This window comes from Cannabis sativa, chromosome 4 (genome assembly GCF_029168945.1).
Source record: "Cannabis sativa cultivar Pink pepper isolate KNU-18-1 chromosome 4, ASM2916894v1, whole genome shotgun sequence".
In the NCBI taxonomy this organism is placed as follows: Eukaryota; Viridiplantae; Streptophyta; class Magnoliopsida; order Rosales; family Cannabaceae; genus Cannabis; species Cannabis sativa.
The window spans coordinates 22,889,708-22,961,796 of NC_083604.1; the positions used below are offsets into that span (position 1 = coordinate 22,889,708).

General features: G+C 34.1%; 1 protein-coding gene across 2 annotated transcripts; it reads right to left on the reverse strand.

Moving 5' to 3' along the window:
* Window positions 1–37,606: 37,606 nt before the first annotated feature.
* LOC115712677 (ABC transporter G family member 7) lies at window positions 37,607–43,896 on the reverse strand. 2 transcript variants are annotated; one of them, XM_030641005.2, is made up of 12 exons: window positions 43,452–43,896; window positions 43,166–43,356; window positions 42,921–43,071; window positions 42,662–42,794; window positions 42,129–42,330; window positions 41,424–41,700; window positions 40,215–40,346; window positions 39,684–39,904; window positions 39,020–39,232; window positions 38,810–38,894; window positions 38,005–38,305; window positions 37,607–37,823 (listed from the first exon to the last, which is right to left on the reverse strand). In XM_030641005.2, exons 1-12 carry the CDS (start codon window positions 43,719–43,721, stop codon window positions 37,810–37,812), a joined length of 2,190 nt encoding a protein of 729 aa, XP_030496865.2. In that variant the 5' UTR covers window positions 43,722–43,896; the 3' UTR covers window positions 37,607–37,809. The 2 variants fall into 2 exon arrangements, with proteins under 2 accessions (XP_030496865.2, XP_030496866.2); XM_030641006.2 differs by having other exon boundaries at window positions 37,607–37,931.
* Window positions 43,897–72,089: the final 28,193 nt, after the last annotated feature.

Here is a 72,089-nt window from a genome sequence, read left to right on the forward strand (position 1 = left end):
ATGAGTAGTGCCCACACACAGCAAGTGATACCTCAATCATAGTGAGGAAGATCGTGAAGAAAGATCATCAGCAAAGGAGTTTCAGCATCAAAGATTCAGAGAAAGAGATCCAGGTTCAAATATTGATAATGCTCTGCTACAGAAAGGAATCAAGGGCTAGATATCTGAACGGAAGGAGTCATATTATTCCACTGCACCCAATGTAAGGTTTCTTAAACTTTATATGTGTTTAATTTATCGTTTTAGAAAGTTCTTATTTAGGATGTTAATAAACATACTTGTGAGTAGATCTAAGATCCTGGTAAAATAATTTCCAACAAAGATAACAAATAAAGAATGTCTTTCATGCATTCAATCACAAACTTTTTGGTATGCTCATTCAAGTCGGAGTTGGTGATTGTTGAAGCTGACATTGCCAACATTGGGTATGGTAAAGGAATAGGTGGACCAGAGGAAACAACAACTAATGGTGAAATAACAGGTTCTGGTGAATCAATTGCCTCTTCAGGTAATGCCTCATTGTCAAATCTATTATCGGCATAATCATCAGACCCATCAAAGTCAACAAGTTCTTCGTCCCTAGAGCTAGAAGCGTCAAAGCGAGTATTAGATGGTGGCATCTCTACACTCTGAGTAAGTGGGAATGAGACATCTTCAATATGACTAGACCCATCATGCTTTGCGCGCTTTGCCTATTTGAAATATGGGTCAAGGGAATGGTTATTCTCTGATCCAATGTTTGATTCAGTATCAGCATAGTTGGCGCCAGAGACAACATAGTTGCACCAGTAAACTCATCTTGAGGAGGACATCTCACAAAAACCTCATCAAGGGTGGAGTAAACTTCGTGAATGTTCTGGATTACATACTTCGACTCTTCCTCTTCATAGGGTTGTTTTAACTCTTTATGAATCTTCTTGACATACCTCCCTTAGTATGGAAGGCTACTCCTCACTCACCAACAACAGTACCACCATGTACATTGACCCATACGAGTCATCTCAGGTATATGAAAGCTAATGTCGGTATTCCTCCTTAAAATCAAAACCCAAGCGTTGACGATATCTTCTATTCCACATTGCATCCTCCTAGGGACACTTAAGCAAAAGTGCTCTGAAGGAATACCTTGGTCAAAACCAAATTGACGAGCAAATCTGTTAGGATAATAAGGTTCCATATATATATATATATCTATCATTGCCAACTCTAACGGGTAACAAAGCAGAGCGCATCGACATTAACAATTCAAATTTAGAAAAAATAATATTTTTCTAACAGGACATTAACAACTCTAACAGGACATTAATGTCGATGCACTCTGCTTTGTTACCCGTTAGAGTTGGCAATGATATATATATATGGAACCTTATTATCCCAACAGATTTGCTCGTCCATTTGGTTTTGACCAAGGTATTCTTTCAGAGAACTTTTGCTTAAGTGTCACTAGGAGGATGCAATGTGGAATAGAAGATATCGCCAACGCTTGGGTTTTGATTTTAAGGAGGAATACCAACATTAGTTTTCATATACCTAAGATGACTCGTATGGGTCAATGTACATGGTGGTACTGTTGTTGGTGAGTGAGGAGTAGCCTTCCGTACTAAGGGAGGTCCGTCAAGAAGATTCATAAAGAGTTAAAACAACCCTATGAAGAGGAAGAGTCGAAGTATGTAATCCAGGACATTCACGAAGTTTACTCCACCCTTGATGAGGTTTTAGTGAGATGTCCTCCTCAAGATCATGAGTTTACTGGTGCAACTATGTTGTCTCTGGCGCCAACTATGTTGATACTGAATCAAACATTGGATCAGAGAATGACCATTCTCTTGACCCATATTTCAAATAGGCGAAGCGCGCAAAGCATGATGGGTCTAGTCATATTAAAGATGTCTCATTCCCACTTACTCAGAGTGTAGAGATGCCACCATCTAATACTCGCTTTGACGCTTCTAGCTCTAGGGACGAAGAACTTGTTGACTTTGATGGGTCTGATGATTATGCCGATAATAGATTTGACAATGAGGCATTACCTGAAGAGGAAATTGATTCACTAGAACCTGTTATTTCACCATTAGTTGTTGTTTCCTCTGGTCCACCTATTCCTTTACCATACTCAATGTTGGCAATGTCAGCTTCAACAATCACCAACTCCGACTTGAATGAGCATACCAAAAGGTTTGTGATTGAATGCATGAAAGACATTCTTTATTTGTTATCTATCCTTTGACAACAATAGACATTTCAAAACATCGTGCTGACGTGGGTATGCAACTTGACGTGTTGAGTACCATTTGCATGCATTGTAAATGTGGCTTAGCAGAGGTTGCATGGTTCACTGATTCTGTCAATGATTTGCTCAAAGCTCAAGAAAAGTCTCTCGCTTCTACTCAAATTGTTGAGAATGACCTTAGTCTTGATGAATCTCTTATCACGGACCTTCTTCGTCGTGTTGAGGATAATTCGGTAGTTATAGATCGTTTGTCGATATTGTCAGTAACAAGACAAAGGATTTTGAAGATTTTAAGGCAGAGGAAGCAGAGATTATTGCAGCAGAACTAGCCATACAACAACAACGAGCTAAGTTCGAAGCCAAAAAAGCATCGTTTGAGGTAGATCTTTCTAGTCTCAATGATTTCTTGAAGGAGCAACAACATCTCGTTGAGGAGATAAGTCGGTCAAAGGACCAAGCTAGTGTAGAAAAATTCCATGAAGCTGAGAGAGCGAAAGCAACACTCAAGATTCAAGAAGAAGAAATCCAGAGAAGACTCGGCGCTTTGACTTTATTTCTCCAGATGGACTGAAGATCTTATGATTTTTCTTTTAAAACATTTTAGTTTTAGTTTTAGTTTTTGTTAGCTTTTTTGTGTTTATTAGCCTTGAGGACTAATAGTATTTTGTCATTTAGACCTTTTAGAATTTTTACTCCTTTGTTAGGAGGAATGAATAATCTATATTTTTTTTATATATTTTGCGGCTGCATCCAATTTTGTTCAGATTGCCTACGTACCCTTTTAAGGGATCAAGCCATTCGTAGTTCTTTGCATTTTTTACGCATGTATTTTTTTTTAGGAGATCGATTTTTATTTATGTGGTTGGGCTTAGTTATAAACTAGATTGTCTATGTACCTGGAGTGGAATCAAGCCTTGCGTAGTTCATTACACACTCGTCTTTTTAAGTGCGCTGTCTACACCATGGGTAAATACCTTTTTGTTTAAGTGTAGAATTTTTTGATGAACTTCCCATTAACACACGAATAAATGCGTCGACCTTCTGAATTTGAAAGTTCATACACCCCTCTTAGGAAGACCTTAGTAACAACATAAGGTCCTTTCTATTTTGCATCAGATTTACTTTTCATCCTTCTAGTTATGACAATTGGTCTTTTTACAGTAAGCATTAGATCTCCAACTGAAAAAGATCGAAATTTAACTTTCTTGTTGTATGCCCCAGCTACCTGGGCTTGGTAAATTTTGAGCTTTTGTTGAATAGCAAGCTGCTTTTCATCTAATGTTTCAATCTCAACTAGACGGAGTTGCACATTTTCATCTGGGTCTGTTAATTGAGTAGCAATTCTTAATGAAGATATTTGAACCTCTAAAGGTAAAACTGCTTCAGACCCAAACACCAAGTTATAAGGTGTGCAACCAGTCGCGGTCCTTATCGTGGTTCTATAAGCCCATAAAGCTTCTAGGAGGCGCTCATGCCAATCCCTTTTATTCTTTGTCGTTGTCTTCTTCATGATTTTGCATAACACTTTGTTAAATGCTTCTGCTTGACCATATGAAGACAGGTTGTGACTAGCCAAGAAACTGTGCTTGAATTTGTACTTGTTGATCAACTTGACCATTACCTTACATTTGAAATAAAGGGCATTGTCAGAGATAATTTTTGAAGAAACCCCGTATCAATAAATTAAGTGAATCCTTATAAAACCAACGACATCTTCTGCCCGTACTTCTTTAAGTGGTACAACTTCGGCCCATTTGGAGAAGTAATCTGTGATGGCCAGAATATATTTATGGGCTTTGGAAGAGGGCGTAAAAGGACCAATGACATCCATTCCCCATGTTTCGAAAGGCCATGACAGTATAGAAGGATGGAGTGGTTGAGGGGGTTGGTGGATAAAATCTCCATGTAACTGGCATGACTTACAACATTTAGCAAAATTAATCGCATCTTGAACCATAGTAGGCCAATGGTAATCCATTGAATGAATGCTGCCAAAAAGTCACCCAAAGCTTGTCCTTTTATTGCTTTATGGGAGACAAAGTTGATTTCAAATTCTGACAAAATCATGGACCATTTGGCAAGTCGTTCAGACAACACGGGCTTGGATAGGATATATCTTAGAGGGTCAGCTTTTGACACTAAAGTCACAGGGTGTGAGAGCAAATATAATGTCGTAGTTTTGTGACGGTAAAAATTAAAGCTAGACACACTTTCTGGATTGGAGGGTAGTTTTGTTTTGCCCCTACTAAAGTTTTACTTAGATAGTAAAGAGCAACTTCTTTTCCCTCCTCATTGTTTTGCGCCAGCATGGCTCCCAAGGAGCGGTCGAGTGAATGGATATATAATATCAATGACTTTCATAAGGTTGGAGCTCTCAACACTGGTGGGTGCAACAAGTACTTCTTAATGCTTTCAAAAGAGTTTTGGCATGCCTCATCCCAAATAAATGGGACATTTTTCTGCATCAACCGCGAAAAGGGTTGTAAAGACCGCTTAGTTTAATTTGGAAATTAGCAGTTAATCATGTTTAATTATGAAATTATTTATAGCTATTTAAATAATTATTTATACTGTTATTATTGAATTCTGAGATGCATTTCTATGTCATTCAGTAGTTTTCATATTTTTGTATTCCGGTGCCCGGTATTTTGGAACTCGGTGTTTGGCTCAGTAAAAATCACAACTTAGTATGTTAGTAGTTTGGGACGGTTTTCTAGACATTGGGAATGTCGGGAATGGCCGGGAATTTAGAATTTCCCAAAAATACCCCTTTAGTGTTATTTATGTGGTTTAGGTGTGGAGGGGCAAAATGGTCTTTTTGCCCCAATGATATTTTGTCTTTTAGTGATTTTATTAATTGGAAATAAATGTTTATTTTATTTGTTTGTTGGCTGAAATGAGTTGATATATGCTATGTAGCTTTTATTTCATTTACAAAAAAATTCAACACTTAGAAAAAAAAAATAGAAAAAATTCAAAAACCACTCTCTCTTTTCCTCTCTCTCTCTCGGCTGGTTGCATGGGATTCTAGGGCTGGGTTTTCATTGATTTTCAAGATAGCTTCATCCTAAATTGTGATCTCTTGTTGTGGTATGTACTCCCTAGCTTTCTCCCTTTGTTTTCTTGGAAAAATGGTGAAAATATGAGTTATGCATGGATTATTTGGATGTTGCTGCTGCTGTGTTTTGTTGTTAAATTCTGTAATTTAAGCATGTTTAATTGAAGTTAAATGAGCTGTTTGAGAAGCATGATAGTTAGGTTAAGTAAAGCTAAAGTTTTTCTATGCAAAAATATATGATTTTTGAAAGAAATGTCTATGTTCTGTTGCTGTGATGTTGTGGATGTTTGTAGTTGTTTCCAGGGGCTTAGTTATGCATGATTAAGTAGATTTATGTTGGTTTGATTGCATGTTAGCTAGGTTTACTCAAGTTTGAGTTTAGAACTCAAAGCTTGAGCTTTAATGGTGATTTTTGATTATGTGCAATCTGGGTGGTTTTGAAGCTTTAGAAATGTTCTAGGGGATATATAGAACAGGTCTGGAAGGTTTCATGTGAATTGGAGTTGATTTGAGCAAGATATGAATTTTTGATGTTGCTGCCTGCGAGGAACCAGAATTCCGGTTGTGCATCCGGAATTCCGGATGGGGTTCTGAAATTTCCCAGAACCGGAATTCCGGTTGGGCAACCGGTCTACCGGTTGGGGAAAAGTCAGGAACCCTAGATTTCCTCGATTTTATGTTTTTGGGGGTATTGCCATGTTTTTTATCGATAGGGAAACTTTTAGTTCCTAGTTTAAGTCCCCGGGAAGTGATTTAACGTGTCACTTATAGTGTTGTGATTTTTATGGTTTAGGAGCCTGTAATCCGCCGCGCAGTTAAGTTCCAATCAGGTTGACCGACACACCTGAATTCGGAATCCAGGTAAGATTAGTATAACAGTATGCATATGTAGATTACATGTTTAGCATGCATGTAGGAAGCCTGTTAGATTACATTAGTTATGTATGTTGGCTTCGAACCATCCAACCCTATCACGTCGGTACAGGCTGGAGTATGACCAGCAGCTGGAGTATGACCGGTTCGACCGATCAGGCTGACACTTAGGTTGGTGGTTCCGTACTATTGACGTATCCCGTCGGTACAGGCTGGAGTATGACCAGCAGCCGGAGTAGTATGACCGGTTCGACCGATCAGGTGGATACTGTAACACGTCGGTACATGCTGGAGTATGACCAGCAGCCGGAGTATGACCGGTTCGACCGATCAGGCTGTTACTTGTCAATAGTACCGTCCCTATGAACGTTCAGAACTCAGTACCGTGTTGGACACGGCAGTTAGGGGGACTCAGTATCGTGTTGGACACGGCAGTTAGGGTTATGATCAGGGGTATGGGCGTCTGATCATGACCGGGATTATGTATGAATATTATTATGCTTTTCTTACTGAGTCTGTCGACTCACAGTTCTACGTTTATGTGTAGGTAAAGGCAAGGCTAAAGCTGATGGACCCTGAACGAGCTTATGAAGATTGTACATGTCGGGGCGGTTAGGCCTGGAGCGTACGATCCTCGGGACAGCAAGGCTAATTTTTGTAACTAGTCGCTAGGCGACAATTATTTTGTATGAACAGTAAACTTTTGTATATGATTTTGTAATCGGGATCCCGAGTCTTTTGTATAAATATTTTATAAGTTTAATTAAAAAGCAAAAATTTTAATTAATCACGTTTTCCATAAACCTCGTTGATTAGCAACGAGCTACACAGCATGTTTAAAAATCACGTAATACGCCTATGTTTAGTTAGGGTGTTACAATTTGGTATCAGAGCCGCCAGGTTGTCTTCCGAAGATCGTCACGACATGTACAATCATCATCAGCAGTTAGCTCGTTTCACGGTTCAGTAAGCCTTTATTGCTTTAGTAGTTTATTTATTTATTTTATGAATAAGAAAGCCTGATAGGAAGCATGTTAGTAGCCTAATAGTAGAATAGGCGCATGTTTCATTTTTAATTTCCAAATTAAGCGGCATTAGTAAGCTCTCCTTGAATATGACCTGATATGCCAACTCTTGGCTTCGCAGGCGGTTCTAACTAGATGGACGCCAGGCGGACTACCAGGAGCCAGGGCAATTCAGTGGGGTCGAATCAAGGACAAGGAGCTCAGTTTCCCCCGCCAGTTAGGGGCCGAGGTAGAGGTCCCCGAGGCAGGGCTCGTGGTCGGGGTGATGAGAACCCGCCACAGGCTGCCCAGGCTCCCCCAGCCGATCAGGGAGCCCAGAATTGGGAGGTTCGGTTTGCTGAGATGCAAGCCCGGATAGAAGAGCAAGACCTCGAGATTCAGAGGTTGAGACAGCAGGGTGCTCCTGCAGTTCCGGTGCCCGTAGTTCCAGTGGCACCTGCCCCTGTTGCTCAGGCTGAAATAGTGGTGGCGGCCAATAGATTGGAACCTTTGTATGAGCGGTTCCGGAAGCAAGCACCTCCGGTTTTCTTGGGAGGTCCAGACGTGATGAAGGCCAAACAGTGGCTGACGGTGATTACCAAGATCCTGAATTTCATGGGTGTCACCGGTAATGATAGAGTGGTGTGTGCCACTTTCCAGTTCCAGGAGGACGCTCTGGTCTGGTGGGACATGGTGTCTCAGATTCATGACGTCACCACCATGACCTGGGAAAGGTTTCAGGAACTCTTCAACGCCAAGTATTACAATGAGGCAGTCAGAAGCGCCAAGAGGAAAGAGTTCGCTCACCTGACCCAGCGTGAGAATATGAGCGTAACCGAGTATACTACTCAGTTCGACCGGTTGGCGAGGTTAGCCTCGGGAATTGTGCCAACCGACTTTAGCAAGAAGGAGAAGTACCTGGATGGGTTAAATGCGAGGATCAAACATGATTTGATGATCACCACGGACGACAACACCACCTATGCTGAGATGGTGGAGAAGGCACTGCGAGCTGAGGGCGCAGTTGGGTGTATGTCGGAGTCAGCTAGTACTCCGGCGAGTGGCGGGGCTCCTACCCCTCCTGCATCAGGCTTTAGCAGGGGGAGTAGTGGTTCGGCCATTGATCAGAGGAAGAGAGCACCCACTGCATCCGGTGGCTCGAGTCAGAACAAGAGGTTCCGGGGGAACCAAAATAGAGGTAGTCGTTCCGGTGGTAATGAGACTCGATTTTCCTATCCCGAGTGCCCTAGCTGCAAAAGGCACCATAGGGGTGAGTGCAAAGGTCAGGGATGCTTTCACTGTGGCATGCCCGGACACTTCAAGAGGGACTGTCCCCAGCTCCATTCAGAGGCACCGAGAGGTCCTGCGATACCCACTCCAGCCAGGGTGTTCGCCATCACTCAGGCTGATGCAGATGCCAGCCCATCAGTTGTGACAGGTCAGCTTTCTGTTAATAACTCACTTTACTCAGTACTGTTTGATTCTGGGGCTACACATTCTTATGTGGCAGCCAGAGTCTTTAGTAAATTGGATAGACCGTACAATAGTTATGAATCAGGGTTTGGAACCCTATTACCTGGCGGAGAATTGGTTATCTCCAACAGATGGATTAGGTCTATGCCGATCAGGATAGATGGTAGAGAGTTAAGTGCTGACTTGATAGAGATGAGTCTAGTAGAGTTTGATATTATTTTAGGAATGGATTTCTTATCTAAATATTCGGCGAGCATTGATTGCAAAAGGAAGATGGTGATCTTCCAACCGGAAAGTGAAGAACCATTCGTGTTTGTTGGTTCAGTTCGGGGATCTCGGATCCCAGTGATTTCGGCCATGTCAGCTAGAGATTTATTGCATGGCGGTTGTTTAGGGTTTCTGGCCGTGGTGGTGGACACCACTCGGCCAGATACCATTCGGCCAGAGGACATCAAGGTGGTTCGGGAATTTTTGGATGTTTTTCCCGAAGAACTTCCAGGGTTACCACCTCAGCGGGAGATTGACTTCGTGATAGATTTGGCACCAGGGGTGGAACCGGTTTCCAAAGCCCCATATAGAATGGCTCCAGCTGAACTTAGGGAATTAAAGATTCAGCTCCAAGGGTTGCTTGACATAGGGTTTATTCGGCCCAGTGTGTCACCCTGGGGAGCCCCGGTTTTATTCGTCAAGAAGAAAGATGGATCTATGAGGATGTGCATCGACTACAGAGAATTGAACAAGCTGACGGTGAAGAATAAATATCCATTACCTAAGATCGATGATTTATTCGATCAGCTTCAGGGAAAGACGATCTTTTCTAAGATTGATCTCTGTTCGGGTTATCATCAGTTGAGAATCCGAGAGGAGGACATTCCGAAGACGACTTTCCGCACTAGGTATGGACATTACGAATTTCTGGTTATGTCGTTCGGACTAACCAATGCTCCTGCAACATTTATGGACTTGATGAATAGAGTATTCAAGGATTTCCTCGATATCTGTGTGATTGTGTTTATCGACGACATCCTCGTGTACTCTCAATCAGAAGAGGAGCATGAATTACATCTTCAGATGGTACTGCAACGGCTTCGGGAACACAAGCTTTATGCCAAGTTCAAGAAATGTGAATTTTGGTTATCTCAGGTGTCCCTCCTAGGGTACATTATGAGCAAATATGGGATTAAGGTGGATCCCGGGAAGATCGAATCCGTCAGGGATTGGCCGAGACCGAAGACAGTGACAGAGATCAGAAGCTTCTTGGGTTTAGCTGGGTACTACCGTAGGTTCGTGGAAGGGTTTTCTAAAATTTCAATGCCCCTAACCGAACTTAGAAAGAAGAATCAACGGTTTGTCTGGTCAGACAAGTGCGAAGCTAGTTTTCAGGAGCTGAAACAGAGGTTGATTACCGCTCCAGTGCTAGCTTTGCCTTCAGACAGCGAGAAGTTTGTGGTTTATTGTGACGCATCCAAACAGGGTTTGGGGTGTGTGTTGATGCAAGCCGATCGGGTCATCGCTTATGCCTCCCGTCAGTTAAAGGATTATGAACAGCGATACCCGACTCATGATCTAGAGTTGGCCGCAGTGGTTTTTGCATTGAAGATTTGGCGGCATTACCTTTATGGAGAAAAGTGTGAAATCTATACCGACCATAAAAGTCTCAAGTATTTCTTTACTCGGAAGGATTTGAATATGAAACAAAGGTGTTGGTTGGAATTAGTGAAAGATTACGACTATGAGATCCTCTATCACCCTGGAAAGGCCAATGTAGTGGCCGATGCCCTGAGCAAAAAGGGTCCCGGGCAAGTGGCTAGTATGGTTCAGATCTCACCTCAGCTAGCGAAGGATATGGTTAGATCCAGCATTGAGTTTGTGGTAGGTCAGCTTCACAACTTAACGCTGCAATCTGATCTGTTGGAAAGAATAAAAGTCGCTCAGATGACGGATCCAGAATTAGTGAAGATCAGAGATGAGGTGTTGGCTGGTCAAGCCAAGGACTTTTCAGTGTCAGACAGCGGGATGCTTCTGTATAAAGCTAGGGTTTGTCTTCCGAATAGTATGGAACTCAGGAATGAGATCTTTGAGGAGGCTCATTCTACCCCGTATTCTCTGCATCCCGGCACCACTAAGATGTACCAAGATCTGAAACCATACTTCTGGTGGAGCGGTATGAAGAAGAATTTGGTAGAATTTGTATCGAGATGCCTCACTTGTCAGCAGATTAAGGCTGAACATCAGAGACCAGCAGGGTTGTTGCAGCCTCTAACCCTACCAGAATGGAAGTGGGAAGATATCACGATGGATTTTGTGGTCGGGTTACCTAGGACCACGGGTTTATTTGATTCTATCTGGGTAGTGGTGGATCGATTTACGAAATCTGCTCATTTTCTGCCGGGTAGAACAACATTTACAGTGGATCAGTTGGCAGAGTTGTATGTCAGAGAGATCGTAAGACTTCACGGGGTACCGAAGTCTATAGTTTCGGACAGGTATCCGAAGTTCACCTCCAAATTTTGGCAGGGTTTACAGCGAGCAATGGGTACAAAGCTGAAATTTAGTACAGCATTCCATCCTCAGACAGATGGTCAGTCCGAAAGGACAATTCAGATATTGGAGGACATGTTGCGAGCCTGTGTTATGGATTTTGAAGGCTCATGGAATAAGTATCTACCGTTGATAGAATTTTCTTACAACAACAGTTATCAGAGTACGATATGTTGGGTTTTATGCCCTAAATAAAACTCATTTCATATAATCAGATTTACTTATTAATAAAGATCAGAAATAACATTTTATGTTGCATGGTTCACATGATTTATTTCATGATTATATGTATATAATGTATGAATTCTTTTTAAGTCCAGAACATATGAGTTGGTTAAAGATTATAGTGTTGTCAGCACAGTGGAATATAATCTTTATTGTATGTTCAAAAGTTTATTCCCTGATTTGTCAGAACACTGGATTTAGACTGACATGGTATAATCAGCGATAGGTATTCTTACACCTTGGAAAAGTGTTATGTCCTTTCCAGGACATTGGCAAAGTTTACCAGTATCGGATGCATGGAGTATGCATTGGAATGGACCGATATTGAACTTTGAATTAGATTTTGAAACTTACCGTAAACATCTATTCAATTCAATATCATAAGTTGATCCTAGATCACATGATCGAAATCCTGATATGGTTAGGCTCAATTTCAAGAGTATTATTTGTTGGAAATTTATTTTACCAGGATCTTAGATCTACTCACAAGTATGTTTATTAACATCCTAAATATGAACTTTCTAAAACGATGAAATAAACACATATAAAGTTTAGGAAACCTTACATTGGGTGCAGCGGAATAATATGACTCCTTCCGTTCAGATATCTAGCCCTTGATTCCTTTCTGTAGCAGAGCATTATCAATATCTGAACCTGGATCTCTTTCTCTGAATCTTTGATGCTGAATCTCCTTTGCTGATGATCTTTCTTCACGATCTTCCTCACTATGATTGAGGTATCACTTGATGTGTGTGGGCACTACTCTAATCACTAAGAGAGGTTCGAAATATTGAGGAAGAAAAGAGAGAGAGAGTGGCGGCTAGAGAAGAGAGTGGAGGCTCAGGTTTTTCTGATTCAGAAAGTGTGTTATTTTCCTGAAGCCTTCACTATCTATTTATAGCATTCCTCTAGGGTTTGATTTGAATTATATGGCATTAAAATAATGAAAAAAAAAAAAATCATTTAAAAAAGATGACATAAGTGGCCGGCCCTAGGCTAGGTGGACTGGGCCTTATTTTTGCAATTTTGCAATTTTACCACTTTTGTATCTGATTTTCTCAAAAATGCCAATTTCCTAATTCAATCATTTAAATGCCAATTCTAACTATTTAATAACTATAAATAATTATTAAATAATATTGTCATTTATCATATTTATTAATTGAACCATACAAAGTATCATAATTAACAAATATGCCCCTATAAACTCTTTCTTTACAATTTCGCCCTTACTTAGTGAAAATTTCACAAATAGACATAGTCTAATTCGTGAATTATAATTGATTAATCAAAACCAATTACATGAGTCTTACAAGCAATATTATCTCAACTAGTGGGGGGACCATGGGTCTATATAACCGAGCTTCCAATAAGTAGATCAAGAATTTAACACTAAAATTCACTAACTTATTAATTCTTCGTTGAATCCACGCATAGAACTTAGAATTGCACTCTCAGTATATAGAATGCTCTATATGTTCCACCATATAGACACATCATTAGTTATCCATTGTTATAATCCTAATGTGATCAATGATCCTCTATATGAATGATCTACACTGTAAAGGGATTAAATTACCGTTACACCCTACAATGTATTTATTCCTTAAAACACTTGACCCCGTATAAATGATATTTCAGCTTATGTGAAATGAGTACTCCACCATTTATGTTCGTTTGGTCAAGCTCGAAGGAGATCATCCTTTGCTTACTATTCGCCAGATAGAAGCTATAGATTCCATGTTTATGCTAGCGCTCCCACTCAATTGCACTACCGTGTTCCCAAAATGTACGTATCACCCTGACCTAAAAGTAGGCTTAACTAACAAATCAAAGAACACGAATAGCCTCTCGAGATTGAGCCTAAACATATCAGGATTAAGATCATTTGATCTAGGATCAACTAGGCGATATCGACTTGAATAGATATTACGGTAAGTTTAATAAATCTAAGTCAAAGTTCAATATCGGTCCCTTCCGATGCATACTCCATGCATCCAACCTGAGCTTTACTTTAACCAATGTTCTGGAAAGAACATAGTATTTCTCCAAATACAAGTAAACTCTTGTTGTAGATTATCATATCAGTAAAACCCTGTGTCTGATAAATCTAGGAAACTTTATTCACATAGTCATGTTTACTTTCCAATGTGTTGACGGCACAATAAACAGGATCAAGTATGTGAAAAGGGTTTCAGATGAATTTATACATTATGTACATATAATCATGAAATAAATCATGTGAACCATGCAACATTAAATGTTATTTCTGATCTATATTAATAAACAAATCTGATTATATTGAAATGAGTTTTATTTAGGGCATAAAACCCAACAAACTCCCACTTGCACTAATATAAAACAAAAAGTGCGTTTCAAATAATCTCAACACCTTGATATGCAAATCAAGTGTAGTAGTAGTAAACTCCTCGTAATAGGATCTGAAAGGTTGAATTAACCACAACCTTTTCTCCACTATTACTCTTCCTTAATCACAAAATCATTGATAATGTGAAATTCCTCTCTATATGTTTACTCTCTTAGGATACTGGATTCTATATCTTTGGCAACTACTTTTAGTTAATCAGGAAATTAACACTAGTAGTTTAAGGCAATTTGGAATGGTGCCAAAGATGTATAGAACTTTCCTTAGACTGAATAAGTACCTTTCCTGCAACCTTAACATTCAGTCCCTCTCTGGTAGACCTAGAGACTTCAGATAGGTTTTTACACTTCTCCAAAATCACTATTCCACCCCCAGAGTAACCACCATCTTATCAGAAAGATTTACTAGCACATAGGCAAATTTCGAAATCTGATATGGTGTAGTCTAAGAGTTTTAAACACACCCTTATAGACTAACATATAGTTCCTCTTCTTTATCTTAAGATTTACTTGATTGTCTTCCAATGTTCTTCTCCTGGATTAATCTGATACCTACTCATTACTCCCACTCAACAGCAGGTGTCTGGTCTAAGGCATACAAAAGCATATCTAAGACCTCTCACTGTTGATATAAGAAATTTTTCCATGGCTTTATCTTTTCTGGAATAGTTGAGACTTTTCCTTAGATAAATAAAATCTATGCCTAAGAAGTTGTGAAGCTTCTATAGATTGCCATTAGAAAGAAAATGCTTCAGCATCTTACTAAAGTAAGTTGCTTGCATTAGAGTAAGTAATTACCAGGTATACCACAAGCCATAGGTTTAGATAAACTCAAACCTATAATACTAGGAACAGGAAGTTTTGTTAAGTCCATTGAATGGACTTATAAACGAAAATTTCCTTTTATGTCCTTGTAATAGAAAACTTTAGGTTACTCCATGTGAATGGATTAAACCATAGTTCTATTGGCTTTCTTCTTAGTTTCTTATCTTGACAATCCATTACTTGTTTAAACTCACAATGGATTTTAATCACTAGTGTCTCCCAAGTCATAAGAAGGTGAGTTCCTAGAAACTCTCCCACTACGACAAGGTACCGTGAATTATGTCTAAGAAAACTAAATGGTATTGATCTCTTCGGTTGTGACAAGACAACGAGGCGTGGGATCATCATATGTCATATAAGATGATAGAACACTTTTGGAATCAAGAATTAAGTATCTCCTTTATTTGCTACTTGTTTTTCAGACTTAGTCATTTTCTTAGAAAATTAGTATTTGTTTGAACAAACACTTTCTTATCTATTGACAATGGGATGGTCCACCCCTAATCACTTAGAATAGCTAAGAAACCATGGTTAACGATTCTAGCTTTTCTTAAGATTTTGATTAGGTCATCCATGAATCTAGTAATGATTTACATTAAGTATACAACCATTACATCATTCGAAATTGTATTACCATAGTAGGATTTAGGCAACGACTAGTAACTAATCATCAACATGCAACTCGAAATTTACGGGAGGTAAGTTTGGATATAATTCAAAAATCAATTTAATGATCTTTGAACCGCATATCTACTAACTATTTCTCCACCCCTATCGATTCGCAAGATCTTTAACCACTTACCTTAATGGTGTTTAACCATTGCTAGAAATTAATGAAATTTTTCAAACATTTCAAATTTCTTTGCATAAGGTATAATCTAGAGTTATCGTTTTAAGAATACAACGAAAAACTCATATCCACCCCCGAATGTACATTCATGCGAATGAGATGAACTACTTTCGGTGGATATAGGCATATTAACTCTTTGCGAGATTGATCTTGTCAAATCCACTATGAACAAGATACAAATGCCATAGATTAAGAAAATGTGGTAGTGTCTATGATGACATAGGTTTAGTTACATCAAAGAGTTCTTAGAATACTTCAAGTGGATCCCGGTCACAGAATACCTAACTCACATTCCATACGGTTTTAATCCATTAATAAAAGATGGATATTAAACACTTGAGAAAGTGTAACCGTATTGTATTACGGAATTAGAAATTTAAGAAAATTTCTATTTGGAATCTAAAATTAAAGTCAAAGACTTAAATTCAACCAAATTTAATGAGTAATTCTTTCTTGGACCACCACTACTAATCTAACTCTGTGATTTGCCCATACAAGTAGGAGATTTCTAAGATTGAGGATTTATATCAATTGGGAATAGAATTTCGGGGTTATAATCATATGCGTCATTTAATTTCTTAAGAGAAAATATAATGACATGAAATGATTCATAGACCATTCATCCAATGATATATTTGAAAGCTAATTCGAAATGAATAAGCTAAGAGGAATTAGGATAATTTCGTTTAAAATAAGAATCCAACGATGCTTCGATTAGCGAAAGTCAAAGTAATCTTATTTATATAATCTTCTTGTTTTATATCGTAAAAATACTAGTCTAAGGTGTCATCAATTGATGAACAGCTAGATGTCGCATATACAATATTTATCTTTCGAGATCTAACACTATTATGTATGTCTAATGGTGAAAATCCACTAGGGATTTATCTCATTAGATAAACAAGCCAAGTTAGACCAACAATGAAGATTCGAAATTAAACTACAACTTAATAACGAGAAAATAACATGGTTCAATATAAATTCATACACAATTCGAAATTATAAACATATAGTAAGTAGGAATGACAAGTGAAAATACTAAAACTTACAATCCTAAATAATTTCCAAGGTTTTCAACAAGGCGATATCGTTGTCCCGTTTAGGCGAGAGTCAAAGCTACCATTCATTGAATAGAGTTGTCACTCGTCTAAAATGTTAAACATTCTAGCAACCTTTTATTCGATCAAGATTGGAATTCAGGCGTTGTCCCGTTTAGGCGAGAGTCAAGGCAATTCTATCTTATGAGCTTCCACCATTGTTTCATAATTTGCAAGTCAAGTATGGTCGCCACCATTAGGGTGATCCATACCATACAAAACACTTACAAACTACTTATCATGCGAGGTTAAACGGTGCGAAATTGCTAATGAACGTTCCTCCATTAGGGAGGATTACTCACTAAAACAAACGCGGTGTAAAACCCACAATGGAGATCGAATGTCTCTTGATAATAAAGCTCATTATTTAAAAAGAGTTGTATTTTCTTTTATTCTCTTTATTTATTCTATTTATTTTAAATATATATTTATTTAATTAAAATTTCCAATTTAGAATGAAAAATTCTAAATATAAATTTTAATTTAATATTTATAAATTTTACTTAGATGGATATGAAAATAACATGAATTATTTCCATCTTAGTAATAATTTCCAATAAATATTTAGAAAAAAATATTTAAGTTGTTACAAAATTAATTTAAATTAATTTACAACTCAAATTTAATTTTCTATAAATATATATTGCATTTCGAAAAATTAAAGTATATAAGAATACAATTTTCGAAAAATGCATATTAAAATAAAAAATAAATCTGGAAAAATTATTCTAATTTAATGTTGGCCCAAAATTAATTAATAAAATTAATTTACAACAAAAAATATAATTTTCCTATTTAATTAAATATATAAGAAAAATTTCAAATATTTAAGTAGATGATGAAAATCAACTTAAATATTAATTTTCTATTTAATTAAATACACTAGAAAAATACTTCAAGCAAAAATATCATCTATCTAGATTTTCCTTTGACTAATTAATTCAATTTCTAATAATATACTTTAATTCAATTTATTTTAAATTAATCAATAAATGAAAAAATCATTGATTTAAGTTGATCCAAGAATTAATTAAAATAATTAATTTACAACTTAATCTATTTTTCAAGATAAAATTCGAAATTCTAGCATTTAAGAAATGCAATTTCGAAAATTGATTAATAAAATAAAGAAAAAATATATTTTGAAAATTATTTAAATTTAGTTGAAAAATTAAATTTCAACTAAAAATAATTTTCTATTTAATTAAATGTCATGAAAAAGAAATATTTAAGTATGATGATAAAATCAACTTAGATATTTAATTTTCAAATTAATTAAATGTATTAAATTCAAGAAATAAATAATTAAGTGTAGAGAAGGCTTAATTATTAATCTCTAGTTTAATACTAGGAAAAATATACTTAAAATAAATTGTACCAAAATTAATTATTTAAATAATTAATTTCACAATTTATGATATTTTCCTATTTAATATTAGAAATAATAAGTAGTCTAGAAATAACTATCTAGAAAATATCTTATTTGACTAAGTATCTTTTCCACAAAATTTGAAAAAAATATCTAATTTAAGTTGTATTAGAAAAAATCTAGAACTTAAATATTTTCAAATTTAAATTTAATTAAATATCAAAAATTAAGTTGTAACCACTTAATTTGAAAATATTCCATTTTAAGTTAATATTTGAAAAGATATTAACTTAAAAAAAAATATCTAAAGAATCTTAATAACCAATGCCTAAAATTCCTCAACTTAATTTTGAAATTTTGAATTCAAAAGATATTCAGATTTAAGTTGGTTAGTTGAAGATAACTAAATATCAACTTAAATAGGAATATTTAATGAAAAATTTTCAAAAGAATCTAGATGGTTATAATTCTATATTTAATTAAATACAAGAAAATACATATAGTTTAGCTTAGAATATAAAATTCCTTAAACTATATTTTTCTTAAATTAATTTCAAAATAAATGAAATTAATTATGTTGCTAATCAATTTTATTAGGTTAAACTAGTTTAATTAACCTAGTACAGTCATTCAAATCAGGCAAATGGGCCTTCACAATTGGGGTAGTTTGTGTGAGGGGGTCTTTGGGTTCAGTATGTCGTACCCACTTCTATGGCTCCCAACTCTCACACAAGGCCCAAAAGAGAGGAATTTAACCTTAATAAGAACAACTGTTATTAATTGAATAGGCCCAAAAACTAAATGGGCCTAAATAAATCCTATCAAGAACTATGATATTTTATTTAGCAACATTAACCTATATGCATCTATAATAAAATTAAACACATAGGCTCACACAGGCACACTTTGGATGGGTCCTATCATGTTGCTAGGTCATACACAGATGAAAGAAGATTGTAAATATACCTGTTACAAATTATTATCTTGACCAAGGGAGCCATCAGATCATTAGATCTGGCAAAAAGTAACCATGGCTATTTGCAATCAAGTAATAATAGGTTTTAAAAAACTTACACATAAGCTAAAACACATACTCCTGCAACAAGGTTAGTTGGATAGTTGGATGTAGGATTTATTTAATTTTAAATTAAATATTTAATTTCGAAAATAATTAATTAAATAAAAAAATAATTATTAAATATTTATTAAATATTTATTAAATTTTTCGAAAAATTTAAAAAAATTTGAAAAATTCGAAATTTTTAAAAAAAATCTAAATTTAAAATTAAACCTACAATTTTTGAAAAATTAGGTTTCAACCAACCTAAATATCATTTCAAAAAAAAATTGCTAACTACTTTTAAATTTTAAATGTTATTTTATAAATAAAAATTAAATAAAAAATTAGAAAAGATAAATAAATATCTTTTTCAAATTTTAAATGTAATTTAAATAAATAAAATAACAAAATTTAAAAAAATAGCAAAATATCTTATATCATTTAAAAATTACATGATTATTAATATCTTATTTTTAAATTTAAAATAAGATAAGATATAATCAAATTTTAAAATAAGATAGATTTTTTTAAGCAAAAAGATAAATACTAATTCTATTCAAATTCAAATTACACTAATATCTTGAATTAAATTAAAAAAAATTTAAATTAATTCAAAATGATAATTAGAATTGAATTAGGAATAGTAATAGTATATATACAAAACCATACAAAAAATTGGAAGTTAATTCCATGAAAAAGTATGAAAAATTGAAGAAAAAGGAAAAAATCCGAAACTGTACGGACAGTTCTGCGATCGCGAAACTATCGACACGGCTCGATTTTGTCAAATCTTCAAAAATCATAACTAATTCAAATAAAATCCAAATTGAGTTCTGTAAAAGGCTAACTTGCTTAATTTTTTCCATACTATCCAATAAAAATAATTCCAGAAACGAAATCACAATTATTTTTCACGAAAATTTCACAAACATCAATCAATCATCAAATAACACTCAATACAACATGATACCATCCAAAGAACATACAAACAATCGTTTTAAAGTCCAAATTTCTTGCAAGTAAATCAATTACCATGGCTCTGAGGCCAGTTGTTGGAAATTTATTTTACCAGGATCTTAGATCTACTCACAAGTATGTTTATTAACATCCTAAATATGAACTTTCTAAAACGATGAAATAAACACATATAAAGTTTAGGAAACCTTACATTGGGTGCAGCGGAATAATATGACTCCTTCCGTTCAGATATCTAGCCCTTGATTCCTTTACGTAGCGAGCATTATCAATATACCGAACTCGGATCTCTTTCTCCGAATCTTTGATGCCGAATCTCCTTTCGCCGATGATCTTTCTTCACGATCTTCCTCACTATGATTGAGGTATCACTTGATGTGTGTGGGCACTACTCTAATCACTAAGAGAGGTTCGAAATATTGAGGAAGAAAAGAGAGAGAGAGTGGCGGCTAGAGAAGAGAGTGGAGGCTCAGGTTTTTCTGATTCAGAAAGTGTGTTATTTTCCTGAAGCCTTCACTATCTATTTATAGCATTCCTCTAGGGTTTGATTTGAATTATATGGCATTAAAATAATGAAAAAAAAAAATCATTTAAAAAAGATGACATAAGTGGCCGGCCCTAGGCTAGGTGGACTGGGCCTTATTTTTGCAATTTTGCAATTTTACCACTTTTGTATCTGATTTTCTCAAAAATGCCAATTTCCTAATTCAATCATTTAAATGCCAATTCTAACTATTTAATAACTATAAATAATTATTAAATAATATTGTCATTTATCATATTTATTAATTGAACCATACAAAGTATCATAATTAACAAATATGCCCCTATAAACTCTTTCTTTACAATTTCGCCCTTACTTAGTGAAAATTTCACAAATAGACATAGTCTAATTCGTGAATTATAATTGATTAATCAAAACCAATTACATGAGTCTTACAAGCAATATTATCTCAACTAGTGGGGGGACCATGGGTCTATATAACCGAGCTTCCAATAAGTAGATCAAGAATTTAACACTAAAATTCACTAACTTATTAATTCTTCGTTGAATCCACGCATAGAACTTAGAATTGCACTCTCAGTATATAGAATGCTCTATATGTTCCACCATATAGACACATCATTAGTTATCCATTGTTATAATCCTAATGTGATCAATGATCCTCTATATGAATGATCTACACTGTAAAGGGATTAAATTACCGTTACACCCTACAATGTATTTATTCCTTAAAACACTTGACCCCGTATAAATGATATTTCAGCTTATGTGAAATGAGTACTCCACCATTTATGTTCGTTTGGTCAAGCTCGAAGGAGATCATCCTTTGCTTACTATTCGCCAGATAGAAGCTATAGATTCCATGTTTATGCTAGCGCTCCCACTCAATTGCACTACCGTGTTCCCAAAATGTACGTATCACCCTGACCTAAAAGTAGGCTTAACTAACAAATCAAAGAACACGAATAGCCTCTCGAGATTGAGCCTAAACATATCAGGATTAAGATCATTTGATCTAGGATCAACTAGGCGATATCGACTTGAATAGATATTACGGTAAGTTTAATAAATCTAAGTCAAAGTTCAATATCGGTCCCTTCCGATGCATACTCCATGCATCCAACCTGAGCTTTACTTTAACCAATGTTCTGGAAAGAACATAGTATTTCTCCAAATACAAGTAAACTCTTGTTGTAGATTATCATATCGCAAAACCCCGTGTCCGATAAATCTAGGAAACTTTATTCACATAGTCATGTTTACTTTCCAATGTGTTGACGGCACAATAAACAGGATCAAGTATGTGAAAAGGGTTTCAGATGAATTTATACATTATGTACATATAATCATGAAATAAATCATGTGAACCATGCAACATTAAATGTTATTTCTGATCTATATTAATAAACAAATCTGATTATATTGAAATGAGTTTTATTTAGGGCATAAAACCCAACATTATTCGTGTTCTTTGATTTGTTAGTTAAGCCTAGTTTTGTATCAAGGTGATACGTACATTTTGGGAACACAGTAATACAATTGAGTGGGGGAGCGCTAACATAAATATGGAATCTATAGCTTCTATTTGGCAAATAGAAGTAAAGGATGATTTCCTTCGAGCTTAACCAAACGAAGATAAATGGTGGAGATCTCATTTCACTTAGGTGAAATATCATTTATACAGGGTTAAGTGTTTTAAGGATAAAATACATTCTAGGGTGTTACGGTAATTTAATCCCGTATGCTGTAAATCATCTATATAGAGGATCATTGATCACATTAGGGTTATAACAATGGATAACTAATGACGTGTCTATATCGTGGAACATATAGAGCGTTTCTATATGACTGAGAGTGCAATTCCAAGTTCTAAGTGTGGATTCAATGAGGAATTAATAAGTTAGGGAATTTACTTGGTAAATTCGGTTCGACTTATTGGAAGCTCGGTTATATAGACCCATGGTCCCCATACTAGTTGAGGCCATACTGCTTGTAAGACTCAGTTAATTGATTTTAATTATCAATTATAATTCTAAAAGTTAGACTATGTCTACTTTATGAATTCTCACAGTTTAAGGGCGAAATTGTAAAGAAAAGAGATTTTAGGTTTATTTATTAATTAAGATATTTTATATGTCTAAATTAATAAATATATTAAATGGCAATATTATTTGATAATTATTTTCAAGTTATTAAATAATTAGAATTAGCATTTAAAAGGTTAAATTAGAAAATTGGCATTTTTGAGAAAATTGGAATGGAAAATAACAAAATGGGAAAGTTGCAAAGTGAGGCCGAATACCCTTTGTATGGCCGGCCCTTGCATAGGAAATTCCATTTGTAGTTTCCATTATTTTAATGCCATGCAATTCTAACCTAAACCTAGAGGGTTTTCTATAAATAAAAAGTGTTGGCTTGAGGAAACTAGGACACACATCTTTGATCACTTTGTTTCTCTCAGAAAAGCCTCACACGCCACCTTCTCTCTCTCTTTTCTTCTTTGTATTTTCGAAAATCCTTGAGTGATGAGTAGTGCCCACACACATCAAGTGGTATCTCAATCATAGTATGGAAGACTATGGAATTTCTGCATCAAAGAAGGAGAAAAGAAGATCCAGGTTCAGATCTTGGTGATGCTCTGCTACAGAAAGGAATCAAGGGCTAGAGATCTGAACGGAAGGAGTCATTTTATTCCGCTGCACCCACTGTAAGGTTTTCTAACTTTATATGTGTTTATTTTCATTGTTTTAGAATTCATATTAGGTTGTTAATCCAACATACTTGTTAGTAAATCTAGATCCTGGTAAAATAATTTCCAACAACTGGTATCAGAGCCATGGTAATGATTTACTTTCATGTAATATGAATTAAAACGATGATTGCATGTTTCTGTGTTGATTTGGATGGTTTCATGTTGGTTTATGTGCTTATGTGATGAATGTTCATGTTGTACGAAAATTTTCCATGAAAAATATTTTTTCAATTTTTGAAAATATTTTATTTGGATTCCTTGTGAAAAATTAAGCAATTTTGTTTTTTACGGAACTCGATTCCGATAAAAATTGAGAAAGATATGATTTTTGGAAAATCGGGAATGATGGCTGTGGAAGCTAGGTGCACACGTGCACCAGGTGCTTCGGACAACCTCCCATCCGCGCGCGTACCTCGGTCAATCACTCAGGAGCACGCTCGTGCGTCTCGCCTGGGAATCCTGCAGCCCGCCGAGTTTTCTCGGCAGATGGGGCTGCAATTCCCCTTGTCCGCGCGCGCAAGGCTGGTTTTGCAGCCTATCTGGGCTGCTCGTGCAGCCTTGCTGCCAGCTTTCCCAAAAAGTTGCGATTTTTGGGATTTTTTCCCAAAAATCCAATTTTTTCATGGGATTGTTTCCCAAAATTTATTTTTCCAATTTTAAATATTTCTAAATTTGGAATTTTTCCAATTTTAAATATTTCTATTTTGGATTGTTTTCAATTTTTAAATATTTCCTATTATGGTCAGATTTAAAAATTTGTTAAGTTCTTTAATATTTATTTATTATTTATTTATAAGATTAGATATTTTGATATTTAAGATATTTTAAATTAAAAGATAACTTTGTCTTTTTATTTAAAATATTATATTAAAATTATCTTATATGGCAAATTAAATAATTAATAAATTTGAAATTAACATAGATATTTTTATAGATATACTTACCATAATGTTTTTTTTTCAAATTCAAAAATTTGTTATTTTGTTAAATATTTAATTATTTATAAATTATAAGTATAAAAATGATATTTTTTCTATATATATCATTTTTTTCTTATTAGAAATTTATAAATCATATTTTAAATATTTAAATAACATAGATATTTTTGTAGAGATTTGAATATTGCTTAATTTGAGATATTTTGACATATAATTATGGTAATTATTATCTAACCAAATCTATTTTAAAATTGGTTTATTTTATTACTTCAATTTTATTAAATTATAAGATCTGAAAGTGATATTGAATATTCTTTCCTTTCAAATCATTGATCTTATTAGATATTTAATTTAATTTTGATTCAAATAAACCTAGATATTTTAAAATTAGTTTCCTTTATTTGGTTAGTTTAAGAATAATAATTTAATTATATTAATATCTTGATTCACATCTGTTACATGGACAATGTTTGTTTATTTATATTGTTTATTCAAAACTTTTTAACAAACCTATTATTTATCTGATCTAAATTGCTATGATTAACTTGGTGACAGATCATGATCCAATGATCTGATTTTAATCATAGTCCAATTGACGATAGATCTTATAAATAATTTGTAACAGGTAAATTTTGTACTTCTTTCATCTGTGTAAACCTAGTAACATGATAGGGTCCATCCAAATCATTTGACCTGTGTGAGCCTATATGTTTGCTTTTGGGCTTAGATACATATAGGGAGCCCATTTAAGTTTTTACTAAGTAAATGGACTAGGTTGCTAAAATAAATTTTGACATAAAAAAATTTATTTAGGCCCAATTAGATTTGGGCTTATTCAATGAATAACAATTGTTTATTTTAAGGTTAAATTCTTCTCTTTTGGGTCTTGTGTGAGAGTTGGGGGCCATAGAAGTGGGTACGACATACTGAACCCAGCTCCCCCTCACATGAACTACCCCAATTGTGAAGGCCCATTTGCCTTATTTAAATAATTGTATTAGGTTAATTATATTAGTCTAACCTAATTAAAATTAAATTAGCAACATAATTAACTTTTAAAATATATGAAATTTATTTTTCATTGTAATATTTTAAAGTTAATTTTAGAAAAACACTTAGTTAATGATATATTCTAGACAGTTATTTCTAGTACTAGTTATTATTTCTAATATTAAATAGGAAAATATCATAGATTGTGAAATTAATTGTTTCCTAATTAATTTTGGTACAATCTAAGTTTAGAATATTTTCCTAGTATTAAACTAGAATTAATAATTAAGTTTCCTCTTTACTTAATTATTTATTTCTTGAATTTAATACATTTAATTAAATTGAAAATTTCAATATCTAAGTTGATTTTCATCATGATACTTTAATATTGTTATTTTCATGTTATTTAATTAAAGTTGAAAATTATTTTAAGTTTAGAATCTTATTTCAGAATAACTTAAGTTTGAATAATTTTCAAAATATATTTTATTTTGTTTTATCAATCATTTCCCAAAATTTCGAAATTCCATCACCTTGATGCAGAAATTTCGAATTTTATTTGAAAAATAGATTAAAGTTAAAAATTATTTATTTAATCTTGGACCAACTTAAATCAGTGACTTTTTCATTTGATGGTTAATTAAAATAAATGAACTAAAATATATTATAATTAGAAATTGGATTAATTAGTCTATGAAAGTCTAGATAGATATTATCTGTTTTGCTTGAAGTATTTTTCTAGTGATATTTAATTAAATAGAAAATTAATATTTAAGTTGATTTTTTAATCATGATACTTAAATATTTGAAATTTTTCTTAGATATTTAATTAAATAGGAAAATTATATTTTTTTGTTGAAAATTAATTTTTATTAATTAATTTTGGGCCAACATAAAATTAGAGTAATTTTCCAGGATTTATTTTATTTTATTTTAAAGCATTTTCATAATGCAATATATATTTATAGAAAATTAAATTTGAGTTGTAAATTAATTTAAATTAATTTTGAAACAACTTAAATTGAATAATTTTCTAAATATTTATGGAAATTATTACTAAGATGGAAATAATTCACGTCATTTATCCATCTAAGTATAATTTATAAATATTAAATTAAAATTTATATTTGGAATTTTTCATTCTAAATTGGAAATTTTAATTAAATAAATATATATTTAAAATAAATGGATTAAAATAAAATTAGAAGAAAATACAACCCTTCATTAAATAATGAGCTTTATTATTATAAGGATATTCGATCTCCATTGTTGGTTTTACATAGCTATTGTTTTAGTGAGTAATCCTCCCTAATGGAGGAACGTTCATTAGTAAGTTAGCACCGTTTAATCTCGAAAGATAAGTAATCTTGTAAGTTTTTTTATATAGTTTATGCTCACCCTAATGGTGGCGACTGTATAAGACTTGCAAGAATATGAAACAATGGTGGAAGCTCATAAGATAGAATAGCCTTGACTCTCGCCTAAACGGGACAACGCGGATTCACATCTTGATCGAATAAAAGGCTGCTAGAATGTTTGACATTTTAGATGAGCTGACAACTCTATTCAATGAATGGTAGCTTTGACTCTCGCCTAAACGGGACACTGATATCAGTTTGTTGAAAACCTTGGAAATTATTTAGGATTGTATGTTTTAGTATTTTCACTTGTCATTCCTACTTGCTATGTGCTTCATAATTTCTGAATTGTGTATGAATTTGTATTGAACCATGTTATTTTCTGTTATTAAATTGTAGTTTAATTTCGAATCTTCATTGTTGGTCTAACTTGATTTGTTTTTCTAATGAGATGAATCCCTAATGGATTTTCACCATTAGACTAACATAGTAGTGTTAGATCTCGAAAGATAAATATTGTATATGCAACATCTAGTTGTTCATCAATTGATGACACCTTAGACTAGTGTTTTACAATATGAAACAAGAAGATTGTATAAATAAAATTACTTTGACTCTCGCTAATCGGAGCATCGTTGGATTCTTATTTAAAACGAAATTATCCTAATTCCTCTTAGCTTATTCATTTCGAATTAGCTTAATGACATATCATTGGATGAATGGTCTATAAATCATATAAAATCATATTTTCTCTTAAGAAATTAGATGACGCATATGATTATATTCCCGGAATTCTATCCCTAAATGATATAAATCCTCAATCTTAGATATCTCCTACTTGTATAGGCAAATCATAGAGTTAGATTAGTAGTGGTGGTCCAAGAAAGAATGACTAATTATACAGTTACACTTTCACAAGTGTTTAATAACCATTTTCTTTCAATGGATTCAAACTGTATGAGTTTAGTATTCTGTGACCAGAATCTACTTGCACTATTCTAAGAACTCTTTGATGTTGATGTAACTTAAGTCATCAAAAGATACAACCACATATTTTATAAATCTAAGGCATTTGTATCTTGTTCATAGTGGTTTTGACAAGATCATTCTCTGCAAAGAGTTAATATGCCTATATCCACTGAAAGTATAATCATCTCATTCGTAGATGGATGTACATTCAGGGGTGGATATGAGTTTTTGTTGCATTCTTAAAACGATCACTCTAGATTTTACCTTTTGCAATGGAAATTTGAAATGTTTCAAAAATTTCATGAATTTCTAGCAATGGTGAAGGTAAGTGGTTAAAGATCTTGCGAACTGATAGGGTGGAGAAAAAGTTAGTAGATATGCAGTTCAAAGATCATTAATTTGATTTTGAATTATATCCAAACTTACCTCCACAGAAATTCGAGTTGCATATTGATGATTAGTTACTAGTCGTTGCCTAAATCCTTCTATGGAAATAAAATTTCAGAATGATGTAATGGTTGTATACTTAATGTAAATCATTACTAGATTCATGGATGACCTAATCAAAATCTTAAGAAAAGCTAGAACTGCTAACCTTGGTTTGCATGTTTGTTAGCTATTCTAAGTGATTAGGGGTGGAGCATCCCATAGTCATTAGATAAGAAAGTGTTTGTTTAAACAAATACTACTTTTCTAAGAAAATGACTAAGTCTGAAAGTAAAGTAGCAAATAAAGGAGATATTTTTTCTTGATTCCATAAGTGTTCTATCATCTTATTTTACAAGATGATTCCACTGCCTCTGTTGTCTTAACACAACTGAAGAGGTCTATACCATTTAGTTTTCTTTGACATAGTTCACGGTACCTTGTTGTAGTGGGAGAGTTTCTAGGAACTCACTCTTCTTATGACTTGGAAGACACTAGTGATTAAAATCCATTGTGAGTTTAAGCAAGTAATGGATTGTCAAGATAAGAAACTAAGAAGAAAGCCAATAGAACTATGGTTTGATCCATTCACATGGAGTAACCTAAAGTTTTCTATTACAAGGACATGAAAGGAAATTTTCGTTAATAAGTCTATTCTATGGACTCAACAAAACTTCTTGTTCCTAGTATTATAGGTTCGAGTTTATCTAAACCTATGGCTTGTGGTATACCTGGTAATTACTTACTCTAATGCAAGCATGAGATGCTGATGCATTTTCTTTCCAATGGAAATCTATAGAAGCTTCACAACTTCTTAGATATAGATTTTATTTATCTAAGGAAAAGTCTCAACTATTCCAGAGAAGATAAAGCTATGAAAGAATTTCTTAAATCAACAGTGAGAGGTCTTAGATATGCTTTTGTATGCCTTAGACCAAACACCTGCTATTGAGTGGGAGTAATGAGTAGGTATCAGATTCATCCAGGAGAGGAACATTGGAAGACAATCAAGTAAATCTTAAGATTAAGAAGAAGAACTATATGTTAGTCAATAAGGGTGGTTTTGAAACTCTTAGACTACACCACATCAGATTTCGAGACTTGCCTGTGTGCTAGAAAGTCTGCTGATGAGATGGTGATTACTTTGGCGGTGGAGTAGCGATTTTGGAGAAGTGTAAAAACCTATCTGAAATCTCTTGGTCTACCAGAAAGAGATTGAATGTTAAAAGTTGCAGGAAAGATACTTTTTCAGTCTAAGGAAAGTTCTATACATTTGTGGCAGTGTTCCAACTTGCCTTAACTACTAAGGTTACTTCCTGTATAACAAAAGAGTAGTTGCCCAAAAGTATAGAATCCAGTATCCCAAATGAGTAGACATATAGAGAGGAATTTCACATTATCAAGGATTTTGTGATTAAGGAAGAGTAATGGTGGAGAAGAGGTTGTGTTTAATTCAACCTGTCAGATCCCATTACGAAGAGTTTACTACTATTACACTTGATTTGTATATCAAGGTGTTAATGATTATTTGAAATGCACTTTTTGTTTTATATTAGTGCAAGTGGGAGTTTGTTGGGTTTTATGCCCTAAATAAAACTCATTTCATATAATCAGATTTACTTATTAATAAAGATCAGAAATAACATTTTATGTTGCATGGTTCACATGATTTATTTCATGATTATATGTATATAATGTATGAATTCTTTTTAAGTCCAGAACATATGAGTTGGTTAAAGATTATAGTGTTGTCAGCACAGTGGAATATAATCTTTATTGTATGTTCAAAAGTTTATTCCCTGATTTGTCAGAACACTGGATTTAGACTGACATGGTATAATCAGCGATAGGTATTCTTACACCTTGGAAAAGTGTTATGTCCTTTCCAGGACATTGGCAAAGTTTACCAAAGATTCGGATGCATGGAGTATGCATTGGAATGGACCGATATTGAACTTTGAATTAGATTTTGAAACTTACCGTAAACATCTATTCAATTCAATATCATAAGTTGATCCTAGATCACATGATCGAAATCCTGATATGGTTAGGCTCAATTTCAAGAGTATTATTCGTGTTCTTTGATTTGTTAGTTAAGCCTAGTTTTGTATTGGATGCATGGAGTATGCATTGGAATGGACCGATATTGAACTTTGAATTAGATTTTGAAACTTACCGTAAACATCTATTCAATTCAATATCATAAGTTGATCCTAGATCACATGATCGAAATCCTGATATGGTTAGGCTCAATTTCAAGAGTATTATTCGTGTTCTTTGATTTGTTAGTTAAGCCTAGTTTTGTATCAGGGTGATACGTACATTTTGGGAACACAGTAATACAATTGAGTGGGGGAGCGCTAACATAAATATGGAATCTATAGCTTCTATTTGGCAAATAGAAGTAAAGGATGATTTCCTTCGAGCTTAACCAAACGAAGATAAATGGTGGAGATCTCATTTCACTTAGGTGAAATATCATTTATACAGGGTTAAGTGTTTTAAGGATAAAATACATTCTAGGGTGTTACGGTAATTTAATCCTGTACAGTGTAAATCATCTATATAGAGGATCATTGATCACATTAGGGTTATAACAATGGATAACTAATGACGTGTCTATATCGTGGAACATATAGAGCGTTTCTATATGACTGAGAGTGCAATTCCAAGTTCTAAGTGTGGATTCAATGAGGAATTAATAAGTTAGGGAATTTACTTGGTAAATTCGGTTCGACTTATTGGAAGCTCGGTTATATAGACCCATGGTCCCCATACTAGTTGAGGCCATACTGCTTGTAAGACTCAGTTAATTGATTTTAATTAATCAATTATAATTCTAAAAGTTAGACTATGTCTACTTTATGAATTCTCACAGTTTAAGGGCGAAATTGTAAAGAAAAGAGATTTTAGGTTTATTTATTAATTAAGATATTTTATATGTCTAAATTAATAAATATATTAAATGGCAATATTATTTGATAATTATTTCCAAGTTATTAAATAATTAGAATTGGCATTTAAAAGGTTAAATTGGAAAATTGGCATTTTTGAGAAAATGGGAATGGAAAATAACAAAATGGGAAAGTTGCAAAGTGAGGCCCAATACCCTTTGTATGGCCGGCCCTTGCATAGGAAATTCCATTTGTAGTTTCCATTATTTTAATGCCATGCAATTCTAACCTAAACCTAGAGGGTTTTCTATAAATAGAAAGTGTTGGCTTGAGGAAACTAGGACACACATCTTTGATCACTTTGTTTCTCTCAGAAAAGCCTCACATGCCACCTTCTCTCTCTCTTTTCTTCTTTGTATTTTCGAAAAATCCTTGAGTGATGAGTAGTGCCCACACACATCAAGTGGTATCTCAATCATAGTATGGAAGACTATGGAATTTCTGCATCAAAGAAGGAGAAAAGAAGATCCAGGTTCAGATCTTGGTGATGCTCTGCTACAGAAAGGAATCAAGGGCTAGAGATCTGAACGGAAGGAGTCATTTTATTCCGCTGCACCCACTGTAAGGTTTTCTAACTTTATATGTGTTTATTTTCATTGTTTTAGAATTCATATTAGGTTGTTAATCCAACATACTTGTTAGTAAATCTAGATCCTGGTAAAATAATTTCCAACACGATAGGGATGGCTCCCTACGAACTGTTATACGGTAGGAAATGTAGATCTCCCATTCACTGGGATGAGACAGGGGAGAGGAAATACCTAGGTCCAGAGTCAGTGCAGCGGACCAATGAGGCAATAGAGAAGATAAAAGCTAGGATGCTTGCCTCACAGAGTAGACAGAAGAGTTACGCAGATCCGAAACGCAGAGATGTTGAGTTCCAAGTAGGGGACCTTGTGTTTTTACGGGTATCTCCGATGAAGGGGATCAAACGTTTCGGGAAAAGAGGCAAGTTATGCCCTAGATTTACAGGACCTTTCAAGATTCTCGAGAAGATAGGTCAAGTGGCATACCTGTTAGCATTGCCTCCAGCTTTATCAGCAGTTCACAACGTATTCCATGTCTCAATGTTGAGAAAATACGTTTCAGATCCCTCTCATATACTCAGTTATGAGAGCCTTGAGCTGCAGCCAGACATGACTTATGAAGAATAGCCAGTGCAGATCCTGGATAGAAAGGATAAAGTCCTTCGGAATAAGACCATAGCAATTGTCAAAGTCCTCTGGAGAAACAGCAAGGTGGAGCAAGCCACCTGGGAGCTAGAGTCAGATATGAGAGCTCATTATCCAGAGTTATTCAGGTTAGATTTCGGGGACGAAATCCTTTTAAGGGGGGTATAGTTGTAAAGACCGCTTAGTTTAATTTGGAAATTAGCAGTTAATCATGTTTAATTATGAAATTATTTATAGCTATTTAAATAATTATTTATACTGTTATTATTGAATTCTGAGATGCATTTCTATATCATTCAGTAGTTTTCATATTTTTGCATTCCGGTGCCCAGTATTTTGGAACTCGGTGTTTGGCTCAGTAAAAATCACAACTTAGTATGTTAGTAGTTTGGGACGGTTTTCTAGACATTGGGAATGTCGGGAATGGCCGGGAATTTAGAATTTCCCAAAAATACCCCTTTAGTGTTATTTATGTGGTTTAGGTGTGGAGGGGCAAAATGGTCTTTTTGCCCCAATGATATTTTGTCTTTTAGTGATTTTATTAATTGGAAATAAATGTTTATTTTATTTGTTTGTTGGCTGAAATGAGTTGATATATGCTATGTAGCTTTTATTTCATTTACAAAAAAATTCAACACTTAGAAAAAAAAAATAGAAAAAATTCAAAAACCACTCTCTCTTTTCCTCTCTCTCTCTCGGCTGGTTGCATGGGATTCTAGGGCTGGGTTTTCATTGATTTTCAAGATAGCTTCATCCTAAATTGTGATCTCTTGTTGTGGTATGTACTCCCTAGCTTTCTCCCTTTGTTTTCTTGGAAAAAATGGTGAAAATATGAGTTATGCATGGATTATTTGGATGTTGTTGCTGCTGTGTTTTGTTGTTAAATTCTGTAATTTAAGCATGTTTAATTGAAGTTAAATGAGCTGTTTGAGAAGCATGATAGTTAGGTTAAGTAAAGCTAAAGTTTTTCTATGCAAAAATATATGATTTTTGAAAGAAATGTCTATGTTCTGTTGCTGTGATGTTGTGGATGTTTGTAGTTGTTTCCAGGGGCTTAGTTATGCATGATTAAGTAGATTTATTTTGGTTTGATTGCATGTTAGCTAGGTTTACTCAAGTTTGAGTTTAGAACTCAAAGCTTGAGCTTTAATGGTGATTTTTGATTATGTGCAATCTGGGTGGTTTTGAAGCTTTAGAAATGTTCTAGGGGATATATAGAACAGGTCTGGAAGGTTTCATGTGAATTGGAGTTGATTTGAGCAAGATATGGATTTTTGATGTTGTCGCTCGCGAGGAATCTAATTTCGGTTGTGCATCCGAATTCGGATGGGGTTTTGAAATTTCCCAACCGAATTCCATTGGGCAACCGGTCTACCGGTTGGGGAAAATTCAGGAACCCTAGATTTCCTCGATTTTATGTTTTTGGAGGTATTGCCATGTTTTTTATCGATAGGGAAACTTTTAGTTCCTAGTTTAAGTCCCCGGGAAGTGATTTAGCGTGTCACTTATAGTGTTGTGATTTTTATGGTTTAGGAGCCTATAATCCGCCACGTTAGCTTAAGTTCCAACAAGTTGATTCCAAGCACACCCGAATTCGAATCCGTGTAAGATTAGTATAACAGTATGCATATGTAGATTACATGTTTAGCATGCATGTAGGAAGCCTGTTAGATTACATTAGTTATGTATGTTGGCTTCGAACCATCCAACCCTGTCACGTTGGTACAGGCTGGAGTATGACCAAGAATGAGTATGACCGGCTCGACCGATCAGCCGACACTTAGGTTGGTGGTTCCGTACTATTGACGTATCCCGTCGAGACAGCCGGAATATGACCAAGAATGAGTATGACCGGCTCGACCGATCGTGGATACCGTAACACGCAAGACAGCCGGAGTATGACCAAGAATGGAGTATGACCGGTTCGACCGATCAGGCTGTTACTTGTCAATAGTACCGTCCCTATGAACGTTCAGAACTCAGTACCGTGTTGGACACGGCAGTTAGGGGGACTCAGTATCGTGTTGGACACGGCAGTTAGGGTTATGATCAGGGGTATGGGCGTCTGATCATGACCGGGATTATGTATGAATATTATTATGCTTTTCTTACTGAGTTTGTCGACTCACAGTTCTACGTTTATGTGTAGGTAAAGGCAAGGCTAAAGCTGATGGACCGTGAACGAGCTTATGAAGATTGTACATGTCGGGGCGGTTAGGCCTGGAGCGTACGATCATCGGGACAGCAAGGCTAATTTTTGTAACTAGTCACTAGGCGACAATTATTTTGTATGAACAGTAAACTTTTGTATATGATTTTGTAATCGGGATCCCGAGTCTTTTGTATAAATATTTTATAAGTTTAATTAAAAAGCAAAAATTCTAATTAATCACGTTTTCCATAAACCTCGCTGATTAGCAACAAGCTGCACAGCATGTTTAAAAATCACGTAATACGTCTATGTTTAGTTAGGGTGTTACAAGGGTTGACATCTATCAGAGAGGTTTGAGATGAATCTTCGGACGTGGGGGAGGCATTTCCAAAATTGCTTTGATTTTTACAGGTCAATTTCAATTCCTCGATGTCTGACGATAAACCCGAGGAACTTTCTCGATGTTACCCCAAATGCACATTTGAAAGGATTCATCTTGAGATTGTGTTGCCTGAGCCTATCAAAGACTCGTTTTAAATCATCAAGATAATTTATCCTTTCTTTTGTTTTGACCACTAAATCATCGACGTAACATTCGACAGTATTGTGCATCATGTCATCAAAAATTGTGGTCATTGCTCTTTTGTAGGTTGCCCCTGCATTCATGAGGCCAAATGGCATAACTATATAACAAAATATTCCTAACCCTAGCTGTGTATCTCATTAATCGCTTACCAACACCTATACTTAAAGGAAAGTCACCTTTTGAAGTTCTTTACTCAAAAGTTCCTGACTATAAATTTCTTAAAGTATTTGGTGCATCTTGCTTTCCATGCATTAGACCATATCAAAGTCATAAGTTTGCATTCCATTTAATTAACTGTGTCAATTCGGGGTATAGTGATGTTCATAAGGGTTATAAATGTTTAAGTCCTCATGGAAGGATTTACATTACTCGACATGTCATATTTAATGAGGATGAATTTCCTTTTGCCAAAGGGTTTCTTAATAACCATCAACCTGAACAGTTTGTCACTATGTCTACTCCTCATGCCTGGTTTAACCTCCCTGCTGTAAACAATTCTGCACCATTTTCCTCTCCTACAGCAGCTCATGCATCTCCTTCGAGACCGTCCTCAAGTGCCCCTGCAACACCAACTTCCTCAGGTTCTCAACATAACTCTGTAAGTTCCTCTCCCCATGTTGTTGGCTCTCCAATTCCTTTTCCAAATACTGTATTCTTGACAGACCAAGAGCTTCCAGTTTCCCCTGCTGCAACCTCTTCTACTAGTCCCTTGTCTACTGCTGCTGGTGCTGAAAATCCCACTGTTGCTGCTCCTGCAGCGGCTATTCAAGCCACACATCCCATGATTACTCGAGGCAAGGCTGGTATCTTTAAGCCTCGGACCTTCCTTGGTCAATCAACCTTCTCTCTCGACTTCATTGAACCTGCTTCAATGGCTGCTGCCCTTCAGCATGATAGGTGGAACAAGGCTATGTCAACCGAGTTTTATGCCTTAATTCGAAACAAGACCTTGACCTTGGTTCCTTTTTCAGCTCTTTATAACATTGTAGGCTGCAAATGGATATTCAAAGTCAAATATAATGCTGACCGAAGCTTCCAAAGACTCAAAGCACGCTTGGTGGCTAAAGAGTTCCACCAAAGACCCGGTTTGGATTTTGGAGAGACTTTAGCCCTGTTGTTAAGGCAGTCACGGTTCGTGTTGTCCTCACTTTAGCAGTGGCATATGATTGGGAAGTAAGACAAGTAGATATCAACAACACGTTCTTAAATGGAACTCTTGATGAAGATGTGTACATGATCCAACCTCCGGGGTTTGAAGATCCTCAAAAACCTCACCATGTGTGCAAATTGCACAAGTCAATTTATGGGTTGAAACAAGCCCCGAGGGCTTGGTATGATCAACTAAAAACGACACTTATTCAGTGGGGTTTTGAGAATTCAAAAGCTGACTCCTCATTCTTCATGATGAAACACCCGAAGCATGTAATCTTAGTTCTTGTCTATGTCGATGACATAGTGGTAACTGGAAACAACTCAAAAGAACTTCATGCCTTCATGGCAAGACTTAATCAAACATTCTCACTAAAGGATCTCGGACCACTTCAGTACTTTTTAGGTATTGAAGTTTTTAGAGACAACACCGGAATTTATTTGTCTCCGGGGAAGTACAGTGCTGAGTTATTGCAGAAAGCTAAACTTGAAAACACGAAGCCTAGTGTAACCCCTATGACAGCAGGAAAACCCTTGTCCATTTCTGATGGAACACCTCTCAGCCAACCAACAATATTCAGGAGTGTAATAGGAGCTTTGCAGTATCTCAGTCACACTAGACCCGACATCTCCTTTGCCGTCAACAAACTCAGTCAATTTATCAAACAGCCGACTGATGTTCATTGGGGAGCAACCAAACGAATACTGAGATACCTCAAGGGAACAATGCACCATGGTCTTCACATTGCTCCTAGTGTGAATCTAACTCTTGTAGGGTTCTCGAATGCTGACTTGGCATGCTGTCCCAATGACAGGAAATCTGTGGCAAGGTACTGTGTGTACCTAGGAGACTCTCTGATTTCTTGGTCATCCAAGAAGCAAACTGTCGTGGCTCGCTCAAGCACTGAATCGGAATACAGAGCTCTTGCTCACCTTGCCGCAGAACTGTCCTGGCTGCAAGAGTTGTTAAATGAGTTGAATTTCAAGCGCTCCTCAGTTCCTGTCATCTGGTGTGATAACTTGAGTGCCAGTGCACTTGCCTCCAATCCAGTTTACCATGCAAGAACAAAGCACATAGAGATGGATCTGCATTTTGTCAGTGATAAGGTGCTTGACAAGAAATTGGAAATACGATACGTGCCCTCTCATGATCAGATAGCCAATTGTCTCACTCCAACTTGTTAACAGTTTCTTACTACCAAACTCAATGTGACACAGTCTCCATTTCGTTTGCGGGGTAGAGTTAAAGAAATTGAATTGAAAGAATCGAATGCGGGACATGAGAATGAGGGAATCCCAATAATAATTTTGTAATCATTGCTGCATAACAACTTTCTATTAGAATTTGTTTAGGGTATATTCCTTTTACACGTGTAATGATTGTATTGGTACTCTGTACCTGTCATTGTAATACTCTTTCTCTATTTAATGAAATGCCCTGCTACTCAGACCTTGAGCTGAGTTTTCCAACAATACAATTTCTCTAAATCTTCACTAACAGAAGAGAATCTAGATAAATATTCAGCACAAATAATTAATTGTTCTGCACCAGAAAAATCCTAATTAGATTACAATATAAGTCAAAGATTTGTGTGAACTTTGGCTAACAGTTATTTATGTAAAAAAAAAAAAAGATAAAGAGGTAAATATATAAATATTTATGTTTAGAGACTCGTGGTTAAAACGAAAATAAACACAGAAAATTTCAATGCATACTTTCATTGTTGCACCGCCTTTTGTAAGCAGTAAAGAGAGGTCAAAACACTTGAATCAAGCAAAAGCTTTCATAGTTAAAGTGACCATAAAAGAAGTCATCTCATCCATTACAAGCCTCAAGTTGGCTTAAGGTGTTGACAAGATCAATTACAATGAGAATCATTCCCGGTGAGACTCTTAAACTGCTGGTCCTGATATACAACATTCACAAAAAGCTATAAAAATAAACTAAACAAGCTTATTAGCTCATAAAAGTATGGGGCTTCCTGTATTGCAAAGACATCTCCTTTACTTAGCACCTGTATGAGACAAATCAATAAATAGTTGATTTTTTCTTATGAGAAGATTATTAATGCCGAATTAGTTACAAACCTTCTAGGATAAATGGTCGGATTTGATCAATTTCAGGTGATTCAAGCTGCTGGTTTGATTCAATTTGATCAGGTGGTGGAGATTCTTTTGGTTGGTATTGTTCGACTTGGTCTGTGTTAAAAGGCTCAAGTTGTTGCTCTGGTTGGATTTTATCAGAAGGTGGAAGCTGAATCTGCTGATATTTGGGCTTATTTTTCTCCATGAGACGGTGTGTGATACAATACAAGAATAAAAGTATCCTACTTTGTGCCACCACTGTATCCCTAATGTGACTTTGTGCAAATGAAAGACGATCCAGTGCCTGAAAAATTATTAATCTCAACAGTTATATTTATCAAAAATGTATCTCAATACCTATATATGGTACAATGGAGACACATTGGGCCTATCCTATGGATTGCCTAAAAGAGCAGTCTCTACAATCTCTAACAGGCACATAGGCAGCAATATTATCATATGGGTACATGCTGCACGCTACAATTAAGTATTCAACTTTGTTATTTTCCCTCCCTTGTATTTCTCATGTGTATTGGTGTTGCAGCTTTGATCGTTATATAGAAACTAAAGAGAGGAGAAAAAAACTTATGTGAATATAGCACCCCCACTGCACAAGATAAATGCCCATATTCTACAAATGTTTCTTTTTGCGGAACTGTCTTTTGACTGAACGAATAAAAATGATATTGCTGTAAGTTTAAATATGAAAAGTACCCTTTTTTCTTTCAAAAAAAAAATAATGGGAGAGGACAGACTATATTGATGCAAGTTCAATCACTTAGGACTCAATTTCATCATTCAAGCGTACCTGTTCTCCAGTTTGAATATCATAGGAATGTTGATGATCAAATTCAAGACCTCTAAATTCATTGATGCAAAAACCTTCAAAGGCCCTGGAAGTTTGCAAAGAACTATGCTGTCATTGAAGGGCAGGAAAAGGAAAAAAAAATACAAACTACAGCTATCACCAAAGCACTCTATATATTGTTTTTCTGTAATGGGGTCATCACTTTTTTACCATCTTATAAGTGAAATACGAGGAATCCATCGAAAGATGATTGGCGTATTTTCTGCATTGACATAGTAGCCTCCAAAAACAATGAAAACAGTCATAAGAGAGGGACCCACTGCCATTGCTGCTTCAGTTGTTGGAACCATAGCCCCAACAGTAAGGCCCATGGCTGATGCAGCAAAAGATTCTACAGTCACAATGCCACAGAACTTCCCGAACCTGTATGATCAAGAAGCTACAAGTTAGTAACATCCGCACTTTTGATTACCAAGTAGAAGTTCACTATAAGTTATGGCATACTTTCTCTAGGAAAATTTTACTGAGGGAACCAAAGCCTCATTTCAACCTAATTAAACTAACATATTTATTCTTGCAGCAATAAGGTATGTATGCATTTGGTTTCATCAATATTTCTGCAATATAGGACTGAAAATGGTCTTTGTTGATCTTGCAAATAAAAGTTGTTAAATTGCATTCTTTATAATCTAAACTCTACTTAATCAAAATTTCTAAAGAACGCTTTTTTTTTTTCTCTTTTGAGTGCTAAATCAATGTCCTGTGACTATTCTAATTGTAGCAAAATGCAAGTATACACCCATTAATATTTAAAGTTTAAAAAAATTAGACTGCTGTATCAGTATCAGAAAATGCAGTAGTAACACCAGGATACCTAGAAAAAGTAGGGTGAAGACGAGCCATAGGGTATAACACAGCTCCAAACATCAATGGAAAAGCTGCTCCAACAGGTATTTCAGCCAACAACTTAGAAACCAGGTAAGGTCCCAAAGCATAACACCCCTTTGCACGCTCTCTGTCCACTATTGCACGCTCCTTGGGGAAAACTCCCACAGTCTTTGTGAGAGCAGCCATTGCGGTGTTTATTGCAGCAACCTGAAAATTACCAACTAAACTTACAATTCATCTATGAGACAAATCCATTTAAAGCAAATATACAGGCGCTTTCACAACTTAAAACAATAAATAAACAAACTTTGACCAGGAATAAATTGCAGAGCCTATGACTATTTCGACACATGTATATAAGAATTATTAAAATGCACAGCCTAGAGGAAAGTATAGTTAAAGAGTCATATTCATTGTTTGACACATGTATATAAGAATTATAAAAATTAACAGCCTATAGGAAAGTATAGGACAAGACAGTCATATTCACTGTGCGGAAATCAATTAATTTGCTCACCTGAAGCAATCCCATTCTGTCTTGAATTGATGTCTGAGATCTGCCCATTCTCCAAAAAACTGAGCCAAATATGATTGCTGATGCAATTGACATTCTTGCCCGAACTTTATTTGTTGGTCCATCACGGGAAGCCTAATGAGATAGATAATTATATAAGATGAGTGAATCAATTCAATTTATTAAGGAATTGTTCGGTAAGGAGAATTCCATCTCATCCTTGTTTGGCAAGAGGGATAATGGGAGAGTCGAGAAAATTGGAAGGCTAGGAACCCTCTTGGGTCACGAGATAGTCCTCTCCTTGGAAGGATGAGAAGGGAGAATGAGGAGATTAAGGATAAATAGTATATTTACCTTCCAAAGAGTTTAACCAACTCCCCATCCCTCTCAATTTATTCATCATTCCAACTCCCCCTCTCTCCTCCCTCTCTTTCTTTTTTTTGAAAAAAAGAGAAAGAGGTCACTTATATTAGATTGACCCCTCCCCCGAAAAATATTGAAAAATCTCACTTTTGGCGGAGGGAAACCGTGGTAACAGGGTTTTAGCACAAAAAAAAACTAAAACAAACAGTATTCAAACAAGACACAAGCATATAAAGTACTATTAGTCAAAGCTACACAAAGTTCTCCAATCTCCACTCAAGTCTAAGAACGAAAAGTGCTCAAAACTCAAATACGTTCAAAAGATTAATCCATAATCTTTGCACAAGGCTGCACCCCAAAAACAGATGCACCACTTGTTCCCCACTTTTCTTACAACAAACACACCAACCCGGGGAAATACAAAGGAATGGTCGCCTTTTTTGCATCATAAAATGCATATTAATTTTTCCTAGAGCCACCAACCACCCAAAGACTTTAACTTTAAAAGACATCTACTTTTCCATAAGGTCTTCATCCAAAACAACTCGCCAAAATTCTGATCTGACGTAATTCATTCATCATTCCAACTCCCCCTCTCTCCTCCCTTAATTTATTCATCATTCCAATTTCCCCACTCTCCTACCAACCATAGTTACAATAGAGCAAAAAAAAAAACTACACATGCAAGTCAGCTCCCATAAATTATGCAACACTAGAAGAATACTAAAACAAAAAATAAATATAGCAAGTTAAAATATTAAAAAGTAGTCTAAGTATTGGTCTCCAATTTCCTCCGTGCCATACTAAGGATAAATACTGAAAATATGAGCAATAGTAAGAAAGATTGACCTGCATCCACGCACGTTTAAGGAGCAGGCTGAATTGTCTCCACCAGCTTCCCTTCTTTCTAACTATTCTTCTCCTTTCAAACTTTACACTATCTTTGGAGACGTCTCTTATTGCAATTGGAGTTGCATATAGAATTGTTGAAGATTGTTGTGAAAATGACTCAACAAGACCATCTATTCTCTTCTGAGATGAGTCAACACTTGCAGATGAACTATAGTCAATTGATATAAGATCAGCCAAAAACTCAGCGGGATTCACATGATCTGGACAACTGTATCTGTATAAACATAAATCATTCAGTCAGTATATTCAGAAATCAGTAGCCATGAAATCATAATGGTACAGTACAAGAAGTGCAACTTCAAAAACTGTTTCAAAGCCCAAAGTTTCTGCTTAATGATAAATGCAAGTAAAAAAAAACTGATAATTAAGGTGATAACATTATTTTAATTTTTAAAGATAATATCTAATGCTTGTATAAAGCTGACCAATTATATGTAGAAAAAGAGTTCAGAAGTCATTTTAGACAACATGCACATGGATTAATGGTTCTAGATTCAAAACATCCAAATGAGATTTGGTGACATGAAACAGAATATAAGACCATCATATCCCTAACATAAAGATTTAATAAATATGCACATAATAAGCATTGAAAAGAAATAGAACAAAAAGTATTAAGATAAACAAGGATTAGTGGAGAACCCTAATTTGGAGAAATACTCCAGTGGCGCATCACGTGCAGGACCAGCATAAACAAGTGCCCCCTCTGTTAGCAAGACAATATCATCAAATTTACTATACACCGAACTTCTGGGCTGATGAATGGAGCAAATTACAGTATGCCCATCTTCAGCAAGCTGTCGGAGATTTTCTACTACTTTCTCTGCTTGGAAGGCATCAAGCCCTGAAAGAAGCGCAGAGCCGCAGATAATCATTTTCATGAATCTCATTTGAAGAATCAGCTAGATTTCTGCTTTTGACAAGTTTAAATCCTCAAGAAAAAAGGAAAGTTTTCTGGGTGTCTATAAGGGACCAGAAACATTTTAAGTAATAAAAAAATGATGGCCACTTCCCTTACTGTGCAATGTCTATATAGTACTTATCTTTAATGATTATATTTTCAGACTAGAAGTGACTTACAAAACTTATAGGATGCTTTTCATTCAAACAACATGGATTTCAGAACGTTAAAATATGACACAGTAACAAACACAATTTTAAGAAAGTATACATACCAGTTGTGGGCTCATCAGCAAATATAACAGACGGGCTTGCAATTAGTTCGCATGCCAGAGACAAACGTTTCTTTTCTCCCCCACTAATTCCACGGATTTTGGCATCACCAACAATTGAATCAGCACAACTGACCTTTAAAAGATTAACAAAATTTCAACAAAATAAGCTTAAAGCCTCAGACATGACAATCAAAACTAACGCAAAAACAGTTCTTTTCCAATAACCCAACACCTAACTCTATCCAGTTAAGAATCTTACCAAGCCTATTTTGAACAAAAGATTGTTCACGTACTCATCTCTAGCTTCCACAGTGGTTATCTCCGGAAGCTGAAGCTCAGCAGCCAGAGACAAAGTTTCCCGTACTGTCAACTGCGAGAAAAACAAGTCCTCCTGTCTCACAAAAGCAAACCTGAGACAAATAGACAATGAACAACTTAACTTAAAACCATAAACGCAATGCAGTCGAATGTAAAACTCCATAAACAGAACAGCCTAAAGCTTACTTGTAAGTTTTCTTCATACTAGGGTTTCCATTGACCTCTAATAAACCTGACAAATGCAACCGCGGCGACGCCGTTAGCTGACCCGCCAGTATGTTTAGGAGCGTCGTTTTTCCTGAGCCTGACGGACCCATAATCGCTAACAGTCTTCCCGGTTTGGCTTCTCCTTCAACGTTTTTCAATAGAAATCGCACCTATTTAGAATTAATACATAAACAAAACTCAAAATCTAGTTCTAGTTCCCACATTTTATCGGCAAAAAAACAGAAGAATAATAAGAAGCAATTACTGATTTGGAAGACTTGTCAGAGAGCGAGCAGGTGATGCTACGCCACCGGATTGTGACGGGAACAACTTTTCCGGTGTGACCTCCATCAAAATCGCTTTGGTCGTCAATGTCGTCGTCATCAGCGCAGTTCTCCGGTAAGAGTGCTGGGCCAGGGCCGGAGAACATGCGGAAGAGGAAAGCAGCGGCAATGGCGGCCAAAGCCTTTCCCAGTCCACTTTCCCCCAAGCCAGTGACTATCTGGCCCACTCCTTTCCCGCCAGAACCCGCCATGGATTCTTCTTGCTGCCTGCCTCAGGTGGTCGTATCGTAATGCCAATGCCCAGTATGAGTATGCTAATTGAACATTACAGGGCTAACGACGTCGTTTCAAGCGAGAATCGTTTTCCAAACGGTAATATATTCCTTTCCTTGAGCGACGCGTGGCTATCAGAAGATAAGATAACAATCTATGACAAAAAACAAAATATTTTTTTTTTAATTATTTTGTTTTTGAGAACAATAAAAAAGATATTTAGAGAGCCTAATTTATTTTCTAATTTTCATTATTTTGTTCATTTGTTTAAGAGTAATTTGTGGCATAAATACTTAAGTTTTATGTCGCGTAGCAGATAAATACCTAAGTCCTATTTTTGGCGGTAAAAATACCTTCTGTTAGGGTCCTGAAACTTCCGTAGGTACCTGGACGTTAAGTGTCAGGTCAGGATCCACGTATCACTCGTTAATTGGTCAATGTCATTAATTTTTTTATTTATTATTTAAATAATTATTTAAATGTTTAAAAATTATAAAAATTAATAAAAAAAACTAAATATAATTAATTTTTATTTTTTAACATTTATTTCTTTTCCATTTGTTTTTCTTTGAATTAAAAAATAAACTCAAATTGAGAAATTGAAACACAGAAAAGAACAAAACCCAGAACCTCAAATAGTCTTCTTGTAACACCCTAACTAGCATAGGCGTATTACGTGATTTTTAAACATACTCTGCAGCTCGATGCTAATCATCGAGGTTTATGGAAATCGTGATTAACTAAAATTTTTGCTTTTTAATTAAACTTATAAATATTTTATACAAAAATACTCGGGATCCCGATTACAAAACACTTTGCAAAAGTTTACTGTCTAATACAAAATACTTGTCGCCTAGCGACTAATTACAAAAAGTACTGCTGTCCCGAGGATCGTACGCTCTAGGCCTAACTGCCCCGACATGTACAATCTTCACCGGCTCGCTCTCACGGTTCCTCAGCCTTGGCCTTGCCCTTACCTACACATAAACATAGCACTGTGAGTCGACAGCCTCAGTAAGAAAAGCATAAACATAATCATACATACATCCCGAGTTATGATCAGACGCCCATACCCGTGACCATAACCCTAACTGCCGTGTCACACACGATACTGAGTCCCGAACGTTCATAAGACGGTACTATTGACAAGTAACAGCCTATACTCGGTTCACTAATCATACTCCAGCTGCTAGTCATACTCTAGCCTAACCGATGTGTTACAGTATCAGCCTATACTCGGTTCACTGGTCATACTCCAGCTGCTAGTCATACTCTAACCTAACCGATGTGATACGGTCACATAGCACTGTACGACCAACCCTAGTATCAGCCTATACTCGGTTCACTGGTCATACTCCAGCTGCTAGTCATACCCTAGCCTAACCGATGTGATATGGTCGGATGGTACGAAGCCAACATACATATCTAATGTAATCTAACAGGCTTCCTAACATGCACGCTAAACATGTAATACATATGCATACTGTTATACTAATCTTACCTCAATTCCGAATTCAGGTGTGCCGGTCAACCTGACTAGAATGAACTGCGCGGCGGTTTACAGGCTCCTAAACCATAACAATCACAACACTATTAAGTGATACGCTAAATCACTTCCCGGGGACTTAAACTAGAAACTAAAAGTTTCCGTATCGATAAAAAGCATGGCAATACCCCAATTAACATAAAAACGAGAAAAACTAGGGTTCCTGAAAATCTCCCAACCGGCAGACCGGTTGCACAACCGGAATTCTGGTTCTGGGAATTTCAGAACCCCATCCGGAATTCTAGATGCACAACCGGAATTCCGGTTCCTCGCAGAATAAAATTAAAAAATTCATAACTTGCTCAAATCCAAACCAATTCAAACAAAACCTTCCAGACCTGCTATTTAGACCCTAAGGAACAAATCCAAAGCAAAAGAACCAAGCTTCAATCACAGAAACTCAATTCACAATTGGAGGTTCAAGATTGAGTTTAAAAACTCAAAACTTGACTAACCCTCCAAACAACCACTAAATCATGCATAACTCAACCTATTTCAACATAAAAAACTCCAGAAAACACATTTAAACAGCAGCACCAACTACAACAACAAACTTCATCATTTTCTTTGAAAACTATAGTTTTGAGCTAAAAACTTCCAAGCTTGAAACAAAGCAACTAACATGCATCAAACTAGCTCTAATCTACTCAAAAAAAACAAGATTAAACATCTGTAAACATCAACAAAAATCACAGCAACAATATCAACCTAAACTAAGCATGCAAACCATTAAATTCTTCCAAAAATTCCAAGAAACAAAGAAAAGAAGCTAGAACAAGATTTACCTCTACTAGAATTACTTTAAACTTGCTGAAAATCACTTGACTTGAGCAAAGAAACACAGCCCTAGCAGCTCCCAAGCTTGGCCGAAAGAAAGAGAGAGAAAGAGCTCTTGAAACTTTCTAAATTTTGAAATCTTTGAATAATGAGAGAAAGCATGCAAAATATAACTCTTATTTCAGCCAACAAAACATAACATAACATCCATTTTCCACTTACTAAGTCCACTAAAGGACAAAACATAAATGGGGCAAAATGACCATTTTGCCCCTCCTCACTTAAAATAACATAAAGGGCACTAAAGGGGTATTTTAGGAAATTCTAAATTCCTGACCACTCCCGACATTCCCAATGTCTAAATAACCGTCCCCTAATACTAACATCCTAAGTTGTGATTTTACTGAGCCAAACACCGAGTTCCATGTTACCGGGCACCGGAAATGCAAAATTATGAAAATCACTATATGACATAAAATGTATTTCAGAATTCAATAATAACAGCATAAATAATTATTTAAATATCTATAAATAATTTTCCATAATTAAACATAATTAACTGCTAATTTCCAAATTAAACTAAGCGGTCTTTACAACTATTCCCCCCTTAAAAGGATTTCGTCCCCGAAATCTAACCTGAATAACTTTGGATATTGAGCTCTCATATCTGACTCTAGCTCCCAGGTGGCTTCCTCCACCTTGCTGTTTCTCCAGAGTACTTTGACCAATGCTATGGTCTTATTCTGAAGGACTTTATCCTTTCTATCTAGGATCTGCATTGGCTGTTCTTCGTAAGTCATATCTGGCTGCAGTTCATGTTGGAAATTATTTTACCAGGATCTTAGATCTACTCACAAGTATGTTTATTAACATCCTAAATATGAACTTTCTAAAACGATAAATTAAACACATATAAAGTTTAAGAAACCTTACATTGGGTGCAGCGAAATATAATGACTCCTTCCGTTCAGATATCTAGCCCTTGATTCCTTTCTGTAGCAGAGCATTATCAATATCTGAACCTGGATCTCTTTCTCTGAATCTTTGATGCTGAAACTCCTTTGCTGATGATCTTTCTTCACGATCTTCCTCACTATGATTGAGGTATCACTTGATGTGTGTGGGCACTACTCATACACTAAGGATTTCGAAATTCAAAGGAAGAGAAAGAAGAAGTGGTAGCTAAAGATAGGGAGAGAGAGAGAGGCTCAGTTTTTCTGAATCAGAAGAAGTGTTTTTCCTGAAGCCTTCACTATCTATTTATAGCATTCCATTAGGGTTAGATTTGAATTATATGGCATTAAAATAATGAAAAAATCAACTTAAAATACTACAATAGGTGGTCGGCCATACACTAATGGATTGGGCCTTGCTTTTTGCAATTTTGCAATTTTAACACCTTTTGTATCTGATTTTCTCAAAAATGCCAATTTCCTAATTCAACCATTTAAATGCCAATTCTAACTATTTAATTACTATAAATAATTATTAAATAATATTGTCATTTATCATATTTATTAATTGAACCATACAAAGTATCATAATTAACAAATATGCCCCTATAAACTCTTTCTTTACAATTTCGCCCTTACTTAGTGAAAAATTCACAAATAGACATAGTCTAATTTGAGAATTATAATTGATTAATCAAAACTAATTACATGAGTCTTACAAGCAATATTATCTCAACTAGTGGGGGGACCATGGGTCTATATAACCGAGCTTCCAATAAGTAGATCAAGAATTTAGCACTAAAATTCACTAACTTATTAATTCTTCGTTGAATCCACGCATAGAACTTAGAATTGCACTCTCAGTATATAGAATGCTCTATATGTTCCACCATATAGACACATCATTAGTTATCCATTGTTATAATCCTAATGTGATCAATTATCCTCTATATGAATGATCTACACAGTAAAGGGATTAAATTACCGTAACACCCTACTATGTATTTTATCCTTAAAACACTTGACCCCGTATAAATGATATTTCAGCGTATGTGAAATGAGATCTCCACCATTTATTTTCGTTTGGTCAAGCTCGAAGGAGATCATCCTTTGCTTACTATTCGCCAGATAGAAGCTATAGATTCCATGTTTATGCTAGCTCTCCCACTCAATTGCACTACCGTGTTCCCAAAATGTACGTATCACCCTGACCTAAAAGCAGGCTTAACTAACAAATCAAAGAACACGAATAGCCTTTCAAGATTGAGCCTAATCATAACAGGATTAAGATCATTTGATCTAGGATCAACTAGGCGATATTGACTTGAATAGATATTACGGTAAGTTTAATAAATCTAAGTCAAAGTTCAATATCGGTCCCTTCCGATGCATACTCCATGCATCCAACCTGAGCTTTACTTTAACCAATGCTCTGGAAAGAACATAACACTTCTCCAAATGCAAGTAAACTCTGTTGTAGATTATCATATCAGTAAAACCCTATGTCTGATAAATCTAGGAAACTTTATTCACATAGTCATGTTTACTTTCCAATATGTTGACGGCATAATAAACAGGATCAAGTATGTGAAAAGGGTTTCAGATGAATTTATACATTATGTACATATAATCATGAAATAAATCATGTGAACCATGCAACATTAAATGTTATTTCTGATCTATATTAATAAGTAAATCTGATTATATTGAAATGAGTTTTATTTAGGGCATAAAACCCAACAAACTCCCACTTGCACTAATATAAAACAAAAAGTGCGTTTCAAATAATCTCAACACCTTGATATACAAATCAAGTGTAGTAGTAGTAAACTCCTCGTAATAGGACCTGAAAGGTTGAATTAAACACAACCTTTTCTCCACCATTACTCTTCCTTAATCACAAAATCATTGATAATGTGAAATTCCTCTCTATATGTCTACTCTCTTGGGATACTGGATTCTATACCTTTGGCAACTACTTTTGGTTAATCAGGAAATTAACACTAGTAGTTTAGGCAATTTGGAATGGTGCCAAAGATGTATAGAACTTTCCTTAGACTGAATAAGTACCTTTCCTGCAACTTTAACATTCGGTCCTCTCTCGGTAGACCTAGAGACTTCAGATAGGTTTTTACACTTCTCCAAAATCACTATTCCACCCCCAGAGTAACCACCATCTTATCAGAAAGATTTACTAGCACAAAGGCAAATTTCGAAATCTGATATGGTGTAGTCTAAGAGTTTTAAACACACCCTTATAGACTAACATATAGTTCCTCTTTTTTTTATCTTAAGATTTACTTGATTGTCTTCCAATGTTCTTCTCCTGGATTAATCTGATACCTACTCATTACTCCCACTCAACAGCAGGTGTCTGGTCTAAGGCATACAAAAGCATATCTAAGACCTCTCACTATTGATTTAAGAAATTCTTTCATGGCTTTATCTTTTCTGGAATAGTTAAGACTTTTCCTTAGATAAATAAAATCTATACCTAAGAAGTTGTGAAGCTTCTATAGATTGCCATTAGAAAGAAAATGCTTCAGCATCTTACTAAAGTAAGTTGCTTGCATTAGAGTAAGTAATTACCAGGTATACCACAAGCCATAGGTTTAGATAAACTCAAACCTATAATACTAGGAACAGGAAGTTTGTTAAGTCCATAGAATAGACTTATTAACTAAAATTTCCTTTTATGTCCTTGTAATAGAAAACTTTAGGTTATTCCATGTGAATGGATTAAACCATAGTTCTATTGGCTTTCTTCTTAGTTTCTTATCTTGACAATCCATTACTTGTTAAACTCACAATGGATTTTAATCACTAGTGTCTCCCAAGTCATAAGAAGGTGAGTTCCTAGAAACTCTCCCACTACGACAAGGTACCGTGAATTATGTCGAAGAAAACTAAATGGTATTAACCTCTTTGGTTGTGACAAGACAACAGAGGCAGTGGGATCATCATATGTAAGATGATAGAACACTTTTGGAATCAAGGAAAAAATATCTCCTTTATTTGCTACTTGTTTTCAGACTTAGTCATTATCTTAGAAAAGTAGTATTTGTTTGAACAAACACTTTCTTATCTATTGACTATGGGATGGTCCACCCCTAATCACTTAGAATAGCTAACAAACCATGGTTAACAGTTCTAGCCTTTCTTAAGATTTTGATTAGGTCATCCATGAATCTAGTAATGATTTACACGAAGTATACAACCATTACATCATTCTGAAATTGTATTACCATAGAAGGATTTAGGCAACGACTAGTAACTAATCATCAACATGCAACTCGAAATTTACGGGAGGTAAGTTTGGATATAATTCAAAAATCAAATTAATGATCTTTGAACTGCATATCTACTAACTATTTCTCCACCCCTATCAGTTCGCAAGATCTTTAACCACTTACCTTAATGGTTTTAACCATTGCTAGAAATTAATGAAAATTTTCAAACATTTCAAATTTCTTTGCTAAAAGGTATAATCTAGAGTTATCGTTTTAAGAATACAACGAAAAACTCATATCCACCCCTGAATGTACATCCATCTGCGAATGAGATGAACTACTTTCAGTGGATATAGGCATATTAACTCTTTGCAGAGATTGATCTTGTCAAATCCATTATGAACAAGATACAAATGCCATAGATTAAAAAAAATGTGGTAGTGTCTTTTGATTGCATAGGTTTATAAAAGAATTCTTAGAATAGTGCAAGTGGATCCTGGTCACAGAATACCTAACTCATATTCCATACAGTTTGAATCCATTAATAAAAGATGGATATTAAACACTTGAGAAAGTGTAACTGCATTGTATCTGGAATTAGAAATATAAGAAAATTTCTGTTTGGATTCTAAAATTAAAGTCAAAGACTTAAATTCAACCAAATATAATGAGTAATTCTTTCTTGGACCACAACTACTAATACAAACTCTAAGTCAGATTTGCCCATACAAGTAGGAGATTTCTAAGATTGAGGATTTATATCAATTGGGAATAGAATTTCGGGATTATAATCATATGCGTCATATAAAATGACATGAAATGATTTATAGACCATTCATCCAATGATATGTTTTTAAAGCTAATTCGAAATGAATAAGCTAAGAGGAATTAGGATAATTTCGTTTAAAATAAGAATCCAACGATGCTTCGATTAGCGAAAGTCAAAGTAATCTTATTTATACAATCTTCTTGTTTCATATCGTAAAAATACTAGTCTAAGGTGTCATCAATTGATGAACAGCTAGATGTCGCATATACAATACTTATCTTTCGAGATCTAACACTATTATGTATGTCTAATGGTGAAAATCTATTAGGGATTTATCTCATTAGAAAAACAAACATGTTAGACCAACAATGAAGATTCGAAATTAAACTACAACTTAATAACAGAAAATAACATGGTTCAATATAAATTCATACACAATTCAGAAATTATAAGCATATAGCAAGTAGGAATGACAAGTGAAAATACTAAAACATACAATCCTAAATAATTTCCAAGGTTTTTCAACAACCGATACAAAGGTCCCGTTTAGGCGAGAGTCAAAGCATCATCCATTGAATAGAGTTGTCAGCTCATCTAAAATGATAACCATTCTAGCAACCTTTTATTCGATCAAGATTTGAATTCAGCGTTGTCCCGTTTAGGCGAGAGTCAAGGCAATTCTATCTTATGAGCTTCCACCATTGTTTCATAATTTGCAAGTCAAGTATGGTCGCCACCATTAGGGTGATCTACAAACTACTTATCATGCGAGGTTAAACGGTGCGAAATTGCTAATGAACGTTCCTCCATTAGGGAGGATTACTCACTAAAACAAACGCGGTGTAAAACCCACAATGGAGATCGAATATCTTAATAATAATCAAGCTCATTATTTAAAGTGAGTTGTATTTTCTTTGATTCTCTTTATTTATTCTATTTATTTTAAATATATATTTATTTAATTAAAATTTCCAATTTAGAATGAAAAATTCCAAATATAAATTTTAATTTAGTATTTATAAATGTTACTTAGATGGTTATGAAAATAACATGAATTATTTCCATCTTAGTAATAATTTCCAATAAATATTTAGAAAAATATTCAATTTAAGTTGTTACAAAATTAATTTAAATTAATTTACAACTCAAATTTTATTTTCTATAAATATATATATATATTGCATTTCGAAAAATTAAAGTATTTAAGAATACAATTTTCGAAAAATGCATGTTAAAATAAAAAATAAATCCTGGAAAAATTATTCTAATTTAATGTTGGCCCAAAATTAATTAATAAAATTAATTTACAACAAAAAATATAATTTTCCTATTTAATTAAATATATAAGAAAAATTTCAAATATTTAAGTATGATGATGAAAATCAACTTAAATATTAATTTTCTATTTAATTAAATACACTAGAAAAATACTTCAAGCAAAAATATCATCTATCTCGATTTTCCTTTGACTAATTAATTCAATTTCTAATAATATACTTTAATTCAATTTATTTTAAATTAATCAATAAATGAAAAAAATCATTGATTTAAGTTGATCCAAGAATTAATTAAAATAAATAATTAATTTACAACTTAATCTATTTTTTAAGATAAAATTCGAAATTCTAGCATTTAAGAAATGCAATTTCGAAAATTGATTAATAAAATAAAGAAAAAAATATATTTTGAAAATTATTTAAATTTAGTTGAAAAAATAAATTTCAACTAAAAGTAATTTTCTATTTAATTAAATGTCATGAAAAAGAAATATTTAAGTATGATGATAAAAAAAATCAACTTAGATATTTAATTTTCAAATTAATTAAATGTATTAAATTCAAGAAATAAATAACTAAGTGTAGAGAAGGCTTAATTATTAATCTCTAGTTTAATACTAGGAAAAATATATTTAAAATAAATTGTACCAAAATTAATTATATAAATAATTAATTTCACAATGTATAATATTTTCCTATTTAATATTAGAAATAATAAGTAGTCTAGAAATAACTATCTAGAAAATATCTTATTTGACTAAGTATCTTTTCCACAAAATTTGAAAAAATATCTAATTTAAGTTGTATTAAAAAAAATCTAGAACTTAAATATTTTTCAAATATAAATTTAATTAAATATCAAAAATTAAGTTGTAACCACTTAATTTGAAAATATTCCATTTTAAGTTAATATTCGAAAAGATATTAACTTAAAAAAATATCTAAAGAATCTTAATAACCAATGCCTAAAATTCCTCAACTTAATTTTGAAATTTGAAATTCAAAAGATATTCAGATTTAAGTTGGTTAGTTGTAAATAACTAAATATCAACTTAAATAAGAATATTTAATGAAAAATTTAAATTAAGTTCCAGAAAGAATCTAGATGGTTATAATTCTATATTTAATTAAATACAAGAAAATACATATAGTTTAGCTTAGAATAAAAAATTCTTTAAACTATAATTTTCTTAAATTAATTTCAAAATAAATGAAATTAATTATGTTGCTAATCAATTTTATTAGGTTAAACTAGTGTAATTAACCTAGTACAGTTGTTCAAATCAGGCAAATGGGCCTTCACAATTGGGGTGGTTTATGTGAGGGGGTGCTGGGTTCAGTATGTCGTACCCACTTCTATGGCTCCCAACTCTCACATAAGGCCCAAAAGAGAGGAATTTAACCTTAATAAGAATAATTGTTATTAATTGAATAGGCCCAGAAACTAAATGGGCCTAAATAAATTCTATCAAGAACTATGATAATTTATTTTAGCAACAACAACCTATATGCATCTATAATAAAATTAAACACATAGGCTCACACAGGCACACTTTGGATGGGTCCTATCATGTTCCTAGGTCATACACAGATGAAAGAAGATTGTAAATTATACATGTTACAAATTATTATCTTGACCAAGGGAGCCATCAGATCATTAGAGCTGGCAAAAGGTAACCATGGCTATTTGCAATCAAGTAATAATAGGTTTTGAAAACTTACACACAAGTTAAAACACATACTCCTGCAACAAGGTTAGTTGGATAGTTGGATGTAGGATTTATTTAATTTTAAATTAAATATTTAATTTCGAAAATAATTAATTAAATAAAAAAAATTTCGAAAAATTTAAAAAAAAATTGAAAAATTCGAAAATTAAAAAAAAATTTAAAATTAAACCTACAATTTTTGAAAAATTAGGTTTTAACCAACCTAAATATCATTTCAAAAATTTGACTACTTTTAAATTTTAAATGTTATTTTATAAATAAAAATTAAATAAAAAATTAGAAAAGATAAATAAATATCTTTTTCAAATTTTAAATGTAATTTAAATAAATAAAATAACAAAATTTAAAAAATTAGCAAAATATCTTATATCATTTAAAAATTACATGATTATAAATATCTTATTTTTAAATTTAAAATAAGATAAGATATAATCAAATTTTAAAATAAGATAGATACTAATTATATTCAAATTCAAATTACACTAATATCTTGAATTAAATTTAAAAAATATTAAATTAATTCAAAATGATAATTAGAATTGAATTAGGAATAGTAATAGTATAAATACAAAACTATACCAAAAATCGGAAGTTAATTCCATGAAAAAGCATGAAAAATCGAAGAAAAACAAAAAAATTGTGAACTGTACGGACAGATTTGCGATCGCAGGAAAATATCAGCACAACCCCGATTTTTTCAAATCTTCAAAAAATCATAACTAATTCAAATAAAATCCAAATTAAGTTCTGTAAAAGGCTAACTTGCTTAATTTTTTCCATACTATCCAATAAAAATAATTCCAGAGATAAAATCGCAATTATTTTTCACAAAAATTTTACAAACATCAATCAATCATCAAATAACACTCAATACAACATCACACCATCCAAAGAACATACAAACAATCGTTTTAAAGTCCAAATTTCTTGTAAGTAAATCAATTACCATGGCTCTGATACCAGTTGTTGGAAATTATTTTACCAGGATCTTAGATCTACTCACAAGTATGTTTATTAACATCCTAAATATGAACTTTCTAAAACGATAAATTAAACACATATAAAGTTTAAGAAACCTTACATTGGGTGCAGCGGAATATAATGACTCCTTCCGTTCAGATATCTAGCCCTTGATTCCTTTCTGTAGCAGAGCATTATCAATATCTGAACCTGGATCTCTTTCTCTGAATCTTTGATGCTGAAACTCCTTTGCTGATGATCTTTCTTCACGATCTTCCTCACTATGATTGAGGTATCACTTGATGTGTGTGGGCACTACTCATACACTAAGGATTTCGAAATTCAAAGGAAGAGAAAGAAGAAGTGGTAGCTAAAGATAGGGAGAGAGAGAGGCTCAGTTTTTCTGAATCAGAAGAAGTGTTTTTCCTGAAGCCTTCACTATCTATTTATAGCATTCCACTAGGGTTAGATTTGAATTATATGGCATTAAAATAATGAAAAAATCAACTTAAAATACTACAATAGGTGGCCGACCATACACTAATGGATTGGGCCTTGCTTTTTGCAATTTTGCAATTTTAACACCTTTTGTATCTGATTTTCTCAAAAATGTCAATTTCCTAATTCAACCATTTAAATGCCAATTCTAACTATTTAATAACTATAAATAATTATTAAATAATATTGTCCTTTATCATATTTATTAATTGAACCATACAAAGTATCATAATTAACAAATATGCCCCTATAAACTCTTTCTTTACAATTTCGCCCTTACTTAGTGAAAAATTCACAAATAGACATAGTCTAATTTGAGAATTATAATTGATTAATCAAAACCAATTACATGAGTCTTACAAGCAATATTATCTCAACTAGTGGGGGGACCATGGGTCTATATAACCGAGCTTCCAATAAGTAGATCAAGAATTTAGCACTAAAATTCACTAAGTTATTAATTCTTCGTTGAATCCACGCATAGAACTTAGAATTGCACTCTCAGTATATAGAATGCTCTATATGTTCCACCATATAGACACATCATTAGTTATCCATTGTTATAATCCTAATGTGATCAATTATCCTCTATATGAATGATCTACACAGTAAAGGGATTAAATTACCGTAACACCCTACTATGTATTTTATCCTTAAAACACTTGACCCCGTATAAATGATATTTCAGCTTATGTGAAATGAGATCTCCACCATTTATTTTCGTTTGGTCAAGCTCGAAGGAGATCATCCTTTGCTTACTATTCGCCAGATAGAAGCTATAGATTCCATGTTTATGCTAGCGCTCCCACTCAATTGCACTACCGTGTTCCCAAAATGTACGTATCACCCTGACCTAAAAGTAGGCTTAACTAACAAATCAAAGAACACGAATAGCCTTTCAAGATTGAGCCTAATCATAACAGGATTAAGATCATTTGATCTAGGATCAACTAGGCGATATTGACTTGAATAGATATTACGGTAAGTTTAATAAATCTAAGTCAAAGTTCAATATTGGTCCCTTCCGATGCATACTCCATGCATCCAACCTGAGCTTTACTTTAACCAATGCTCTGGAAAGAACATAGCACTTCTCCAAATGCAAGTAAACTCTGTTGTAGATTATCATATCAGTAAAACCCTATGTCTGATAAATCTAGGAAACTTTATTCACATAGTCATGTTTACTTTCCAATGTGTTGACGGCACAATAAACAGGATCAAGTATGTGAAAAGGGTTTCAGATGAATTTATACATTATGTACATATAATCATGAAATAAATCATGTGAACCATGCAACATTAAATGTTATTTCTGATCTATATTAATAAGTAAATCTGATTATATTGAAATGAGTTTTATTTAGGGCATAAAATCCAACAGTTGAAGGCTCTCATAACTGAGTATATGAGAAGGATCTGAAACATATTTTCTCAACATAGAGACATGGAATACGTTGTGAACTGCTGATAAAGCTGGAGGCAACGCTAACCGGTATGCCACTTGACCTATCTTCTCGAGAATCTCGAAAGGTCTTGTAAATCTAGGGCATAACTTGCCTCTTTTCCCAAGACGTTTGATCCCCTTCATTGGAGACACCCGTAAAAACACATGGTCCCCTACTTGGAACTCAACATCCCTGCGTTTCGGATCTGCATTACTTTTCTGTCTACTCTGTGAGGCAAGCATTCTAGCTTTTATTTTCTCAATTGCCTCATTGGTCCGCTGCACTGACTCCGGACCTAGATATTTCCTCTCCCTTGTCTCATCCCAGTGGATGGGAGATCTACACTTCCTACCGTATAACAGTTCATAGGGAGCCATCCCTATCGTACTCTGATAACTGTTGTTGTAAGAAAATTCTATTAACGGTAGATATTTATTCCAAGAGCCTTCAAAATCCATAACACAGGCTCGTAACATGTCCTCCAATATCTGAATTGTCCTTTCAGACTGCCCATCTATCTGAGGATGGAATGCTGTACTGAATTTCAGTTTTGTACCCATTGCTAGTTGCAAACTCTGCCAAAACTTGGAGGTGAACTTCGGATCCCTATCCGAAACTATAGACTTCGGTACCCCGTGAAGTCTTACAATCTCTCTAACGTACAATTCTGCCAACTGATCCACTGTAAAGGTTGTTCTAATAGGCAGAAAATGAGCAGATTTCGTGAATCGATCCACCACTATTTAGATGGAATCGAACAAGCCCGTGGTTCTAGGTAACCCAACCACGAAATCCATCGTGATATCCTCCCACTTCCATTCAGGTAGGGTTAAAGGCTGCAACAACCTTGCTGGTCTCTGATGTTCAACCTTAATCTGTTGACAGGTGAGGCATCTCGATACGAATTCTACCAAATTCTTCTTCATACCGCTCCACCAGAAGTACAGTTTAAGGTCCTGGTACATCTTAGTGGTGCCGGGATGCAGAGAATAAGGGGTAGAATGAGCCTCTTCAAAGATCTCATTCCTGAGTTCCACACTACTCGGAACACAAACCCTAGCTTTATACAGAAGCATCCCATTGTCTAATACTGAGAAATCCCTAGCTTGACCAGCCGAAATCTCATCTCTGATTTTCACTAACTCTGGATCAGTCATCTGAGCGGCGTTAATTCTTTCTAACAGATCAGATTGCAGCGTTAAGTTGTGAAGCTGACCTACCACAAACTCAATGCTGGATCTAACCATGTCCTCAGCTAACTGAGGTGAGATCTGAATCATGCTAGCTACCTGCCCGGGACCCTTCCTACTCAGGGCATCGACCACTACATTGGCCTTCCCAAGGTGATAGAGAATCTCATAGTCATAATCTTTCACTAGTTCCAACCAACGCCTCTGTCTCATATTTAAATCTTTCTGAGTAAAGAAATACTTGAGACTTTTATGGTCGTTATAGATTTCACACCTTTCTCCATAAAGGTAATGTCGCTAGATCTTCAATGCAAAAACCACCGCGGCCAACTCTAGATCATGAGTTGGGTATTGTTGCTCATAATCCTTTAACTGACGGGAGGCATAAGCGATAACCCGATCGGCTTGCATCAGCACACACCCCAGACCCTGTCTGGATGCATCGCAATAAACTACGAACTTCTCTTCGACTGAGGGCAAAGCTAGCATTGGAGTTGTAATCAACCTCTGTTTCAGCTCCTGAAAACTAGCTTCGCACTTATCTGATCAGACAAACCGCTGATTCTTCTTTGTAAGTTCGGTTAAGGGTGTTGAGATCTTAGAAAACCCTTTTACGAACCTTAGATAGTACCCGGCTAAACCCAAGAAGCTTCTAATTTCTATCACTGTCTTCGGCCTCGGCCAATCCCTGACGGATTCTATTTTCTCGGGGATCCACCTTGATCCCATCTTTGCTAACGATGTGCCCTAAGAAGGACACCTGAGATAGCCAGAATTCACATTTCTTGAATTTGGCGTAAAGCTTTTGTTCCCGAAGCCGTTGCAAAACCATCTGAAGATGTAACTCATGCTCCTCTTTTCTGATTGAGAGTACACAAGGATGTCGTCGATAAACACAATTACACAGATATCGAGGAAATCCTTGAATACTTTATTCATCAAATCCATAAATGATGCAGGAGCATTGGTTAGTCCAAACGACATAACCAAGAATTCGTAATGTCCATACCTAGTACGGAAAGCCGTCTTCGGAATGTCTTCCTCTCGAATTTTCAACTAATGATAACCCGATCGGAGATCAGTCTTGGAAAAGACCGTCTTTCCCTGGAGTTGATCAAAAAGATAATCGATCCTAGGTAATAGATATTTATTCTTCACTGTTAGCTTGTTTAACTCCCGATAATCGATGCACATCCTCATAGTTCCATCTTTCTTCTTGACGAACAAAAGCGGAGCTCCCCAGGGTGACACACTAGGCCGAATAAACCCTATGTCAAGATACCCCTGAAGCTGAATCTTTAATTCCTTAAGTTCAGCTGGAGCCATTCTATATGGAGCCTTGGAAACCGGTTCCACTCCTGGTGCCAAATCAATAACGAAATTAATCTCCCGCTGAGGTGGTAAACTTGGAAGTTCTTCGGGAAAAACATCTAGAAATTCCCGAACCACCTTGATGTCCTCTGGCCGAATGGTATCTGGCCGAGTGGTGTCCATCACCACGGCCAGAAACCCTAAACAACCGCCATGCAATAATTCCCTAGCTGACATGGCCGAAATCACCGGAATCCGAGATCCCCGAACTGAACCAACAAACACAAATGGTTCTTCACTTTCCGGTTTGAAGATCACCATCTTCCTCTTGCAATCAATACTGGCTGAGTATTTAGATAGGAAATCCATTCCTAAAATAATATCGAAATCTACTAAGCTCATCTCTATCAAGTCAGCACTTAACTCTCTATCATCTATTCTGGTCGGCATAGACCTAATCCACCTTTTGGAGATAACTAATTCTCTACCAGGTAAAAGGGTTCCAAACCCTGATTCATAACTATCACACGGTCTATCCAATTTACTAAAGATTCTGGCTGCCACATAAGAATGTGTGGCCCCAGAATCAAACAGCACTGAGTAAAATGAGTTATTAACTGAGAGCTGACCTGTTACAACTGAAGGGCTGGCTTCTGCATCAGCCTGAGTGATGGCGAACACCCTAGCTGGAGTGGGTCTCGCCGGAGCCCTAGGTGCCTCTGGTCTGAGCTGGGGACAATCCCTCTTGTAGTGTCTGGGCATGCCACACTGAAAGCATCGCTGACCTCTGCACTCACCCAGATGGTGCCTTTTACAACTGGGGCACTCTGGGTAAGAAAACCGGGTCTTAGCGCCACCCTGACGACTGCCTCTACTCTGGTTCCCCCGGAACCTCTTGTTCTGCCCCGAGCCACCGGTTGCAGTGGATGTTCTCCTCTTCTGGTCCATGGCCGAACCACTACCTCCCCTGCTAAAGCCTGATGCAGGAGGGGTAGGAGCCCCGCCACTCACTGGAGTCCTAATCGACTCCGACATACATCCAACTGCGCCCTCAGCTCGCGGTGCTTTCTCCACCATCTCAGTATAGGTGGTCTTGTCGTCGGTGGTGATCATTAGGTCATGCTTAATCTTCACATTTAATCCGTCCAGATATTTCTCCTTCTTACTGAAATCGGTTGGCACAATTCCCGAGGCCAACCTCGCCAACCGATCAAACTGGGTGGTATACTAAGTCACGCTCATATTTTCCTTCTGGGTCAGGTGGGTGAACTCTTTCCTCTTGGCACTTCTAACGACCTCATTATAGTATTTCATGTTGAAGAGTTCCTGGAACCTTTCCCAGGTCATAGTGGTGACATCATCAATCTGAGACACCATGTCCCACCAGACTAAGGTGTCTTCTTGAAACAGGATGGTGGCACATACCACCCTGTCATTCCCGGTGACACCCATAAAGTTCAGTATCTTCGTGATCACCGTTAACCACTGCTCGACTTTCATGACATCAGGACCTCCCAGAAAAACTGGAGGTGCCTGCTTCCGGAACCTTTCATACAAGGGTTCCATTCTGTTTGCCGCTACCACTATCTCAGCGTGAGCAACAGGGGCGGGTGCCACTGGAACTTCCGGCACCGGCACTGCAGGAGCACCCTGCTGCCTCAATCTCTGAATCTCAAGATCTTACTCCTCTATTCTGGCTTGCATCTCAGCAAACCTAGTCTCCTAATTCTGGGCTTTCTGATCGGCTTGTGCAGCCTGTGGTGGGTTATCGTCACCCCGACCACGGGCCCTGCCCCTGGGACCTCTACCACGGCCCCTAACATGCGGGGGAAACTGAGCTCCCTGACCCTGATTTGACCCTACCGAGTTGCCCTGACTCCTGGTGTTCCGCCTGGCGTCCATCTAGTCTGAACAGCTTGCGAAACCAAGAGTTGGCACCTCAGGTCATGATCAAAGAGAGCTTACTAATGCTGCTTAATTTGAAAATTAAAAACATGCGCCTATTCTACTATCAGGCTACTAACATGCTTCCTATCAGGCTTTTCTTATTTCATAATAATTAAATAAACTACTAAAGCAATAAAAGCTTACTAAACCGTAGAACGAGCTAACTACTGATGATGATTGTACATGTCGTGACGATCTTCGGAAGACAACCTGGCGGCTCTGATACCAAATTGTAACACCCTAACTAGCATAGGCGTATTACGTGATTTTTAAACATACTGTGCAGCTCGATGCTAATCATCGAGGTTTATGGAAATCGTGATTAATTAAAATTTTTGCTTTTTAATTAAACTTATAAATATTTTATACAAAAATACTCGGGATCCCGATTACAAAACACTTTACAAAAGTTTACTGTCTAATACAAAATACTTATCGCCCAGCGACTAATTACAAAAAGCACTGCTGTCCCGAGGATCGTACGCTCCAGGCCTAACTGCCCCGACATGTACAATCTTCACCGGCTCGCTCTCACAGTTCCTCAGCCTTGGCCTTGCCCTTACCTACACATAAACATAGCACTGTGAGTCGACAGACTCAGTAAGAAAAGCATAAACATAATCATACATAAATCTCGGGTTATGATCAGACGCCCATACCCCTGACCATAACCCTAACTGCCGTGTCCCACACGATACTGAGTCCCGAACGTTCATAAGACGGTACTATTGACAAGTAACAGCCTATACTCGGTTCACTGGTCATACTCCAGCTGCTAGTCATACTCTAGCCTAACCGATGTGTTACAGTATCAGCCTATACTCGGTTCACTGGTCATACTCCAGCTGCTAGTCATACTCTAGCCTAACCGATGTGATACGGTCACATAGCACTGTACGACCAACCCTAGTATCAGCCTATACTCGGTTCACTGGTCATACTCCAGCTGCTAGTCATACCCTAGCCTAACCGATGTGATATGGTCGGATAGTACGAAGCCAACATACATATCTAATGTAATCTAACAGGCTTCTTAACATGCACGCTAAACATGTAATACATATGCATACTGTTATACTAATCTGACCTCAATTCTGAATTCAGGTGTGTCGGTCAACCTGACTGGAACGAACTGCGCGGCGGTTTACAGGCTCCTAAACCATAACAATCACAACACTATTAAGTGATACGCTAAATCACTTCCCGGGGACTTAAACTAGAAACTAAAAGTTTCTCTATCGATAAAAAGCATGGCAATACCCCAATTAACATAAAAACGAGAAAAACTAGGGTTCCTGAAAATCTCCCAACCGGAATTCCGGTTCTGGGAATTTCAGAACCCCATCCGGAATTCTGGATGCACAACTGGAATTCCCGTTCCTCGCAGAATAAAATCAAAAAATTCATAACTTGCTCAAATCCAAACCAATTCAAACAAAACCTTCCAGACCTGCTATTTAGACCCTAAGGAACAAATCCAAAGCAAAAGAACCAAGCTTCAATCACACAAACTCAATTCACCGTTGGAGGTTCAAGATTGAGTTCAAAAACTCAAAACTTGGCTAACCCTCCAAATAGCCACTAAATCATGCATAACTCAACCTATTTCAACATAAAAAACTTCAGAAAACACATTTAAACAGCAGCAACAACTACAGCAACAAACTTCATCATTTTCTTTGAAAACTATAGTTTTGAGCTAAAAACTTCCAAGCTTGAAACAAAGCAACTAACATGCATCAAACTAGCTCTAATCTACTAAAAATAACAAGATTAAACCTCTGTAAACATTAACAAAAATCACAGCAACAACATCAACCTAAACTAAGCATGCAAACCATTAAATTCTTCCAAAAATTCCAAGAAACAAAGAAAAGAAGCTAGAACAAGATTTACCTCTACTAGAATTACTTTAAACTTGCTGAAAATCACTTGAATTGAGCAAAGAAACACAGCCCTAGCAGCTCCCAAGCTTGGCCGAAAGAAAGAGAGAGAAAGAGCTCTTGAAACTTTCTAAATTTTGAAATCTTTGAATAATGAGAGAAAGCATGCAAAATATAACTCTTATTTCAGCCAACAAAACATAACATAACATCCATTTTCCACTTACTAAGTCCACTAAAGGACAAAACATAAATGGGGCAAAATGACCATTTTGCCCCTCCTCACTTAAAATAACATAAAGGGCACTAAAGGGGTATTTTGGGAAATTCTAAATTCCCGACCACTCCCGACATTCCCAATGTCTAAATAACCGTCCCCTAATACTAACATCCTAAGTTGTGATTTTACTGAGCCAAACACCGAGTTCCATGTTACCGGGCACCGGAAATGCAAAATTATGAAAATCATTATAACATAAAATGTATTTCAGAATTCAATAATAACAGCATAAATAATTATTTAAATATCTATAAATAATTTTCCATAATTAAACATAATTAACTGCTAATTTCGAAATTAAACTAAGCGGTCTTTACACTTCTTCATCGTGTTCTTCATCTCCCTCACCATCATCTTCAACCAAAAATCTCAAAAAAATTTCTCACCCAAAACCATTCACCCAATTAAAGCTCAAAAACATTCTCACTAAAAGAAAACTGATCTAACCAATCCAACAAACAAAACTCTACTCAAATATCCCAAAACTGGAAAAAAAAAACCCAATAAATTTCTCCTACAAAAATCATCATCTATAATATCTTGAAAAAGAAAATAAAAAAATAATACCTAAAAGCCTTGTGCGATTTTCTTAAGTGCACGAAAACACAATCCGTCCTCCTGTGCGATTGCAACATCATCGTCATCCGCTTGTGCAATTGCAACCCTAGTACTCAAGCTTCCGAGATCCATCCAGATGTTGTTGATGCCCAGATCTCAACCTTTTCGTCCTCTTGTGCGATTGCTCCATCCCACCCTGAGCAGAGAGAAATCGAGAAAGAGAGGGGCTGAGAGAGTGGATCGAGAAAGAGAGGGACTGAGAGAGTGGAGAGAACTCAAGCGATTGCGTACTGAATCAAGCGATGTCGTCCTCTTGTGCGATTGCTCTGTCCTGGTCAAACTAATGTATTGAATCGAGCAACCCCTCGTTCGCACCCCTTGTTCCCAGAAGACGGAGATGACGACGACAATGACCTCCTGGTTCGCAGGTCGATGACGATGACCTCCTGGTTCGCACCCCTTGTTCCTAGAAGACGATGAGGAACCCCTGGCCTGAATCGCAGAAGAGAAGGAGGAACGGGATTTTCTTAGATTTTCTAGGTTTGTATTTTTTTTTGGTGAATTCTAAGTTTGTATTTAATTTAAGTTTATGTGTATTTTAATTTTGTAATTTTTTAAATTTAAAAAATAAGTTTTTTTTTTCATACATTTTAAATATATTATTTTAATTTTAAAATAATTTTTAAATAAGTTTTAATGAATTTTAAAATGAAAAATAAAAATTTATGATGTGGACTAATAAAAGGGTGACACATGGACACTTACTTAGAAGAAAATGGAGAGGTACATACTGAAGTTCCAGGACCCTAACGGAAGGTATTTTTACCGCCAAAAATAGGACTTAGGTATTTATCTGTTACTCGGCATAAAACTTAGGTATTTATGCCGCAAATTACTCTTTGTGTAATATATGTAAATAATTTTTACATGAGTAATTGACTGCATAAATACTTAAATTTAATTTTCGGTTTTAAATAAATATCTAAGTTTAATTTTTGACAGTAATAATACCTAAATTATAATTATAGAACTTTTGTAGGTATTTAAGTGTTAAGTGGATTGGCACCTGACAATCCTAATTGGTCTAAATCATTAAATTTTTATTATTTTTTTTAAAAAAATTTGAATGTACTAATAAGAAAATGACATGTGATAATGACTTGATATTTAACGGTCAAATACTTATAAAGTTCTAGAAATATAACTTGATCGCAAAAATTTAAACTTAAATATTTATTTGCAACTAGGAATTAAACATATATATTTATGCCACAAATTATTCTTTTTACATTATATAATATATTTTTAAGATTTTCTTTACCTAAAGTGATTACTATTACTTTTGTAAGAAAAACAATTACTATTAATTTTTTGGTTATGATAAATTATTATATTAAAAATATTATTATTTAAAGTTAATTAGATAATAAAATTATTATTATTGTTAAAAGAAAGTGAATCAAGAATTTCTAAATGAAAAATTAGGGTAATAAAAATAATTGGAAAATATGTATTATTATAAGAGAATGATATAATGAATCAAGCAATATGAATATACATACTGGATTAATGTTGTGTGTCATCCACGTTTCTTTTTAATTAAGTTTAATAAGTAATGTTAAGTGCAATTCATGTATGTTTAATTTTTTTAATTAGGTAATATATTTTTATTTTTTTATTTTTGAAATAGGGTTTGAGATTTCGATCTTTGAGAATTTTTTAAGTTATTGCGGCTACATTGGTGTGCTCTTTAGATGTGATTATATATATATACTCATTTTGTATGTACAATAAAAGAATAAATTTTATTGTTACACTTTTTTGATTAGGTAATTTATTTTTATTTTTTAATTTTTAAAATAGGGTTTGAGATTTTGAACTTTGAGAAATTTTTTTAGCTATCATGCCTATATTTATGTGCTCTTTAGATATGATTATATATATAAGTATTTTATATATACAATAAAATAATGAATTTTATTGTTATATATATTTTATATTAATCTCCATATATAAGGATTATATTATAAAATATTTTGATAAAATTTGAGTTTGATTAGAGAATTAATTATTTTCAAAATATTTTTTATATATTATGTCTAAATATATATATTTTTTTTAAAAAATAATGATAGTGATAGATCTATTCTTAATTTGTAATTAAGAGAGTGTGGTTATAATAAAGTGTATAAATTATTAGAAACATATATATATTATTAATCATTTTTAAAACAAAAAATTGTTGTGAAATTAAGATTTAAATATATATAGGGTATTTCTAGCGTAGGACATAGTATATTGTACTTATGCTATAAGGTAGTTTTTTTAACCAATCTGTAATTAGAAAGGAAAAGATGTATATAACTTTTGTTGAAAAAGTGTAGAGGATTATTTATTTGAAACTTTATATATATATATATATTTTTTTTTTTTTCGTTGAAATCAATCTTTATATATTGTTTAATTGATTGAGTCACTTAAGGACTCAGCAAGCACACGCCTTAGACATTGGCACAGGGGCTGTACAAGTGGGGTTGATATTTGGATTTTAGCTTCTCTTAATAAGTATATAACACACTATTTTTTATAAACAAAATTATATTTTTTTACGTATATAACATAAAAAAAACCGTATTTTTTGTAAATAAAATTAAAAAAATTATAAAAATATTTAAAATTCCGTGAAATCGTTATACTTTTATCATTTATAAAATGAGTAATTTATAGCATAAATATTTAAGTTTAATTTTTAATAATAATAATAATACTTAAGTTATATTTCTAAAATTTCTGTAAATACCTGACCATTAAGTGTCAAGTTAATAGCCACGTCACAGTCCTTGATTAATCGAAGTTATTAAATTTATATTTTTAATTTAAAAATTAATTTAAATATACTAATAAGAAAATGACATGTGGATAATGATTTAACATTTAATAGCCAAGTACCAACAAAAGTTTAGAAATATAACTTAACTACTATTATTACTATCAAAAATAATGTGTAACCCATAATTAAATTTTTAATATTTATGTCACAAATAATTAAATTAAAGTCTAATATAAAATATTATACGAAAATAATTCATTTATCTATTTTACATTAGTATTTTATATTTGTAATTGCTAATTATAATATTGAATTAAACTCTAGAAATATATGATATTGGGTGATTCTATAATACACTCCCTTAAAATAGATGTATTGATATACCCTCTACTTGTTTCAGTATCCAGAAAAATTTAGTCTAATTGTTTTTCATATTCGTGTATGTTATAGCTATTTAAGATATCTTACAAAATTTTGAGAAATTCAGAATAATTTACAATATAAAAAGTAATATTCAAACAGTCTCTTTTATACGCGTATAAAATAAAATAGTCACTCGCGCAACACACTATTTAAACCATGTTTTCGGTGTATTAAACTTTTCCAAATTTCTTAAAATTTTGCAGAATGTCTTAAATAACTATAATAATGTGAATACACATTCAGTAAATAAATTCCAAACACTCAAATAACAAAATTTAAATAATTAAATGGAGTTTGAAAAGATTTAAACTTACTTATTTTTATTGTCTTCAGAGGGTTTCAATCCACTTTACTTAATTTTTTAAAATATGGTGTAAAGTAATTGTTGCCTTAGAGAGAGAAAGAGAGAGATTAAGAGACAATAAAAGAGAGAGAAATGGAGAATAAAAATTGAGCATAGCCTTCAATTAGGAGAGAAAAATAAAGTTTTATATTTTATATTAATAGCAAAGTTAGTAACTAAAATTATTTTTTGAAAATAAATACCTATATATAAAAAAAATTAAACTAAATTTTAAAAAAATAATAATATTTAAATTAAAAATTAATAATTTTTTATAAATTATTAATATTATTTTATTTTTTATAATAAATTTATCATTAAATATTATTATAATGTATAAAGTTTTAATTGTATACAAGCAGTCTTATCGTAAAAGTATACATCTGATATCATAATAACCACATTATCTAAAATCAATGGTTAAAAAAAGAACCCTACCGGTAGAGAACTTTTGCTAGATCCTACCATAGTCTTGCCCTATATATATATATTATATATAGATGTGATTATATACATAGATGTAATTTTTATTTTTAACTATATATAATAAAATTAATTTTTTTATATATAATATCTACATAATTTTTATTTTTAAATATGTACAATAATATTATAAAATTAATAAAGAATATTTCGTTAAGTAATAATGATGTTCTGTTAAAGTTAACGTAAAAAATTAAAAAAACACTGTTAAACTAAAAATTATGTTATATAACTACACTTTATATAGAATAGATATATATACAGAAATGTTTAAAACATTTCACGTGGCAACTTATATGAAGTTTATTGTTAACATTTTTCTTTAAAAAAAAAAAATTAACCAAACAATAAGATTACGTAAGTATAAAAATTCTGTTACATAATATTGTTAACATTTTTCTTTTAAAAAAAATTTGCTATCTATATACCTACGTAATCCTATTGTTTGGTCAGATGACGTGGCGACTTATATTAATTATTCTCATTTTTCTTTGTTTTCTCATTTTTTTTTTATTTTTCCAATATTATTTTATTTTTGTTAAATTTTTCATATTTAATAATAATAATAACCCCTATATATTAATTCAAAAAATTAATTCTCAAAACTTTTCACTTCCCTTATTGTATATATGGTTACATTAAATATATAACCATCATGGTTACATTTTTTTAGTCATTAAATACTATTGAATGTTTGTGATTACTTTAGAAATTAAATAAAAATAAATAATAATTAACTTATAACCTAATAGTCACCTAATAATTTATTTCCTTATAAAACATTAATGAAGATTAATTATATTTTAAAATTAAATTAATTATAATTATTAATTAATTTTTCGTAATTTATTATTAAATAAGAATATTTTAGCAATTTTTTTCGCCCTTAAATATTTAAAAAGTTTTATAGCAAAACTCTTTATAATTTGCAATTATACACATATAAATAATTTTATAATTAAAATTTTATTATACTTATAACTTTAATTTGAAATTATTACACCTACTTATTTTGTTTTTTTTTATTTAAATATTTAAAAAGTAAAAAGTGGAATATGTTGAATGTATTTTCTAAAAAAGAAAATTGCTAAACTCCTTCATTTTTTTTTTATAAGGGGGTCGTTTACTCAAAAAAACTAAACCAGAGTCAAAAAACAAAGTCAAGCTCCCTAGAAAATGAAGCAACCTCAAATTCGAATAGAAAAATTCATACTTAGTTTTTCTAGTTATAAAATTATAATTTAATATCATTTGAAAATAATTAATTATTTTAAAATTTATTATACAAGAAGAAAATAATTTGTGTAAAAGAAGTTTAATTTTTGTAAAGAGAAAATAAAGTTTCATTGTAAATATTATAATTAAGTAGCTTTATTGTTAAAATAATTATAGTAGGGATTTATATAAAAAAATATTTATAATTATTAATTGCTAAAAGAGGTCTTGTTAAAATTAATTATTTTAAGAAAATAACTAATTATAATTAATTGATTCTAAAAAAAAAAAAGAAGTTTTACCTATTGGTAACCTCCTATTATAGGTAAAAGAAAAATGTAACCATGATGGTTACAATAAAAATATAACCATTGAGTAGTCACCCTTGTAGATATATATATATATATTTATATATATATATATATATATATTCTATATAAAATGTGGCTATGTAACAAAATTCTTGGTTTAGTGATACTTTTTGGGTTTCTACGTTAACTTTAAAAGAATATCCTATTAATTAACAGAATATTATTTATTAATTTTATAATTTATATGTAATATTTTATATAAAAAGGTTTTAATTTAAATTTAAAATTCTTAAAATATTATAGATATTTTTAATCATATTTTTAAATTTATTAGTTTAACTTTTGAATTAAAATAAAAAAATATGTAAATATTTTATATAAAGAAATTTAAATTTAAAATATTATAAATATTTTTAACCTTATTATTATTATTTATTTATATTTTAAATTGTAATGGTTATAATAAGAAATTGATTATTTTCTATTTTAGTTATGGTAAATCGATTCACACACTATAATATTTTTTCGTAAAGTTTGGAAATAAAAAATCTTTATATCAAATTTACCACTTCAACCTATATAAAGACACACTCAAATTTAATTATGTGAGTTTTGGTTAAGAATATAGTATACGTTACTTAATTAAAAAAATTTAAAAAATTTAAAAAATACGTATATATATAATCATATCAAAATGACACACCAATGTAGTAATAGCTAATTTTTTTTAAAAGATCAAAATCTCAAACCCCATTTAAAAATTAAAAAAATGCATTACCTAATTAAAAAAAAATTAGACATACATGTATTACACTTAACATCACCTAATTAAACTTAATTAAAAAAACTAATTATACGTGCATTGCACGTAACACTAACCTAGTATAAACAATAGTTATATATATGCTCAAGTGACATTAACAAATCTATTATATGCTCAAGTGACATTAACAAAAAGTCGGACAGACGAAATAGAACTTGTAAAATGCAAGTGACCAAGAGTCAAAAGTCAGCTCAATCACTTGGGGATTACCTATACCCATACAAGCATTGGTAGAAAATAAGCTACAACAAAAGAAAAATCAAAATTCAAAGCTAAAGGAAAATATCTACATTAAGATAAAGAAGAAGAATAAGTCTGGGCTTAAAAGCTACCCGACAAGCCGTTTTTCTTAAGCAACATGTAAATATAAATCCAAGTCTAAAAGCCGTTTGGTTGGCCATATTGTATTAGAAAAAGGCCAGTAGGCTGAACAAAGAAAAAAATTTACTCCATTGGGGTCACAAGGACTTGATCTTGAGAAGTCGAGTCTTCTTAGTTTTGAGCAGATGAAGAACTCTTGTCGGATTTCTTCATTTCATCTTCAGCCTTCCTCATTTCACAATAACCGAAGAACTTAGCATGAATTTCGTTGTTTTGATAACCAAAATCCGCATTTGGACTCGCCTCCCAGAACTCATAGAAGACCTCCATGACAATTGTTTCATAGTCCTTGACCTCCTTTTTATATGACTTTCGCTTAGCAGCAAAAGTTTCCTCTAAGGAAATTTTCTCCTTTAGCAAAGTTTCATCTTTTTGTTTAAGAACCTCTGTCAATTCTTTGTCCTTGGCCTCCTAGTATTGAAGGAGTGTGAAGAATCCTCCCCTTTCATTGGTTAAATCCTGCATCCTTTTGGATTCTATCTTGAGGTATGCTTCGAGCTTCGCAGTGGACAACATGTCTTCTATTTTTTACTTTTAAGTCATTAATAGACTTGTTCGCAACAACTCATTTTTTATTTACTTCGCCCAGCTGTTGGTTCTTCCACTCAGCCTCTTTCTTAGCCTCCTCCAAAGCCTTCTTCAAGTCATCTATGGTTGTATTGGCTTTGAGAGCTGTAGACTTGGCTCAGGAATAAGTATAGGCCAATTTTAAGTTAACTTGGAAAAAGAAACAAACATGTTAGATTATCAGGGGCGGCAAAATCCGTGTAAAGAACTCTAGAATAAGAGCTTACCCTGGTAATCTCTTTTAGAACTCTACTGACCAGGAGTTCTATAGGCATATCTTCCACCCTAGTAAGCTACTCGTTAACCTCAACCATTAAGCAATCCTGGTAGAGGCCGAGCATTTCTTTATCCTTCTGTCTCTAGCTGGATGGTGGTGTTGGAAAATTTTACCAGGATCTAGATTTACTATCATGTATGTTTCATTAACATCCTAATATGAATTCTAAAACAATGAAATAAACACATAAGGGTTTAAGGAAACCTTACATTGGTTGCAGCGTAATATAATGACTCCTTCCGTTCATATCTCTAGCCCTTGATTCCTTTCTGTAGCAGAACATAATCAAGATCTGAACCTGGATCTTTTTCTCTACTTCCTTTGATGGTGATTCTC

Bases quoted from the DNA above. Each gene is read 5' to 3' on its own strand.
- LOC115712677 (XM_030641005.2), bottom strand. From the start codon at position 43,721: ATGGCGGGTTCTGGCGGGAAAGGAGTGGGCCAGATAGTCACTGGCTTG. The intron at 43,072-43,165 runs GTAAGCTTTAGG...TATTTGTCTCAG, and splicing joins AGTATGAAGAAAACTTACAA to GTTTGCTTTTGTGAGACAGG. The intron at 38,306-38,809 runs GTACGCTTGAAT...ATAATTTTTCAG, and splicing joins ATATTCAAACTGGAGAACAG to GCACTGGATCGTCTTTCATT.